This window comes from Bubalus bubalis, chromosome 7 (assembly GCF_019923935.1).
Source record: "Bubalus bubalis isolate 160015118507 breed Murrah chromosome 7, NDDB_SH_1, whole genome shotgun sequence".
Lineage (NCBI taxonomy): Eukaryota > Metazoa > Chordata > Mammalia > Artiodactyla > Bovidae > Bubalus > Bubalus bubalis.
In genome coordinates, this window is record NC_059163.1 from 33,682,960 (window position 1) to 33,745,872 (window position 62,913).

General features: G+C 37.9%; 1 protein-coding gene across 2 annotated transcripts; it reads left to right on the plus strand.

Annotated features, from left to right (window-relative positions):
- Positions 1-1,602: 1,602 nt before the first annotated feature.
- Positions 1,603-55,923, plus strand: TMPRSS11A (transmembrane serine protease 11A). Of its 2 annotated transcripts, XM_006079835.4 has the most exons (10): positions 1,603-1,735; positions 14,321-14,442; positions 16,315-16,433; positions 35,272-35,339; positions 37,274-37,434; positions 42,249-42,287; positions 44,206-44,377; positions 48,300-48,559; positions 53,007-53,149; positions 54,974-55,923. In XM_006079835.4, exons 1-10 carry the CDS (start codon positions 1,728-1,730, stop codon positions 55,133-55,135), a joined length of 1,254 nt encoding a protein of 417 aa, XP_006079897.1. In that variant the 5' UTR covers positions 1,603-1,727; the 3' UTR covers positions 55,136-55,923. The 2 variants fall into 2 exon arrangements, with proteins under 2 accessions (XP_006079897.1, XP_006079898.1); XM_006079836.4 differs by lacking the exon at positions 42,249-42,287.
- Positions 55,924-62,913: the final 6,990 nt, after the last annotated feature.

Consider the following 62,913-nt stretch of genomic DNA (forward strand, 5'->3'; position numbering starts at 1 on the left):
ATAGAGACAGAAAATAGAATAGCAGTTGACAGAGTCTAGGGGAAGTGGGAAATTAGAAATTAGTGTATAATTGGTACAAAGTTTCAGTTTGGGAAAATGAAAAAGTTCTAGAGATGGTTGATGGTGATGGTTGCAGAACATGTGGGTTCAATCCCCGGTCAGGGAGTTAAGATCCTACACATCCCAGAGCCAAAAAATCAAACTGTAAAACAGAAACAATATTGTAACACATTCAATACTTAAAAATCATCCACATCAAAAAATCTTTAATAAAATAAATAAAATGGTAAATTTTGTGATCTGTATATTTTATCACATTAAAAAAGAGAGACAGGAAAGGAGGGAGCACAAAGAGAACAAAGAAGAAATCCATGTCAAGACTAAAACAGAGATTGGAGATTTTTAGATACAAGCCAAGGAATTCCTGGAGCCACCAGGACTAGAAGAGGCAAGGAAGGGCTCCCTTAACCTTTGGAGGGAGTGCAGCTCTGATGACACCTTAATTTCAGATTTCTGTCTCCTGAACTGTGAGAGATTAAATTTTTGTGTTTGTTGTAATTTGTGACAGCAGCTTCTGCAACCTAACATAATCATGTAGGAAGCAAAGTCATCAGCTAATAGTGCGAAGTGAAGGGATTTGAGTAAAGAAGAGAGGTGAAAAATTGCTGTTCAGGAGTATGAGAAAAGGAAAGGTCTATGAACTATAAATTGACTACCTGCAGCACTAGGAGCCACTTTAGGATGACAGAAATTTAAAATTAGATCTATCAGTTTGTGTGTTTTACAGGTTTGTATATCTGCATAAATTACAGGTGTAGAATCATAAAAAGTTCGATTTATCTAAGGTTATCTTTTTATCAAGAGAGTACTAAGTGAGAGAGAAGTTGGCAACATATGAAAGTGAAGTGAAGTGAAAGTTACTCAGTCATGCCCAACTCTTTGCAACCCCAAGGACTATACAGTCCATGGAATTCTCCAGGTCAGAATACTGGAGTGGGTAGCCTTTCCTTTCTGCGGGAGATCTTCCCAACCCAGGGATCGAATCCAGGTCTCCCACATTGCAGGCAGATTCTTTACCAACTGAGCCACAAGGGAAGCCTGAGAATTCTGAAGTGGGTAGCCTATCCCTTCTCCAGTGGATCTTCCAGACCCAGGAATCAAACCATGGTCTCCTACATTGCAGGTGGATTCTTTACCAACTGAGCTATCAGGGAAGCCCCAGCATACGGAAGGAAGCAATTTTTTGTTCAACAAAAATTTAACAGCATTTCCTGAGTCATATTATAAATCTAGGCTTTAAGAATAGCTGATTGTTTTTATTGAGAGCTTTTTATGTGAAGGTTTCTTTAAGATATTTGTATACCTACCAATAATCTTCTTTAAACTCTTAATCCTAGTGCATTCCTAAGGTATTTCTCATGCAAATCCCTGTAAACAGTTTCTTCTCCCTTAATAAAATTAGTCAATATCAAAAAAAAAAGAAAGAAAGAAATATTGCTTTCTTGTTGGGACTATGCTCTCTCTGGGCTCTTTTCTTCAAGCTGTTCTATGGGTTGAGGCTTCTCTGTTCAGACTTGTCAAACTAGTTTCATTTCAAGTGCTTGTAATTCGTTTCCTTATTTCTTCCAGCCGTAGACCTCTAATATATCTAGAGATGTCATATAGTTGATTAGAAGGTCAGACTGAGTAGGTGCACACCTTGAGATCATATTCTCCTCCTACAGATAATGTATCGGTAAGTTCAGTTTTGTTTAGTAATGGCTTGTTTGTCTACTCTTTGTCAATGGCTAGATTCTCGGTGTATCCGGAGGACTGCCTTGAGGTGTCCTCAGAGGATTCACTCTGCACTGGATGTTGTAAGATTTCAGAAATTATTATAGCAGCTGGATTAATTATTCTTTATAGTTAAAATGAGTATTTTTGTATTAAAATCATTATTAGCTTTATTTCATGTTGCCAAATTCAATAGTTGGGATTTTAGAAGAAGTTAATGAAAAACTATATTACATTTTGTCCTGATTGCTTCTGATTTTGGAGGGGATGGAAGAAGGTGTTAATTTGATTTAAGAAAAGCCTCCTTTCAGCAATCTGATTAAACTTATCTTCTGTAACACTTTACCTTCACCTGCTTTTTCTTGCACCTTATAGTCAGACATTGGGAACTAATGCAGATTGGGAGGTCAAAAGCTGCCAAGACACTTACCTTTATCTGGAAATGTTAGGACTTCTTGCTGAGAGAAAGAAAATGAATTAAGTTTTGGGAAAATATGTTTACTCTGTAAAATTTTTTCTATTAAATATTAAAGATAAAAGAAAACTAAATGATTTCAAGGTTTTTATTCAAAGTAAGGTTTGCTTACTGGCATAACCTTTGATAAAATTAAAATAGTGGTTTTAAACATCCATGATGACAATAATATTTCACCATTGCTTATATGTATGCCATTTCCAAAACATTTTTTCATATATTATTTCATTTATATGTATGTGACTATGTTTCATAATAGTCAGGACAACCTTGTAAAATCAGCAGAACAGAAATCAACTATCATTTTAAAATGAGGAATCTGAGGAAAACAGATGTTAAGGGCTGTGATACCAGAATCAGAGCACTGCAACCCACAAATCCTTAAGTCCGGTCTTCCTGGACTCTTGCAGTCTCTCTAGGTGGCAAGGATTCCACCTGGGGAATTTCAAAGATGAGAGCTTGACACAGATCAGCCGCTAAGCCCAGTGAATTTCACTGGGTTTCCTTCCTCACTAATAAAATACACATTTAGATCAGTTCTTTAGTGAGCAAATAGTAGCTGTCAGAGGGTCTCTGAGATCCTTAGATGGGGTCTACAATGCTTCACACAAAATTGGCACTCCACAAATATTTGTTGAACAAATTCATGAATAAACAAATGCAAATGTCTAGCATTAGTGTTTTGCTTATTAAAATTCTTTGAATTTGAAAATGTATATTCCATGCCTATAGAAATCATGATATTGTAAAGCAGTAGTTCCAACCTTTCCTATTTCACATTTTCCAAAGTATTCTTTTAAAAATATCAAGTTTCATTATTATAAACACCAAAAATCCTCTTTTTTAATGAATATGTGTTTAGAGGAATGTTTTCAGCTTAAGGGAAGTAAATTATAAGAGTAATATGGGGAATCAGTGCTATTATTTAGAACCTCCATGACAAAGGGAACAGTGAGAAACACTGAATTTTTATGGTTTCTTTAAGATAAACTCAAGGAACATTAATCCAGGATTGGGAGGAATTGCAGGAGTTGGCCAGTCAGGCTTAAAGATTGAGGCAAAGCAAATGCTTAATAATTACTATGACGCCCTATGTCTCACCTACACAAATTCTACAATACTCTCTAGAGTCGTGCTGACCATCCTTACTTCTCTACTAACAAGAAACTCAATGTGGAAACTGTGTCAAAGCATATTTGATTCATATCATTGCTGTTTCTGTCTGTTAAATCTTGGACTTTTTTCAGGGGGTTTTGTGACCTTCTTCTTGACCTTTCAGAGATAGTCCTTAGTGTTCCAACTTTGCAATGAATATCCACTTGCATTTGCTTTTAGTAATATCCTTACCCCTACTCTTTCCTATAAATTTATTAGTTGGGTGATGCATTCACTTAAAATCTCAATTATTTCTCTCATAAAAGATAAAATATCAAATGACTTCTTCATCTGAGATTTCTGTCCTTTACCCAGATAACTGACATCTCTCTCTTCCTGGGCTTCCCTCACAGCTCAGTTGATAAAGAATCCACCTGAAATGAAGGAGACCCCGGTTCAGTTCCTGGGTTGGAAAGATCTGCTGGAGAAGGGTAGGCTACCCACTCCAGTATTCTTGGGCTTCCCTTGTAGCTCAGCTGGTAAAGAATCCACATGCAGTGTAGGAGACCTATGTTCGATCCCTGGATTGGGAAGATCCCCTGAAAAGGGAAAGGCTACCCACTCCAGTATTCTGGCCTGGAAAATTCCATGGACTGTATAGTCCATGGGACCCCAAAGATTGGACATGACTGAGCGACTTTCTCTCTTCCTATCACTTCATAAATGCAAAAATTAGATTTCTCCTTGTCATTATCCTCATTTAGAGAAAAAGTCCTGGAAAAGTCTTTGCAAGCATTCATGTTTTACACTTTAATTTAATTTTGAACACTCATTTTAATCAGCTTGTTAATTTGCCAAGTTCTTTCTCTAATATTGGGCTTCCTTAGTGGCTCAGAGGGTAAAGCGTCTGTCCTCAGTGCGGGAGACCCAGGTTTGATCCCTGGGTTGGGAAGATCCCCTGGAGAAGGAAATAGCAACCCACTCCAGTACTCTTGCCTGGAAAATTCCATGGACTGAGGAGCCTGGTGGGCTACAGTCCATGGGGGTCACAAAGAGTCAGACACAACTGAGAGACTTCACTTCACTTTCTCTAATATACTCAAAAACTGTATCTTCAGAGTTAAAGTCAAAATAACAGGCTAAAATTTCCATGTTACTTACTGATCACTAAATTTGTATAAATTATCAATTAAACTTTACTGTCTTGTTAGATTTTAGCAAATTCATAGTGCTTGCTAGGTGCTGCATATGCACTACATTATATTAGCTCATTTAATTATCACAACAATTCTTTGATCAAGCAGTATTATTATCTCTATTTTATAGAGGAAAAAGAAACTAGCCCTACATCACAGGCTAATGAGTAGAAGAATTGGGATTTGAACAATGTGGAGCCAGTACATGTGGGTTCAATCATGTTGCGTTAATGAAAACATGTGACTCTGTTCTACCTCTAATCTGAAATCTAAATTCAACGCCATTTATTTAGACTTTGTGCTAAACTACCACAATAAAACTCTCTGTTTTGCTTATATATGAAGGTTGAGAGAATTAAATGCCAGTCATTTAAAAAAAAAATAAATAAATCCCAGTCATTTCTCAGATTAAGGCTAGAGAAATCCCCCTTACTGAATCAGGACAGGGAAATCTAGAAGGGACTCATTAGGGCTAGGTAGATGCTAGAGGAAAGACAGAGCTGCCAGGATTCAGAGCAAATCCAGCCCAGCAGGAAGATATGATAAGCAGTGAGTAACTGTCTATGCTGGGAAGAGGCAGGGGTGGGAGGATCCCTCCAAGAGGATGAGTACATCCATAGCGATTCCAGGAAAGGTGTTCTTAATCCCCTTTAGTTCACGTTTTCTTCTCCCAGACTCAAATGTTCAGTTTTGTTCCTTTTTGGTCAGTGCGATCATTTTTGGGGGGCCAGGGTGAAGGTATTTCCCCAAATAGGTGAAGAAGTAGGGTCTTGTCTCTTCTGGTGTTCTATTTTCTTTTTCTGAGTCATCTGAATTCAGTTCAGCTTGAATATCTTCATTATTTTCTATAGACAATCTTCTTTGGTCTGAAATCACAATGATGTTTTATTCAATTTTGCCCCTCCTTTTTTGTCACAACCCTCACTTCACTCTTAGCTGAAAATTAAATACAGAAGGAATATTAGAAGTTTTCTTTGCTTCTTCTTTTGTTGTTAACCTTCTGACAATGAAGCATTGCATGGAGTAGCTGCTGCTGCTGCTGCTAAGTCACTTCAGTCGCATCCAACTCTGTGCGACCCCAGAGACGGCAGCTCACCAGTCTCCCCCGTCCCTGGGATTCTCCAGGCAAGAACACTGGAGTGGGTTGCCATTTCCTTCTCCAATGCAGGAAAGTGAAAAGTGAAAGTGAAGTCGCTCAGTCGTGTCCGACTCTTAGCAACCCCATGGACTGCAGCCTCCCAGGATCCTCCGTCCATGCGATTTTCCAGGCAAGAGTACTGGAGGCATGGAATAGCACATTGGTGGAAATACATCTGTTGTTGTTGTTTAGTCTCTAGGTCATGTCTGACTCTTTTGCAATCTCATGGACTGTAGCCTGCCAGGCTCCTCTGTCCATGGGATTTGTCAGTCAAGAATACTGGAGTGCGTAGCCATTCCTTTCTCCAGAGGATCTTCCTGACTCAGGGATCAAATCCAGGTCTCAAGCATTACAGACAGATTCTTCAGCATCTGAGCCCAGATAAGCCTAAATGTGATTATTAATTCTCCTCATACATACCTGCTTTTATAGCCTTCTTTCATTCCTCTTCCTCCCCTCTAGATGACCTCTGCTACTGTCTAGAGAAAGAAAAGGCAATATTATACTGTAGTATAGTTTGAGAGTTCTATACCCACTATACTCTGAGAGTTCACAAGCATTTAAAGTCAGTAGAAAGGAAGAAGATGTGCAAGCGAAAACAAATTCAAGGCTTGACCACAAAGGAGAAGGGTCGTTCCTCTGACCAGTAAAACACCCTCTGCCTTCACTTTATAAAAACTTCACAACACTTCATAGAAAGTGTTGATTTTATCCTCCAAACGCTCTTGTCAGGCTCCTCTGCAAAAAGTTGGGCCAGAGCTAGGTACTATCTCTGCAACTGGCTGCATGAGTTGAGCAAACCGTTCACCTGTAAAATGAAGATAAATAATTCTACTGACAAGAGCGTTTGGAGGATAAAATCAACACTTTCTATGAAGACAGCACTTGCCAAATAGTAGCGCTTGATCTTATCACCTTTAGTACTAAGTGTCATTCTAAAATAGTCACAGAGTACCCAGACAGATACTCACGTATCAGAGCCTATTAGGTCACCACGAAAGGTTGCTTTTCTGTAACAAATGACTGAGTTCAGCTGCTCAAAGGGACTGATGATTTTTATTGATGGAAGGAGAGTTTGGCACTTTGGTTTATAAGAATGTTCCTCCAGGGATGGGTGCCAGGCTAGGAAAAGAGGAGCAAAGTTTTCTATACTAATTGGCTCCCGGGAATTCAATGCATTTAGCACCTTTGACAATTATGTTATGAGTTAAGTAGACTATAGTTTGGCCTGGGAAGCTAACCAATAATCAAAAGGTTAGCAATAATAAACCTTTTCAAATCATTTAGTGTATCTTAAACCTCAGAAAATTGTCTCTATGAAGATTTATGGGAATATTGCTGCTGCCACTGCTGCTAAGTCGCTTCAGTTGTGCCTGACTCTGTGCGACCCCATAGACAGCAGCCCACCAGGCCCTTCTGTCCATGGGAATATTACCTGCCTGTAAATTGGCACTTGTATAATGATCACATGTATCTAGATTTGTATAATGATGACATGCAACTACAAGAAAGCAGAAAACTAATGCTAAAAAGTAAAGATTTAGAGCTTGTAGATAAAATGATAAAGGGCATGTAGTTGACTATGGAGTAAACCAAAGCGACTGCCTTCAGGAGAGGTCTTTTTAGGAAGGGAAAAGTGAAAGTGAAGTTGCTCAGTTGTGGCCGACTCTTTGCGACCCCATGGACTGTAGCCTACCAGGTTCCACCATCCATGGGATTTTCCGGGCAAGAATACTGGAGTGGGTTGCCATTTCCTTGAGGAGGATCTTAATGGAGGAGGGGATCCATGATGTCTTTTGCTAACTCAAGTCATCTTTGAACTCACATATTTAAAAGTCATCAGCTTAGAGTTTGGTTACTGAGAAAATGAACATCCCAACTCTGATCATTAATAATTCATGCTGCTCTGTGTATTCTTCAAGGTGTATATCCTTCAGTCTTCAAATGTGCAGAAAGCAAAGCTACAAAATTATTCATATTATCACCATGTTTTTATTGATAACATCTTTGGAAAAATCATACCATAAATAAACTCTTTTAAACAATGAATAATCAAACTTAATGAAGGTAATGGATAAACTGGATTTCACACAGATTATAGGTTACATTAGTCTAAATAAATGTCATCTGTACTTGTGCTTTCTTTAAAGGAATGCAACGTGCTAATTAGGTCATGACTAGGGATTACTTTCAGCTCTTTTCCTACTTTATTAGAGTTCACTTTGTATTCTTCCAAGTTGTTACTTGAATAAAATAGTCTTATAATTGTATCATTAAAATAGAATTCCCTTTTAATAGTCTTCTCCCAACTCCACAAAAATTACAGAATATTTTATATATCACGAAGGCTGCAGATTTCTGCCCCTTTTTATGAAATTTTTGCAAAAAAATTTCCATTGCAAAAAAAATTCTAGGATCCTCCAAGATTCCCATATGTCTGTGTATGCATTCTTTCACATTTAAACACTAACCTAGGTGCTGTTGTGAGAGGATTTTGTAGATATAAGGAAGATCTTAAATCACTTTTTTTCTGTAATATTTATTTATTTGACTGCATCTGGTCTTAGGTGTTTGTGGCATGCAGGATTTTCATAGCGTCATTCAGGATTTTTCCTTTGCAGTGGATGGACTCTCTGGTTGTGGCATGTGTGCTCCAGAGCACACCAGTTCAGTAGTTGAGACACACAGTCCTAGTTGCTCCGTGGTATGTGGGATCTTAGTCCCCCAGCCAGGGATTGAACCCACATTCCTTGCATTGCAAGGTGAATTCTTAACTACTGGACCACCAGGGAATTCCCAATCAGTTGATTTTTAAATGGAGAGATGACAATTAGTAAGCCTAACCTAATCAGATGACACCTTTGAAAAGAACAAGACTACCTAGAGAAAGATTCAGAATGTGAGAGATTTGATGGGAGGAAGATTCCCCATAGCTGGCTTTGAAGATGGAGCTGGCTACATGACGAAAATGTGGGTAACCTCTAGGAGCCAAGAGAGGCCTCTGACTACACAGTCAGCAAGGGAATAGGAATCCTGGTTCAGTGTCAAGGAACTGAGCTCTGCCTAAAACCTAAGTGAGCTTGGAGGAGGGTCACAAATATTAGATGAGACTGCAGTCCCAAACAACAGCTTAATTTCACCTTTACGAGATCCTGAGCAGAGAACTCAGCCATGCCATGTACTGAACTGTGAGTGAATAAGTGACTGTTGTTTTAAGTTGCTAACTTTATGGTAATTGTTACAGCAACAGAAAATTAATACACCAGTGTTTGTTTAATGGGTGCAGGTAAAAAAACATGCTTAAGCATCTCTACTTACAAACAGGCTAGATTCCAAAAGGCTTTATGAAGTATATTTCTTTTCAAATCTGAAATGATATGATGCAAATCACTAGCAGAACCTCTTCATAATGGGTGGTTGATGATGTATATTTGCTTTCATGCATTTCTTTTTCATATTCATCAAAGTCGATATTGAGTTGAAGTTTATTCATATAGGATTAAGTAGCTATGGCTTTAACCTATGAATCCTGCAACTTTTGCAGTTTGGCATTGTGCACCCAATACATACCCCAAAGGTTTTCTGAAAAAGGAGACATGCTCTAAATGACAATGTATCACCCCTGTCTGTTGGCTACCATTTGCCCCCCAGTGTTCACAGCTCCTTGTTTGGGATTTGTGGATGTGACTGCCAGGGCACTTGAAGAAGCATGTCAATGAGTGTTGAACATTCTCCTGCCTACTGTCTCATAGTCTGTAACAGTGTGAGTCTGCATAACTCCTGATGGCAGGGATGCGATCTTGCTGTGTCTACTTTCTCCATTTGTACTACTCAGAGGAACTATGTCATGATGGGAAGATAAACTTGAAAGTCTGTGAATCTCCTTGAGATCTAGCCTTTCTCTTTGGCCTATTTTTAGTCTTGAATGAAGATACACTGATAAGATTCTCTAAGAAAATAAATGATCATATATGATCATAAATGAAGAATGAACTGACTCTTTGTGACCTTCTCCAGGGGATCTTCCCCATTCGGGGATCAAACCTGGGTCTCCTGCACTGCAGGCAGATTCTTTACCATCTGATCCACCAGGGAAATCCGATATGATTTTACATATATATGTGTGTGTGTATATATATATATTAAAATAATCTAGTTAAGTATTAAAATGCAATCAGCATGGGGGGGGGGGTGTTATTATGGCACTGAGAAAAAAAATAGTGTCCCTGAAGTTAGAAGACATGAGTTTGAGATGATTGCTAGTTCTTCTAAATTGAAGAAGTCACTTAATCATCTGTAGGCCTCAGCTTCCTTAACTGGAAAATGTGCTGCATTGTACTAAATAGTCTATAAGTTATCCTTCATTTCTGAATTTAGATTTTAAGTCAACTAAGAGGCTAAATAATTTAATATCTCATGAAGCTTCTATCTGTTGTTTTTATGTTCTGGCACCTTAGCTCTTGTGGAAAGAGCTTTCCACAGAGAGTTGTCTAGATTCTTTTTAATCAGTCAAATGTACATTGTCAGTATTTTCCATAACCAACAGAATTCAGGTCTCTCAAATTCTACTAAGTTTATTGGCTAAATGTAATTTTTATGCCCAAACTATCACCTTAACTATTTAGATCCAAATAGTTTGTATAAAGCTGGCATTTATATATGAAAATATATTTTAAAAGACTTCCTGTAAATCAATTAATATTTGTTTAAAAGTCTATTAGAGTGGCCTTCCTTGGTGGCTCCATGGTAAAGAATCTGCTTGCAATGCTGGAGACTCGAGTTTGATCCCTAGGTCAGGAAGATCCCCTGGAGAAGGAAATGGCAACCCACTCCAGTATTCTTGCCTGGAAAATCCCAAGGACAGAGGAGCCTGGCTAGACACAGTCCATGGGGTTGCAAAGAGTTGAATATGGCTTAGTGATTAAACAACATCTACTACTTAGAGTAAATCAATGCACTAAATTTTGTAAAACATGAAAAATAGCTTCTGCCCCCAAAGAATTTAGGTTATCAATACACACACACAAAAAAGATAAATACTAATGAAAGGGATAAATTGACTACAATGGCAAATGGCAGAGAAGGAACACTAGAAAATGAGTTACATGTCCTTTCAAGACTCTTGACTCTACCAAATACCATATCCTCTCTCTCAACCTCACTTAATTCATATGTAAGGCTGATGTAATACCTGCCTGATTCTCATGGATTTATAAAATTTTCACTTTGTACTAGATACGTTATTAGATCTTAATAATAAAAAAAAATGAATAAGACTAGTTTAACCCATTGAGGAAAGTGTTAGCTACTCTGCAACTAACACACAGAAAGTGTGTCTAACTCTGCAACCCCACAGACTGTAGCCCACCAGACTCCTCTGTCCATGGAATTCCCCAGGCAAGAATATTGGAGTGGATAGTCATTCCTTTCTCCAGGAGATCTTCCCCACCTGGGGATCAAACCTGGGTTTCCTGCATTGCAGGCAGATTCTTTTCTCTCTTTTTTTTTAATATATATTTTATTTTTTAACTTTACAATATTGTATTGGTTTTGCCATATATCAACATGAATCTGCCACAGGTATACACGTGTTCCCCATCCTGAACCCTCCTCCCTCCTCCCTCCCCATACCATCCCTCTGGGTCATCCCAGTGCACCAGCCCTGGGACCGGTATCATGCATCAAACCTGGACCGGTGACTCATTTCATATATGATATTATACATGTTTCAATGCCATTCTCCCAAATCATCCCACCCTCTCCCTCTCCCACAGAGTCCAAAAGACTGTTCTATACATCAGTGTCTCTTTTGCTGTCTCGTATACAGGGTTATTGTTACCATCTTTCTAAATTCCATTTATATGCATTAGTACACTGTATTGGTGTTTTTCTTTCTGGCTTACTTCACTCTGTATAATAGGCTCCAGTTTCATCCACCTCATTAGAACTGATTCAAATGTATTCTTTTTAATAGCTGAGTAATACTCCATTGTGTATATGCACCACTGCTTTCTTACCCATTCATCTGCTGATGGACATCTAGGTTGCTTCCATGTCCTGGCTATTATAAACAGTGCTGCGATGAACATTGGGGTACACGTGTCTCTTTCCCTTCTGGTTTCCTCAGTGTGTATGCCCAGCAGTGGGATTTCTGGGTCATAAGGCAGTTCTATTTCCAGTTTTTTAAGGAATCTCCACACTGTTCTCCATAGTGGCCGTACTAGTTTGCATCCCCACCAACAGTGTAAGAGGGTTCCCTTTTCTCCACACCCTCTCCAGCATTTAATGCTTGTAGACTTTCGGATCGCAGGCAGGCAGATTCTTTACCATCTGAGCCACCAGGGAAGCCCAACACATTGAGGAGTTCATAGGTAAGTATAGGTTAATATACATGAAAATAAAGTTAATACAATGTGATTAGCACTATTCTTGAGCATATCCAGAGGAATAGCAAAGGTTTACTTTTTTCCTCCTAAACTGTGGTAATTTCCTCTAATTCAGAGGTGATGCAATATAAAATATACAGTATCACTTTTGAAATATTTTGCCAAATGAATTTAAATCTAATCAAGTATTTTAGATCTAAATTTAAATTCACAAGAAATGACAAATTAAATGAGATCACACGAAAACATTCAGACAAGTCCAGAAGCTGGTCACTTTAAAGGAAAATTGGCTTGATCTCTTCAACAAGTCAATGTCATTAAAAATTAAAAACTGATCAATACTCAAATATTAAAAAAGACTTAAAAGACATAACAACCATGCTACTATGAGGTCCTTGATTTGTATAAACCATCTCTAAATATAATAGGGACAAAAAAGGAAACCTGACGATGGATTTGGTATTATGAAAAATCATGATTTCCTATTTTACATTAAAATACAGAAGAAAAAAATGAGTAAAGCCATTATAGGAAAATGTTAACAACTGATAAAATGATGTGATGAATATAGGGATGTTCTAGTATAATATTTTTTCTAAATTTCTGTATCCGAAAATTTTTATAATAGTTAAACATGAAAGATAAAAAGTAAATAGAACAATAGATTTGAAATCACTTTGTAAACTTTAAAACTATAGATAGATAAAGAGATTTTTAAAAAGTCTATTAGAGAAAGAAGGAATAGTTCTTTCTCAAGCATAGGTACTACTTTGTACCACATGCTAAGACTGGCCAACACAGCAATCCATCCAATGCCTCTAGAAATAGAAGCCAGGAGCACTAGCATGGATTCTCAGATCCTGATCTTCTTAATACCTCCCTTAATGTCAATGTGCCCTTGAAAAGTGCTCAGTCACTCAGTCGTGTCCAACTCTTTATGGCACTATCGACTGTAGCCCACCAGGCTCCTCTGTCCATAGAATTTTCCAGGCAAGAATACTGGAGTGGGTTGCCACTTCCTGCTCTAGGGTATCTTTCTGATGCAGGAATCAAACCCACCTCTCTTACATTTCCTGCATTAGCAGACAGATCCTTTACCACTAGCACAACCTGGGAAACCCCAACCTTGACATAAATTCAAGACAACTGTCTTCTTGCTGCGGTCAGTCAGTTCAGTCGCTCAGTCATGTCCAACTCTTTGCAACCCCATGAATCACAGGACGCCAGGCCTCCCTGTCCAACACCAACTCCCAGAGTTCATTCAGACTCACGTCCATCTAGTCAGTGATGCCATCCAGCCATCTCATCCTCTCCCGTCCCCTTCTCCTCCTGCCCCCAATCCGTCCCAGCATCAGTCTTTTCCAATGAGTCAACTCTTTGCATGAGGTGGCCAAAGTACTGGAGTTTGAGCTTTAGCATCATTCCTTCCAAAGAAATCCCAGGGCTGATCTCCTTCAGGATGGACTGGTTGGATCTCCTTGCAGTCCAAGGGACTCTCAAGAGTCTTCTCCAACACCACAGTTCAAAAGCATCGATTCTTTGGCACTTAGCTTTCTTCAACAGTCCAACTCTCACATCCATACATGACCACTGGAAAAACCATAGCCTTAATTAGACAGACCTTTGTTGGCAAAGTAACATCTCTGCTTTTCAATATGCTATCTAGGTTGGTCATAACTTTTCTTCCAAGGAGTAAGCGTCTTTTAATTTCATGGCTGCAGTCATCATCTGCAGTGATTTTGGAGCCCCAAAAAATAAAGTCTGACACTGTTTCCACTGTTTCCCCATCTATTTCCCATGAAGTGATGGGACCAGATGCCATGATCTTCGTTTTCTAAATGCTGAGTTTTAAGCCAACTTTTTCACTCTCCTGTTTCACCTTCTTCAAGAGGCTTTTTAGTTCCTCTTCACTTTCTGCCATAAGGATGGTGTCATCTGCATATCTGAGGTTATTGATATATTTCCCAGCAATCTTGATTCCAGCTTGTGCTTTTTCCAGCCCAGCGTTTCTCATGATGTACTCTGCATACAAGTTAAATAAGCAGGGTGACAATATACAGCCTTGACGTACTCCTTTTCCTATTTGGAACCAATCTGTTGTTCCATGTCCTATTCTAACTGTTGCTTCCTGACCTGCATACAAATTTCTCAAGAGGCAGGTCAGGTGGGCTAAAGCAATATATGCTTATCCAAGGACAACCAGAAAGCCTGTAACCATTGCAACGTGAGAGTAACTGGTGAGTTTTCCTTTTTGCAGAGTGGGAGTATTTGACACCCGAAGCAGAGGTTTGAAACCATGGATGATTGCCCTTCTCATTGTATTGTTACTGACAGTGGTGGCTGTGGCTATCGGTCTTCTGGTTCACTTCTTAGTCTCTGGTAGGTAAAATTATGGATTTCGCTCAGTTTGATTCATTTTTTCTGTAAAGCTTCATTTGTACATATGTAAATTTAATTTCATCCAAAAATAATGTACTTTCACTAGTAAATGTTCACATTTTGAATTGTTTAATTTATTCAATCATTTCATCACCTACTGTCTAGTATGTCCGAGTATTTTTCAGGGCACCAAGAAACAGCATTAGTAGATGCTGTTAGTATGCATTAGTAGAAGCAAAGTAGATAAATTTCTCACCTCCTTGGAGGTCACAATCTAGTATTCTTTTGAGACTCTACACAAAAGATCAAAATATTAATTGCCTAAAATTTACCAATAATCATAATAAACTCTAATCATTCATGTATATGCAAGTGAAAATATTTGATGAATTAGTGATTAAAACTGGCTTTTTTACTCAGCATTTTCTATTAGCATTTCTAGAGGAAAAAAAATACATGTCCAATGAGATAATGAATTTTGAAGTGATTAATAAACTACAAGTATGATGTAATATGATTACTTATTTTTACAGAAAAAAAATTTACTCTTTCAAAAAGAATATTCAGGGATTATTTTTCTATTACCTGATATATTTATAATTCCACAAAAATTCATTTCAGAATTCTCTTTATATTTCATTACTCTGCAGAATGCAAAACATTTTGGATAAATGCCCACATGTCAATTTCACACAGATGTATGTGATAAAAACAACTAGTTTTTACTGGAATGGACTTATCTGTTGTCATCTTCCCCAGACTTGGTGGAACAGTAAAGATTCTTTTAGGAACTTTACAGGGCGTCTAAAAACATAGTTCTGGGCCCCATATAATATCTGTAGTTTATGCCAATGGCAAAAGATTCTCAGGTCAGTTTATTTAACACATAGAAGTCCCTTTACTATGAGTATAATGTTCAATTATAATATGGACCATATAGATTAGCTATTGGAGGGGCCAATAAAATTGCTACCGAGTCCAGAGACGTCCCTCCGAGACAGACCATCCTGAGGTTCCCTTTCTTAACTAGATCCATGGCTCCCTAAGGAGAGAGGTAGTTCTGTGATTGCTCCATTCTCTATCTTTAACTCTGTAGATTTCTTGCCCACTAGTACCATACTCCTAAGAATATCACATTCCTCAGGAGTCTTCACTGCTCTGTTTTCTTACCTTTCCTGAGAGACAAGCAGAGATCTGATTGATTCATTCCTATTATACACTGTTCTCACCTCCAGCCTCAGACCATCTTTTCCTTGCCTTTCTTTTCACATCTTTCTTAGTGTCCCTGGTTCTTCCACTACAAATCAAAATTTACAAAAATACTTATTTACTTCTCCTTTCAGTAGGGTATAAGGTGGTATACATTTCACCTCAGCAAGAAGCAATATAGTAATTAAATATGCCACCTCTAGAGCTACACTTGTCTGGGTTTAAACTTGGATAGCCACTCACTAGTTGTATAGCTCAGAGCAAGATATTCAATGTCTCATGCCTCACTTTCTTCATCTGTAAAATGAAGGTGATGCCAATCTTAGATTTGGTGATTGAACCACAACAACTATTATTAACATAGAGCATTAATCATTATTTTTATTGTATTTACTATTAAACTAAAGTATGATGTATGGCAAAACCAATACAATATTGCAAAGTAATTAGCCTCCAATTAAAATAAATAAATTTAAATTAAAATAAATAAATAAATAAAACCAGTCAAAAATAAAAAAGAAAGTCTGGACTAAAAGCTGCTGAAAAAAAAAAAATCTCAGATATATATTCAAGACTTCATATTGGCCCTATCATAGTTGAGCCTTAGATCCCAAAATCTTTCCTCAAAACCTCTTAATTTCATGACTTTTCTTTTCATCACAGACCAGAAAATGGAGTATTATCATGGCACTTTTAAAATTTCAGATCTACGAGGCAACGGTAATTCTAGACAAAACAGCCCATATCGGTTTATGGAATTACGGGAGATTAGTGAAAACCTGGTAAGTCAGATAAAATTCTATCACAAAATAATGCAGGTGTAAGGAATTTTTGTTAGCTGTTTCCCCTACTATTTCTTAAAACATGATTTTAAGACCACTTGCACCATTATCGTCTTGTAGATTCCAAGGCCCCACTCCAGACCCTCTAAGTCGGTGTCTGATAGGATGGATGGGTGGGGGGAGGAGACTAAGGAGATCTACAATCTGGCAAATGGGTGACTCTGATAAATCACTCTTTATAGAACTCAACCACCTCACTTAAAAGTGAGAGAACAGAAGCCAAGGTATCCCAGTCCATCACTCCTCCATTCTACCACAATATTACCCAAATGAAAAGCTTAATCATACCAGAAGTGGTTATATGTAAAACCACATGCCTTTTTTTAGACCACATTTTAAGATTTAAACTATTTTTTAAGAATGAAAAAAGGAAAGAGGATTATAAATGTTCATTTTATCTCATAAACATGCTAATTAAGATAGAAATCATAGACATATTGTGAAATACTGAAATGTAATGCCAACAACTTTGTTAAAATTGAAATACAGGACAGCTTTTACATCCCCCCAAAAGTAACCTCATTTGTATAATAGCTCTGCTCATGATGTATGTGAACCCTCACTCAAAAACTAAGGTCAAGTTAACTTCCTTGACAAGGAGCCACAGAGCATAGAGTTATTTTAAAAGAGTGGAAATGTCAGGTATGTTGGTTTGTTTCAATCAAAGAATCTTTTTTTATTCAAGACATTTCCTTTCTTTCTCAAACCAGTTTCATTTTTTCATATCACTATTTGATCTTTGTCCATGTGGATACCCAGCTGCAACATATTTACAGTAATATTACTGATGCAGTTTATAAGTTATATTTTCAATTCTCATTAAGTTATTCACATATGTTCTATCTTGCAGTCTCATTTCCCCAAATCAATAATTACATTTATAGATTGATATATACCCTCCATTCTTCTATATTCAGAGTACCTTAAAAATTAGCTTTAGCAATAATTTCTTGAGGAATGCCAGAAAAAACTTGGTTATATTACCCCAGTACCCCTTTTCTTCTTCTGACCCTGAGTGACTCCACAAAACCTCCTCAATGTGAATGTACTAATAATTAATTAATCTTAGTTAAAAAGACACACAATTTCTTTGAACATTGAGAAATATTTATAATTTATCAGGAAAATTTTAAATTTGTTTTACAGCCAACATTGTTGGTGTTGCTTTAGGCTGACATTGTTTCTACTGAAGTAAATGGAGAGGAATGCAGTAGATCTTTTCAAAGAAAGTGTAAGAAATACACTTATACAGGTTCATCTATAAGTGTTAGAAAGTGGACTTTGAAGCTTCAGTAAAGCATACATTTGTAGATGTGAAAGAACTTCAGATACAAATGTTGTTAGGTGATAACACATTACCATCATGAGAGCATGCAAGTCCCTTATCTAGTTGTTGTTGTTGTTGTTTTTTGAGTTTGCGTGTGTGTTCAGTCAAGTCTGACTCTGCAGCCCCATGGACTGTGGCCCTCCAGGTTCCTCTGTCCATGGGATTTTCCAGGCAAGCATTTCCTTCCCAGGTGATCTTCCAGACCTCAAGGTTGAACTCATGTCTCCTGCGTCTCCTGTATTAGGAAGCCCTCCTTCTCCAGTTGCTACTATTTATTTCTTCTCCTTTATTCTCATTCACCTCCCTTTGCAGGCAACCATAATATACTTCACATATATTCTTTTGTTTGTAATAGTTCTTACAAAAGTACAGTTTTTGTTTTGTGTATAGCTCATGTTTTTACTTTATTCTTTGTGTTATAAATTCCTTGTTTTAGTCAGTTTGGACTGCTATTAAAAAGCACCATAGTTTGAGTGGCTTACAAACAACAGAAATTTATTTCTCACAGTAATGGAGGCTGTGAGAAGACTGAAGTCCAGACACTAACATGCTCAGGTACTGGAAAGGACTATCTTGCAGATTGCAGACTTCAGACTTCTTGGTGTATCCTTACATGGTGGAGAGCAGGGAGGCTAGAGGTCTCTGGGATGTCTTCTACAAGGCACTAATCCAACTCATGACCTAATCACCTCCTAAAGGCCCCACCTCCTATGAAAGTGTTAATTGTTCAGTTGTGTCCAACTCTATGTGACCCCATGGATTGTAGCCCACCAGGCTCCTCTGTTCATGGCATTCTTCAGACAAGAATGCTGGAGTGGGTTGCCATTCCCTTCTCCAGGGGATCTTCCTGACCCAGGGATCGAATCCTGGTTTTCTGCATTTCAGGCTGACTCTTTACTATCTGAGTCACCAGAAAGAAAGCCACCTCCTGTACATGGTCTTTATTATGTTAAGTTCCCTCTATGCCCACTATCTGGAGAGGTTGTTTTTTTTTTTTTAATATGCTATCTAGGTTGGTCATAGCTTTTCTTCCAAGGAACAAACATCTTTTAATTTCATGGCTGCATGAAATAATGGTGTATGATCCTTTTAATATATCTTAGATTCAATTTGCTAGCATTTTGTTGAGGATTTCTACATCTATATTCATCAGTGATGATAGTCTGTAATTTTATTTTTTTTTAATTTATCTTTGGTTCTGGTATCAGGGTGATGCTAGTCTCAAAGAATGAGTTTGGGAGTATTCATTCCTCTGCAAATTTTGGAATAGTTTCAGAAGAATAAGTGTTAAATCTTCTCTAAATATTTGATAAAATTCACCAATGAAGTCATCTGGTCCTGGACTTTGTGTGTTGGGAGTTTTTTAATCATAGTTTAAATTTCAGTACTTGTAATTAGTCTGTTCATATTTTCTGTTTCTTTCTGGTTTGGTCTTATAAAGCTGTACCTTTCTCAGTATTTGTCCATTTCTTCTAGGTTGTCCATTTTATTGGCATATAGTTGCTTGTAGTAGTCTCTTTATGATCCTTTGTATTTTTGTGTCTGTGTAACTTCTTTTATATTTCTAGTTTTATTGATTTAAACCCTTTCCTTTTTTGTCTTGATAAGTCTGGCTAAAGGTTAATCAGTTACTTCTGTCTTTTCAAAGGACAAGCTTTTAGTTTCATTGATCTTTTGTTTTCTTCTTCTCTATTTCTACTCTGATTTTTATGATTTCTTTCCTTCTACTGACTTTGGGTTTTGCTTATTCTTCTTTCTCCAGTTGCCTTGGTGTAGAGTTAGGTTGTTTGAGATTCTTATTTCCTGAGGTAATATTGTATTGAACTTCCCCAATATGTTTAGTAACATATTGTTTAGCCTCCATGTGTTTGTAATGTTTAGTTTTTTTCTTATGTGCATGCTAAGTCACTTCAGTCATGTCTGACTGTTTGCAACACTATGAACCATAGCCCACCAGGCTCCTCTGTCCATGGGATTCTCCAGGCAAGAATACTGGAGTGGGTTGCCATGATCCATTTCTAATCTCATACTGTTGTGGTTGGAAATGATACTTGATGTGATTTCAATCTTCTTAAATTTACCAAAGCTTGCCTTGTGACCCAGCATGTGATTTATCCTGGAGAATGGTCCATGTGCACCTGAGAAGCATGTGTATTCTGCTGTTTTCAGACAGAATGCTCTATAAACGTCATTTAGGTCCATTTGTCCTAATGCATCATTTAAGACCTGTGCTTCCTTATTGATTTTCAGCCTGGATGCTCTGTCCACTGATGTAAGTGGGGTATAAAAGTGCCCCACAATCATTGTGTTACTGTCAATCTTTAGATGTGGCTGTGGGCTCTGGAAAGCTTTAGGAAGCCCATCTATTGATGGATGGGGCTGTGATCCCACCCTGTTGGTTGTTTGGTCTGAAGTATTCCAGCACTGGAGTCTACAGACTGTTGGGTGAGGCCAGGTCTCCATACAAAAATGGCCACCCCTGGAGCACACACCAAGGAATATTCCTTAGGGCCTCCATCATCAAAGTCCTTGCCCTGCCAGTGGGCCCACACCTGATCCTTGGCTCCCCAAGAGACTCTGTAAGACTTGCTGGTAGATCTATGGGTTCCTATGGAGTCACTGCTTTGCCCTGGGTCCCAGTGCATATGAAAATTTATGTGGACTGTCCCAGAGTAGAGTCTGTATTTCCTCAAGTCCTGCGGAGACCCTGCACTCAAGCCCTGCTGGCCTTCAAAGACAAATGCTCTGGGGCCTCCCCCTCTCAATGCCAGAACCCCAGAGCCTAATGTGGGACTCAAAACTTTCACTCCTATTGGAGAACTTCTGCAATGTATTTATTTTTCAGTTTGTGAGAAGCCCACCCAGCCAGTATGGGGTTTGATTATTAGTAATTGTGCTCCTTCTAGCATCTTGTGATATGTTTTCTTTGTCTTTGCATGTAGAATATTTTTTTCTGATAGATTCTACTCTTTTTGTGGATGCCTATTCAGCAGTTAGTTGTGATTTTGGTGTTTTTGTGAGAGCAGGTGAACTACATCATTCTATTCTGCCATCTTTTCTCCAATATCACTTACTGGCCCCACCTTCTAAGACCTTCATGTTGCGGGTTAGAACTTCAACATATGAATTGAAAAGTGAAAGTGAAGTCGCTCAGTCATGTCTGACTCTGCGACCCCATGGACTATACCTGCCAGGTTCCTCCATCCATGGGATTTTCCAGGCAAGATTACTGGAGTGGGTTGCCATTTTCTTCTCCAGGGGATCTTGCCAACCTAGGGATCGAACCCAGGTCTCCTGCATTGCAAGCAGAACTCTTTACCATCTGAGCCACAAGGGGGCTTCTATGAATTGGGCAGGAAGCAAATATTTGACCTTTGCATCATTTTTATTTAATACTTTTTTACCCAGATCTGTTTTTTTTTTAACTCTATCCATATTGATAAATGTACATTTAAATCATTTCTATTAACTCCTATATAATGAGTTATAGTGTATATCTTGGAGAAGGAAATGGTAATCCACTCCAGTATTTCGTCTGGTAAATCCCCATGGACAGAGGAGCCTGGCAGGCTACAGTCAATGTGATTGCAAAGAATCAGACATGACCTAGTGACTAAACACCACCACCAATAAAACCTTGTTTTCTTTGGAATCTGAACTCTATAATTACAGTCACTAAAATCCACAATGGAGGAAATGTGGGTTCGATCTTTGAGTCCAGAAGATCTTCTGAAGAAGGAAATGGCAACCTACTCCAGTACTCTTGACTGGGAAAAAATTCCATGGAGATTGAAGTCTGGTGGCCTACAGTCCATGGGGTTGCAAAAAGTCAGACATGACTTAGCAACTAAACAACAAGTGTATATCTGTAATACTGATCTCTTGTCTATCATCTCAAGAAAGACTGAACTAAACATCATCCTACTTAGCCCTTTATGGATCCATTCCAGTTCTTCTGGAAGCAGAATTACTGGCTCATTGGGTGTGCATACACTTAATCCAACTAATTGATGCTGGATTGCTCTTCAAAATGGCTGAATTAGTGTGCACTCCCATCTGTAGTGCATGAGGATTCCTATGTCCCCTTATCTTTGTCAACACTTGGTAACATCTGGCTTTCTAATTACTGCCAGTGGAATAGGCATTAAAAGTGTATCTTATTCATAGTTTAATTTGCATTTTTCTATTGCATATATCAATTGTGCATCACTGCCATATACTTGTTAGCTTTTCAGACTTCTGTTTCTAAAAACTGCCAGTTCTTCGAATTTGAGTCAGTTCTAGTAAGGTGGATGAACCTAGAGCTACTTATACAGAGTGAAGTTACTCAGAAAGAGACAGACAAATATCATATATTAATACATATATATGGCATCTAGAAAATGGCATGGATAAACCTATTCACAGGGCAGGAATAGAGACTCATATATAAAGAATAGACTTATGGACACAGCAGGGGAAGGAGAAGGTGGGACAAAGTGAGAGAGTAGCATTGAAACACATACATTACCATGTGGAAAATAGATAGCTAATGGAAAGTTGCTAATGAGCAGGGAGCTAAGCCTGGTTCTCTGTGACAACATAGAGGGGTGGGTTGGGGTGGGAGATGGGAGGGAGGTTCAAGAGGGAGAGGACATATGTATATCTATGGCTGATTCATGTTGATATATGGCAGAAACCAACAAAACATTGTAAAGCAAGTGTCCTCCAATTAAAAATAAATACATTTTAAAAACTGTTCTTATTGTTTGCCTATTTTTCTATTATAGCTGTTTTATTAAATTATTAAAATCTTGCTTTGCAAGATTTTCTTATGTTTTGTACATGGGAACAGTTTTTTGTAGTAGACATTGCACTTATCCATTCCATTTTTTATTAATTTGAGCCATATTGTCCTTCAGAAAACAGAAGTCCATAATTTTAAAGTAATCATATTTACCAGTTTTGTCTGCCCATAAGTTTTTAAGAGAATTTATTTCCTTTTTAAGTCATAAAATTATTTTACCATATTTTCATTCTATTAAACTTATACTTTTACCTTTAACAGAAGGTTTTTAAATGCATCTTAAGTCCACCTTTGAATGTGATGTTAGGTAGGAACCTAGGTAGTGAGCTAGTTTTTTCAATGTAACTAACTAAACAATCTATGAAATATATGATTATTCAGCTCATGACAATTCTTAGCTCCTGAGTCTTACAGTAAAAGAAACACAATCCACCTCTTTAAACTCCTTTCCATCTCTTTGGAGTGATGACGGTAACACACATTAAGCTGAACAGCATGAGATGATATAATTAAGGACTAAATTGTACATTGAGGACAACAAGTGCAGAAGAACTTCAAAGAAGAGGATCAACTAGGGTTCACATGGTCAAGAAAGGCTGTGTATTATTTTAGCCCTGTTTAAGTTAGATGGTGTCCCTTTCCTTTCACTCCCCATGAATTTACCTTTAGGAGAATTCCAGGAAGTGTTCAGGCCTCATCCAGAGCCACCCTGTGTATTGTTGCTAACTCCCAATGAATAAACCAGATTTTTCTCTCTGATCTATGTGAGTGCTAATTAGACAGCCAAGAAAGACAGGTTGTAGAACTTGTTCTTCCTCATATTTGGGGATTTACTGATTTGAATGGAAATGGAGATGCAAAACTGAAATGAGTTCATGCTCAGATTCTACTAAAATCCATTCCAGTTACTAGATAGCAGCAAGGACATATCTCATCTTTCATATTATTCTTCGGATAAGACTCCAGTAACCAGACACTATGATATTCCCAAATAAGTAGGTCTTTTTCATTATTATTATAAATTTGAATAGGATCACTGATTAAGGGAGCACTTCTTTTGAAGAAATATATTTCATAAATATTTTTAAAGTATAGCATCATTACAAATGTGAAAATGAAAAACTTGTAACATTCTAACAATAACATTAGTTAACATGTGTTGAATGCCAAGCTCTCAATTAGCTTAGCACCTTAACCACTGTATCTGTATTATTTTAGTTAATCCTCAAAAACAAACTTATTAAGTAAGTACAATTATTATCACAGTTTTATAGATGAGGAAATCAAGGTATCAAAGTTAATTTACCCAAGATCATTCAGCTAGTAAGCAATGTAGTTAGGATTTGACATTACATTTTCTTAATAAATTTTTGTCATCTGTAAGAATCATCTGCATGATTTTATTTCCTATCTACCATTCCACAAAACACCAGAAATCAAGTAATTATCCGTGTTATATTTTTCTCTTTCAATTACAGTTGACCCTTGAACAACATGGGTTTGAACTGCACAGGCCCACTTATATGCAGATTTTTAAAATAAATACATGCTATAGTGCTGCATGATTAGTGGTTGGTTGAATTCACAGATGCAGAACCAGGGATACAGAGGACCAACTATGAGCTATATGCATATTTTTGCCCTAACTATGTGACCACCATCTGAATTGACAATGGTACCGGTTAGAAACTTTCTTAGGGTTGTCTCCAAAAAAAAAAAAAAACAAATGACTCCTGTACCCAAAGTAGTTCTAAATTTTATCTTCTTTGTGCCCAGGAACACCAGAAACAGGGCCTAAAATGATTCTCAAACTATCCTTGAGATTATGTGTCTAGAGTTGCAGAGACAAAGAACTTGGAAACAGAAAGTGATGTAAGGAGATAATATAGTTTAAGAACACTCTATAAAGGATTTGAAGAACCAGTGAGAGACTTGGCTCACTGAAGCAGGATGCTCTCCTCTTGAGAAAAGGCAACCGGGTCAAAGTAAAAAATTTAGCAAAGGTATTAGGCTATCTAAAGTTTGGAGTTGCATAAGGTAATAGGAGTAAGAGGCCCAATCCCTGGTGTAGGGCTATGGTCCTCTTCTGAAAGGAGTGATTGAACTTGAAAGTCTAGAGAAGAAAATAAGCAGCGAGTATTTAAAAACAAGAACAACAACAACAACAAAAGCTCCGTGTTCAGAGGTTCAGAAAAATTGGATGAAGAATGTAACTGAATTCTTACTTGGGAGCTCAAACTCACATTCATTTTGTAATTGAAGATTAGGAATGACTAATAGAAGAAAAGTATATCACAACCTCTGCCTTCAGTGTGTTTAATTTGAATTCTGAAAGAAAAAAGGTAATTGTATATTTCATGTCTGATCTTCAATAAAACATTGCAAAGGAGGCATTGTTATTCACACTTTATGATAAGAGAATTAAGCTCCTGAAGCTAAAGTCCACAGTTTGTAAATCATGTAGGTGAGATTTGGAGGCTATAGGTTAACTCTAACATGTGCTCTGTCCACTAAATTTTTCTACTTGTCAGGAAGGGACTCAACTATAATAGAAAGTTCAATTCTACCTCAGTTCTTCTCCCATTTAATTTTTAAATCCATATATATTATAAATCTATGTGTTGTATTAGATCACTTTTACTCAGCCAACACATTGGGATAACATTACTAATTATATAAAGATGTCTTCATCTTCAGTTTCTTCATTTTCTTGTATCAATTTTTTCAGCTTTATTAAGATATAATTGACATATAACATTGTGTAAGTTTAAGGTGTGAAATTTGATGATATGACACACTTACATTGCAAAATGATTACCACTGTAACATCTCCATCATATCACATAGTTATTTCCTTTTTTGGGTGAGAACATTTAAGATCTACTCTCTTAGCAGCTTTAGGATATATAACACAATGTTGTTAAGTATGATCACTACAATGTACATGAGATTCCAGAGCATATTCATTTTATAACCAGAAGCTTTCAATATTTCCATATTTTCCCCATCCTCTAGCCTTGGTAACTACCGTTCTGCTACCTGTTTCTATGAGTTCAACTTTTTAGATTCCACATGTAAGTAACATAGTAAAGTATTTGTCTTTGTTTATTTCACATAGCGTAATGCCCTTAAAATCCATCCATGTTGTCATAAATGGCAGAATTTCATTCTTTCTCATGGCTATAGAATGTACAGCTAACCTTTGAACAATGCAGGATTGATTTGCAAGGGCCCACTTATATGTAGATTTTTTTTCATTAGTAAATTCAGTAGGATTCCATGATTCAACCATAGTTGATGGAATCCATAGATGCAGAGCCATGAGTAGAAAGAAAACATTTATATGGGAACTGTGGATATGTAGGGTGAACTATTTGTTTTATGGGGACTTTCAATTGCATAGAGGTTCAGCATCCCTAGCCCCAACATTTTTCAAGGGTCAACTATATCTTTAACCATTTATTTTTTCATGAACAGTTAGGCTGTTTCCATATCTTAGCTATTGTAAATAATGCTGTGAGGAACATGGGAGTGCAAATATCTCTTTGAGATCCTGTTTTAATTTCCTTTGAATGTATATCCAGAAGTCGATCCAACCAGTCCATCCTAAAGGAGATCAGTCCTGAGTGTTCATTGGAAGGACTGATGTTGAAGCTGAAACTCCAATACTTTGGCCACCTGATGTGAAGAGGTGACTCATTGGAAAAGACCCGGATGCTAGGAAAGATTGAAGGCAGAAGGAGAAGGGGACGACAGAGGATGAGATGGTTGGATGGCATCTCCAACTCAGTGGACATGAGTTTGGGTAAACTCCAGGAGTTGGTGATGGACAGGGAGGCCTGGTATGCTGTGGTCCATGGGGTTGCAGAGTCAGACATGACTGAGCGACTGAACTGAACTGAACTGAGGATTGCTGGCTCATATGGTAGTTTATTTTTAATTTTTTGAGGAATGTCCATGCTTTTTTCCAGAGTGGCTATATCAATTTACATTCCCAAAAAGAGTGTGCAAGGGTTCCTTTCACCAAAGTCTTGCAGTTTTAGTGTTAAGATCTTTCACCTCTTCGGTTAAATTTATCCCACGGTATTTTATTGTTTTTGATGCTATTATGAATGAGACTGTTTTATTTATTCTACAGATATTTTGTTGTTAGTGTATAGAAACAAAACTGATTTCTATATGTGAATTCTATATGTTTTATTTCTCCATTGATATGTATGCAACTTTGTGGAATTCACTGACCAGTTCCAATAGCTTCTCAGTGGCATCTTTAAGATTTTCTATGTAAAATTATATTATCTGCAAATAAGGCAATTCTACTTCTTCTTTTCTGGTTTTGATGCTTTTGTTATTTTTCTTGCCTGTTTCCTCTGGCTAGAACTCCTAGTACCACAGTGAATAGGAGTAGCAAGAATGGGCACCATTCTTGTCTAGCTCTTGATCATAGAAGGAAAGTTTTCAGTCTTTTATAGTTGAGTTTGGTGTAAGCTGAGCCTTTGTCATATATGGCCTTTATTGTGTTATGTTCCTTCTACATGTGGTTTGTTTAGTGTTTTTATCTTAAAAGAACCTTGTATTTTTTCAAATGCTTTTTCTGCATCTACTGAGATGATCATATGATTTTCACCTTTCATCCTATTGATGTGTTGTGTCACATTTGTTGTTTTGCATATGTTGAACCAACCTTGCATCCCAAAGATTGTTGTTGTTAAGTCACTAAATCATGTCCAACTCTTTGTGACCCCATGGACTACAGTATGCCAGGCTTTCCTGTCTCTCACCATTTCCTAGAATTCATCCAAGTTCCTGTCCATTGACTAGATGATGCTATGCAACCATCTCATCCTCTGCCACCCTCTTCTCCTTTTGCTTTCAATCTTTCCTAGCATCAGGGTCTTTTCCAATGAATTGGTTGTTCGCATCAGGTGGCCAAAGTACTAGAGCTTCAGCCTCACCATCAGTCCTTCCAATCAGTATTCAGGGTTGCTTTCCCTTAGGATTGACTGTTTAATCAATTTTTCTCAGACATAAGTCTCACTTAATTATGGTGTATTATCCTCCCAATATGCTGTTGAATTTTGTTTAATACATCATTGAGAATTTTTGCACCAGGACTATTTGTAGTTTTCTTTTCTCGTAGTATCCTTACTGGCTTTGATACCAAGGTAAGGCTGGCCACTCAATTTGAGTTTGGGAGAGTTCCTTCTTCTCTGATTTTTTGGAAGAGTTTGAGAAGGCATGTCATCAATTCTTATTTAAATGATTGGTAAAATTCACCAGTGAAACCATCAGGTCCTGGACTTTTCCTTTTGAGAAAAAGGCTTTTCCTTTTTTATTACTGCTTTATCTCCTTACTCATCATTGGTCTCAGATTTTTTATTTCTTCATGATTCAGTCTTCACTGTATTTTTCGAGGAATGTATCCATTTCTTCTAGATTATCCAATTTGCTGGTGTATAACTGCTCACAGTGGAAAATTATTAAAGAGATGGGAATACCAGACCACTTGACCTGCCTCCTGAGAAATCTGTATGCAGGTCAAGAAGCAACAGTTAGAACTGGACGTGGACCAACAGACTGGTTCCAAATAGGAAAAGGAGTACGTCAAGGCTGTATATTGTCACCTTGCTTATTTAACTTGATACAGAGTACATCATACGAAATGCCAGGCTGGATGAAGCACAAGCTGGAATCAAGATTACTGGGAGAAATATCAATAACCTCAGTTATGCAGATGACACCACCGTTATGGCAGAAAGTGAAGAACTAAATAGACTCTTGATGAAAGTGAAAGAGGAGAGTGAAAAGTTAGCTTAAAGCTCAACATTCAGAAAACGAAGATCATGGCATCCAGTCAAATCACTTCATGGCAAATAGATGGGGTAAAAATGGAAACAGTGACAGACTTTATTTTGGGGGGCTCCAAAATCACTGCAGATGGTGACTTCAGCCATGAAATTAAAAGACGCTTGCCCCTCAGAAGAAAAGCCATGACCAACCTAGATAGCATATTACAAAGCAGAGACATTACTTTGCCAACAAAGGTCCATCTAGTCAAAAGGCTTTAGTAGTCATGTATGGATGTGAGAATTGGACTATAAAGAAAGCTGAGCACTGAAGAATTGATGCTTTTGAACTGTGGTTTCGGGGAAGACTCCTGAGAGTCCCTTGGACTGCAAGGAGATCCAACCATTCCATCCTAAAGGAAATCAGTCCTGAATATTCATTGGAAGGACTGATGCTGAATCTGAAACTCCAATACTTTGGCCACCTGATGCAAAGAACTGACTCACTGGAAAAGACCCTGATGCTGGGAAAGATTGAAGGTGGGAGGAGAAGGGGATGACAGTGGATGAGATGGTTGCATGGCATCACCGGCTCACTAGACATCAGTTTGAGTAAGCTCCAGGAGTTGGTGATGGACAAGGAAGGCTGGTGTGCTGCAGTCTATGGAGTCACAAAGAGTCGGACACAACTGAATGGCTGAACTGAACTGAACTGTTCACAGTAGTCTTTATGATCCTTTGTACTTCTGTGTTATAACATCTACTCTTTCATTTTTTTATTTGAGCCTTCTCTCTTTTAGATATTATCACTAAAGCTTTTCAATTTATTTATCCTTTCAAAAACACAGCTTAGTTCTGCTGATCTTTTCTATTGTTTTTATGATCTTTATTTTATTTATTTCTGTTCTGATTTTTGATACTTCTTTCCTTCTGCTATCCTTGGGATTAGTTTGTTCTTTTTCTAGTTCCTTGAGGGCTAAAGAGACCAAGAGACCAATAAGTCTCTAAAATCCTGTGAGCACCACCTGTGCTCAAGTTGGTCATGTTCCATACAGGCTTAAGATAGTCATTCACAAGTCTTAAATCTTGGATTTTGAAAAAGGCTGGATTTTATATAGATAGCTTAGCAACCTTAAAGGATTTCAATAAGGACTATCAAGACTATCATCCTTATTTTTAAACGGCAAAGAATGTAGACTGCCTTTGGAGAGGGGTAATCATTACACATTGCTTGTACACGTCAGGAATCAAATTATTGAAAAAGTCAACTAGGAGAAAAAATTCTCCTCAAATATTTATGGGCAGTTATATTTTTTCTCTAGGAGTATTGATCTCAATCTGGCTAAATCTCATTAAAAATGCTAGTAAAAACTTCTTGGTAAATAAATGCAAGCAATATTGTTGTTTAGTTGCTAGGTCGTCTCTGACTCTTTTGTGACCCCATGGACTGTAGCCCACCAGGCTCCTCTGCCCATGGAATTTTCCAGGGAAGAATACTGGAGTGGGTTGCCATTTCCTTCTCCAGAGGATCTTTCCAACCCAAGGATTGAACCCGCAATTGAATCTACAGATTCACCTGCTTTGCAGGCAGATTCTTACCACTGAGCCACCAGGTTTGATCCAAATGCAAGGTAAATGCAAGGCTTTCTAATGAATTTTCACTTTCTTTTATTAATCCATTCAAAAAACCATGCTACATTCCTACATATTGTAGAGTATGAAAAGACTGATTGTCCCTATCCATAAAGAGTTTGCAGTTTAGTAGAGGTCTTTCCTTGTGGCTCAGCTGGTAAAGAATTTGCCTGCAAGCAGGAGACCTGGGTTTGATCCCTGGGTTGGGAAAATCTCCTGGATAAGGGAAAGCCTACCCACTCCAGTATTCTGGCCTGGAGAATTCCATGCACAGTATAGTCCATGAGGTTGAAAGAGTTGGACACGACTGAGCGATTTTCACCTTCAGAGGAGATAATGTATTTGCGTAAGCAACTATATTAAAAGATACAAGAGGGATAAGAATAATTAAGAGAGAAAAAGGAAAGATTACTTTGAGGTTTAAGGAATTAACCCAAAGCAGGTCTTATCTGAAATAGACCTTGAAGGAGATTCAGAAAAGCAGAGCTAGCAGGATGAGAGAGAGAGCCACAGACCAAAGGAATAGTCTGAGAAAGGCAAGCATACAATGAAGCAAGAGCCATGCCTGAGAACAGTGCTCCCAAGCATGAAAGATAATGGTGGTGCTGATGGGTGGCAGGGGGGATCAGTGGCAGATGGTGAAAGCATCTAAAATGAAAGACAGGCTACATGTGTGAACAGAGTTAGTTTGGGAATGAGAGCTCAATGGCTGGGTGTGTCTATTTGTTTGAGTTGAAAGACTCTCCCTAACTCTTTCATTAAACACACAACTAAACTTCAATTGCCCTCTTATAACTTAATCTCAGTTCAATTTCCAGTATTTCAAAATCATCATATATAAACAGGTACTTCCCTGAAAGAGGGTCTTTTGTTCAATATTAGGAGACTAACTCCAATCACAAAACTCTGCAAATGCCCCCAAAAGTGAGAAAGATAGATTTATAAATTACTAAATCTATTAAGTTATGCAAATAATAAATTTATAACAAGTTGGCACACAGCTTTAAAAAAAGTGTCCTTTGAAACTTCTGAGAATTCAGAATTAGAATGCTAAAGTGTTGGCAGATTATTTGATGAAAGAGGCCTTAATCTGCCAGGGAAACGTTTTTAGGGGATCTTTAGAAAGCAGGTTCATATATAAACTCTATTCAGTAATAAAGTTTACATTCATGTTTTCTCTGATTTCCCCTGTTTTAAATTCCTTTGGCGTAGGAACTTCTTAGCCAGTCTCTGTGCCCCAGTATTTTTCAAACTGTTTTCCTGGCTACATGGATCACCTTAAGATTTTGGGCTTCACACTAGACCAGGCTATATGGATCACATAAAATTCTGGGCTTCACCCCAGACCCAACCAATGAGACTTTACAGGGACAGGTCCTGGAATTTGAACTATAGAGAAGAAACTTTTATATTTCTGTAATTACAAAAGTTACTTCTACCTAGATTCTTCCTGTGTTATTCTTTTATCGCTTGCCTTCCCAGACACCTGAACTATTCAAAGATGGAATGGATGCTGGGGATGGATATTCTTCTCAGCAGGCGCTTTGCCAGATGAATGATGTCATCTGGAGTCAAAAACTTAATCCAATACTTTTACCAACAAGTCACAAACAGCCAAGGGATCTACTGTGGGTAGAATTTCAGAGGATAACTACAAACCAGACTTCTTTAAATGCCTAAAGAAATTTACTTTTATTCCTTTTAATATTGGTCAATTTTCTCCCCTTTGTTTTTGGTTAGCCTTTTCTTTCTTTTGTATTTCCCCCAGATATTGAGTAACAGACTGGCTCTGAGTACCACAAGTGAAATTATTAAAATAATATCGTTCTTACAAAAACATATCTTACCAAACAAGTTCATTTCTAACATATGAACCCCACATTTCTTCAGCCTATTTAAACTTTTCTTATTTAAAGTCAAATAAGTATATATTCTGGATACAAGCAATTTCTCTGTTTTCTAAATACTGCCTTGGATGGAAAGTGTAAAATATATATTACCAAATATATCTTTACAAGTTTTATACTTTAAGTCAATCAACTCTTTATGTTATAACTTATTGTCATATGTTCTTTGATAGAAATTGAAGTAAAATGTACATTATATGTAACAAGGAGGTTGTGTGATTGATAAGAGATGAATGTAAAGACAGAAACCTACATTTAAATCCCAGTTTATTAATCCACATGATGGTAGGGAAATTCACACAATGTCTCCATGTGTCAGTTCTGTCTTCAAATGAAATAAGAATCAAAAAATTTCTTATTTCATAGTTATTATAAGGAGTAAAGAGTTGGCTTAAAGCTCAACATTCAGAAAACTAAGATCATGGCATCTGGTCCCATCGCTTCATGGGAAATAGATGGGGAAACAGTGGAAACAGTGTCAGACTTTATTTTTGGGGGCTCCAAAATCACTGTAGATGGTGACTGCAGCCATGAAATTAAAAGACGCTTACTCCTTGGAAGGAAAGTTATGACCAATATAGATAGCATATTCAAAAGCAGAGACATTACTTTGCCAACAAAGGTCTGTCTAGTCAAGGCTATGGTTTTTCCAGTGGTCATGTATGGTTGCGCGAGTTGGACTGTGAAGAAAGCTGAGCGCTGAAGAATTGATGCTTTTGAGCTGTGGTGTTGGAGAAGACTCTTGAGAGTCCCTTGGACTACAAGGAGATCCAACCAGTCCATTTTAAAGGAGATCAGTCCTGGGTGTTCTTTGGAAGGAATGATGCTAAAGCTGAAACTCCAGTACTTTGGCCACCTCATGCAAAGAGTTGACTCATTGGAAAAGACTCTGATGCTGGGAGGGATTGGGGGCAGGAGGAGAAGGGGACAACAGAGGATGAGATGGCTGGATGGCATCACCGACTCGATGGATGTGAGTCTGAGTGAACTCCGGGAGTTGGTGATGGACAAGGAGGCCTGGCATGCTGCAACTCATGGGGTCGCAAAGAGTCAGACACGACTGAGCGACTGAACTGAACTGAACTGAACTGACTGAAGGGAGATCATGTATATTTTGTTTCCTAATTAAGCTTTTTATGAATGCCTGATAGTGCTAAGAAAGTCATAACTTGTTCCTTGATCTCTGAAACAGTCTTTTTATTTTCATTAAGAGTTAAACTTTCCCTGTCTCCTCCTTAAGGATTTAGGACATAGTTTTTTCACATTTGGCTCATCAATCAAATATGAAAATCAGTGCCTGGATTCAGATGACACTGGTCACTAGGGGATACTGCAAGCCAAAATCTACATGTGATAAGTCACAGCATCATGGTGCCTTGTTGCTGTTGTTCAGGAGCTAAGTAGTGCCCTATTGTTTGTAACTCTGTGGACTGTAGCACACCATGCTCCTCTGTCCTCCACCAACTCCTAGAGTTTGCTGAAATTTATGTCCACTGAGTCATCGATAGATCTAACCACTTCATCCTCTGCCGCCCCTTTCTTTTGCCTTCAATCTTGCCCAGCATCAGGGTCTTTTTCAATGACTTGGTGCTCCATATCAAGTAGCCAAAGTATTGGATCTTCAGTTTCATCATTAGTCCTTCCAATGAATATTCAAGGTTGATTTCCTTTAGGATTGTCTGGTTTGATCTCTGCAGTCCAAGGGACTCTCAAAAGTCTCCTGCAGCACCACCATTCAAAAGCATCAATTCTTTGGTGCTCAACCTTCATATGAACCAACTCTAACATCTGTTCATGACTACTAGAAAAATCATAGGTTTCACTGTATGGATCTTTGTCAGCAAAGTGATGTCGCTGCTTTTTAATATGCTGTCTGCGTTTGTCACGGCTTATCTTCCAAGGAGCAAACATCTTTTAATTTCATGGCTTCAGTCACAGTCTGCAGTGATTTTGGAGCCCAAGAAAATAAAATCTGTCACTGCTTCCATTTTTTTCCCTTCTATTTTCCATGAAAGTGATGGAACTGGATGCAATGATCTTAGGTTTTTGAATGTTGAGTTTTAAGGGACCTTTTTCACTCTCCTCTTTCACTCTCATCAAGAGGCTCTTTGGTTCCTCTTCATTTTCTGCCATCAGAGTGGTGTCACCTGCATATCTGAAAGTGAACATGAAAGTGAAGTTGCACAGTCGTGTCCAGCTCTTTGTGACCCCATGGACTGTAGACAACCAGGCTCCTCCATCCATGGGATTTTCCAGACAAGAATACTGAAGTGGGTTGCCATTTCCTTCTCCAAGGTTGCTGATATTTCTCCCAACAATCTTGATTCCAGCTTTTGAATCCTCTAGCCTGGCATTTTGCATAATGTACTCTGCATATAAGTTAGATAAGCAGGGTGACAATATTCAGCCTTGACATACTCCTTTCCCAATTTTAACCAGATAGTTGTTCCATGTCCAGTTCTAATATGGTGCCTCAGCAGGTGATTAAAATTCTGCTCAAATAGACCCAAAACAGTAGTTTTCATTCTACTTCCCTGTTGACATAAACTGAGTAACACAACTTTGACCTAAACCTGCAAGACCACCTTACTCTTTCTTCCCCCCTTGCCCACTCTAGGGCTCATAGTCAACAACAATTAAAAGATCGTTGCCTTTCCTAAATCTCTAATACTTCTTCCCTGTACTCACATCCAAAGACCTGCAAAGAAATCTGAGACCTGCAATGCCAGGATGGGGGTTAACCTGATCCACCAACAGGCTACTACCAAAATGTACCCAGCATTTTATATGTGTTTAATCTTTACAATCATATGAGTTAGCATATTAACATCTTTGTTTTAGATGTTAGGATACTGAGGCTCAAATTGGCTCAGTAACTTTCCCACAGTTGCCCAGTTCATGAGTAGCAGAAAAGGTTGGCTTCAAACCCAGTACTAAGCCAGGATTCTCTCCACCACCTCTCCAGGACTCCCTCGATATCCCATCTCTGCTATGCATCTTTCTGCTTCACTTTCTATGGAATTTTAGGAACATAATGTCTACCCCAAACACCTGCATCAACATATTCGAGTCATCTGGGAGATTTTTACAACTACAAATGCCTAGGTTTCCTCAGGGTCATTTATAACCAAAACTCTGGCAGAGGCACTCCAGCATCTTTAAGTCTTTTTTCTTTTTTCTGCAAATGATTCTGTTGCACTGTTAGATTTGAGAACCAGTGGTTTAAATAATGATATTACTCATGTTAAACATTTTTATTTTGCTTTAACATTTAATCAGTGGTATGTTCTTATTATAAAATATCTTATTAACACATAGTTTCTCTTTATTGTCATAACAGGTGGATGAGACATTTATAGATTCGGCCTTGAACAAGCATTATATCAAGAACCAAGTAGTGAAACTGACGTACGTATGCTTGGGCAAAGGTGACTTCACAGTCTAGAGTGACCAAAAGCATGAGAGACAGGAACCTTTATACACTGTTGCCTCTACGAGACTGGCTTTTGGCCAGGATTTCTTATTAATGTGATTGCAACAACATTTACCAACATTTTGTAAATGCAAAAACTGAGACTTTGGGAGGTTATGTGAAATGTTCAAAATTCCTCAAGTGACAGAACAGGATTCAAATCCCATCAAGTGATGGTAAGGCCTGAGACTACCAGAAACCAGGGCCTTGAGAAAACCCAGCAGCATGTCACTGCATGCACCAAATGGTATTCTTTCAATACATATGTCATTTCAAAAATATTAAGGAGCCAAAGTTGACTACAAAATGAGGTCACAAGTCTTTCCTGTATTGAACCCCTAGTGACAGGAGGCATGCCCAAACACAAAGAAATAAATTTGAAATAAATGTTGAAATAAATTTCCATTTGTAGAGATGGAGGAAGAGACTCATATAGTCTGAGAAATTACTCAAAAGTTTCAGTTGTCTTATTTGGAAAGTTCATAGCAGAACATGTATGTAACAAATACAAACATATGGGCCTGTGTGACTCATCTTCTTAAAAAAAAATGAGAATACCCAGATGGATATATTTGAAGGAAATAATAATCAGTTTTCTTACCAATAGGCTAATGCCCTATTGGCAGAATGACTCCAAGTTTCTTACACCTTTACCGAGTAACTAGTGACCTCCAGAAGGATTTTACAATATAAATTTGATACATTTTATAATATCTAGGAGAGGAAAAGCATGTTTTTGCTGAAACTTTCTAGATTTCACACCCTCCATTTTCAAATTCTGACTTGCCATAATATCGTAGCAAAATTATCATAGCCTTATGCACTCTTTTGAATGTGTAGTCATTATCATTTTGTAAGTTTTTGTGTGGGTGCATTCCACCTAGTAAACAATGTTTTCCCTCTGATTTAAGAAGAGGGAATATTTGCCAATTTGACATAAAATTCTGATTGTTTATATCTTCACATTCCAGAGCCTAAATGAACCACAGTATATAAAATCCCTTCAAATTGATACCATTTCCTCTTTTTTAAAGTCAAGGGATTCAGGAAAATAGGGCTTTCATGCTTTTATAGCTTACATCTTTTGAAGTGTAAAAATAAGAGATGTGGCAGATCAACATATAGGTTTCCATTTTTTAAAAGACCTTTAACTGTTTGATTTTCATATGTTAAGTATATTTGGAAATTCAGCCCCTCAAGTGAAGGGGCTTAAATGTGTTTATATGGAAAAAGTTCAAGGATTTGGGTATACTTAATTTGGAGAATACTCAGAGACCAAGAATATCACTGTCTTCAAATATTACACATGGAAGAGAGAACTGATGTTTTATGTATGTCCCAACTGGTAGGCATAAGCCTATGAAATGGAAGGTTTAGGGAGATATGTTCAACTCCAAGTGAAGAACTCTCTTAAAATCAAAGCTGACCAAACAGAAATAGCCTCTTTATGGAAGTAAATTTCTCATTATTTTAATTACTTGCTGGGATGAGATGACCACTTATCATGGAAGCTTAGAGCTGATGAAGGTATCACATGAGTGATAGATCAAAGACACCACTGAATTTTTTCCAATATTCAGGGTTTATGATTTTGCTGACAACATTTTAGTGTCTGAGTCTTATACAAATGCTATAACAAGCCTTCAAATTAATGGCAAAATTCACTTAAAGCAAAAAGAGAACATGAAGAGAGAATATATGAAACAATCTTGAGTCAGAGTGACATAAATGAGTAGCAATGTGAGATAATCAGCTGCTGACACTTTCAATTGAGGCATAATTCAAGGGAATAAAATACAAAAAAAAAAAAGAGTGTAGGATAATACTGGATGTATTCTTTGAACAAGTACCTTTCTATTCTGTGTCACAGTCCAGAGGAAGATGGGACGACAGTAGATGTCATTATGGTGTTCCAGTTCCCCTCTGCTGAGTCAAGTGCAGTGAGAAATAGGAAAATCCGCAGCATCTTAGATGAGAAGATAAGGAACACCAGAGCCTTGTCAATAAACACCTCATCAGTTGAAGTTAATGGTAAGTAGGTACCTTTCACGGAGAAGGCAATGGCACCCCACTCCAGTACTCTTGCCTGGAAAATCCCATGGATGGAGGGGCCTGGTGGGCTGCAGTCCATGGGGTCGCTAGAGATGGACATGACTGAGCGACTTCACTTTCACTTCTCACTTTCATGCACTGGAGAAGGAAATGGCAACCCACTCCAGTGTTCTTGCCTGGAGAATCCCAGGGAGGGGGGAGCCTGGTGGCTACCATCTATGGGGTCGCACAGAGTCGGACACGACTGAAGCGACTTAGCAGGTACCTTTCTACGTGATGTGAAGTTCTCTATTAAGTCCATTTTATGTCTAATCATAAATTTATTTACTATTATTTCCATTCCAAATAATAGCTAGAATTCAGATGAAAAAAATTCAAGTTAAAAAAGTGACTTTTAAAGGTTTTATTATTCTCTGATAAAAGCATATCTGAAATTAGTCAAGTGGCTTTTCCTGTAAGTAATTGACTGGCACTCATCCTGAAATAAAAGCAAACCTTTACCACTAACAGAGTTCATCTGATCCAGCCACTGCCTCCATGACTAGCAATTGAAACCAAGTGTTGAGCAATGGCTGTTTTTCTGTTTCAGAAACATAAACCCAGTTGCTGCCCTTTAAAAATAAGAATAGTTTCTGTGAATAGTGAAATTGTGAAGTTTGTGTTAACTTTTTTCCTGTGGGCATTTGGGAAAATGGTAAACTAACTTTGGGGCCATTAAAGCCATCTTACAAGTAATGATTAAAAAAAAATCACAAAACTAGAAATCATAGGAACCATTTTATCATCATTGCTTCTTTAAAAGAAGTAAATTTTACCGAGGCCCTTCTCTATGCCTTTTACATGCAGCATTTAACAACTTTATTCTTATGAATTAGGCAAATTCATCTTTAGAGATGTGAGAGAGGGGCTTTAGACCTTCCATCTATAGTAAAAGGACTCTGGTAACTAAAAAGGGTCAAGATTTAGTTAAGGACTCCAGTAATTAAAAAGGGCAGAGATTCAAGTCTATTGATAGATTGCTAATTTCTTGAGAAGCTGTATGCAGAAAAAAAAAAAGTGTTCTTTGGTCAAACACTTTTTAGAAATGCAGTCTACAATATTGACCTCTTAGAAATTCACCCCTTATATTAGCATATCAAAAACTCTCAGGAGTCCAGCCAGACAGAAACCTGTTTGAAAGCGAAAGTGAAAGTCACTCAGTCCTGTCCGACTCTTCGCGAGCCCGTGGACTGTAGTCTGCCATGCTCCTCTGTCCATGGAATTCTCCAGACAAGTATACTGGAGTGGGTTGCTGTTTCCTTCTTCAGAGGATCTTCCCAACCCAGGGATTGAACCCAGGTCTCCTGTATCACAGATGGATTCTTTACCATCTAAGCCAGTAGTGAAACCTGAAAACCTGTTTACCCCTGTTCATTAAGCTGCTTCCACAAGTATCTATTCCTGAAAGACAAGTACAGATATCCCCTACACATTCCAGTGGACACCAGACTTAAGAGTCACAGAAGAGAATCAGAGTAAGTGTGATTCATATCAGACATGACACAGAAAGCCCTGCCCTTTCAAGGGTCTGGCTGACTCTTTAGGAGGAAACCTGACCAGGAAATAAAATCTGTGGGAATGGGATGGGCAGGGATTTGCTGATGAGACAGAGTCAGTTAGTCAGGAAATGAACCTGGGGACCTCTCCCAACCCAGGAGGGAAGAACCTCTCAAGGGCTTAATCCACCTTCTTTGTTTTCTCCTTTGTGGAGAAACAAATGAATCGAGGTTGTGAAATAGTGAAGTTCTGATAAGTTACAAGATATGTTCTACATAATTTTAAATAACCAGTTAATTTGGAAGGAACTTAAAAGCCTGAGCTATCTGAAACCAGAAATGAAGCATGAAGTGGTCATCGGGTATCTGGGCTTTTTGTCTCTTATAGGTCAGCTTGTGACCTGTAGTCTGTTTTAATATCTATAGTACATTAAAGGGCAGGACGTGCTGATGAAGAACCTGATTTGAGAGTTACCTGATTCTAACTCTACTGAGTCACTACAGGACTACCCAAGTTCTGTAAAGGACTTGTATTTACGAAGTCCACCAAAGGGCTACCATGCCTTTTCCTCCACTTTCTCACCTATAATCTTGCAAATATAATATTTGTTCTTCCTGAAGTCACAGAAATATCAAGAGGTGGGAGGGGTGTTCAGGAAGGGGAACACATGTACACCCGTGGCAGATTCATGTTGATGTATGGCAAAACCAATACAATACTGTAAAGTAAAAAAAAAAAAAAAAGAAATGTTAGTAACTTAAAAAAAAAAGAATATATACAAGGAAACAGAAAATATAATATTGAACATATAGGCTATTAGAAAGCTAGAAAATTGTGCATATGCCTTGGAAACCTGAAAACATTAATGCAAATAATTGGTGGTAGAAAAATCTAGAAAGCCGAATGTTTCCAAATTTCCAAATGTGAAAAGAGCAGCACTTACTAGTACTTAGGAAAGGCTCACTTGGTAGAAAACTGATTAGAATCCTAAGGCAATCCTTGTAGACAAAAAAACTGCTCTCCAGCAATACTTAATTTGGGGGATTTCAAATGAATGGAAAATTGCAGAAATTCTAGACAAAATCTAGAAATAACCTTGCAGCCCCAGATTTATCCATAATCTGGCAAGAATCTGTGTTTTGGTTTGACAAATAACTGTGCGGTGTGCGCCCTTCCTGTGATGTGATGTCAGAACAAAACTAATATCGACTCCTTTGAATTGCAAATGCCATGGCTGTGGAAGAGCTGCTCATCACCCATGGGCTGTTGATGTGGGCCCCAGTCCTTACCGTGTTACTTGTAGCGTGTTCAGCCCTGAATACGATTACTGTCAACTCAGAAGTGTGTTAGAGGGTCATGTTCAAAACTAAGGTGTTAGTGTTTTTTTTCACTCCTAAACATAGAAAGTAAAACCATTTTGTCAAACTTGGTAATTTGCAATAGTCAGTCACTTGTATATGGGCAGTTTACCTCCAGGTATAATCATTCTGTCTTAAATTCTTTCCTCAAAAATCCAATGAAACTCCCAACTATTACATGTACCCTGGTCTCATTCCTGGAAAGGACTGAGTTGCATCTTGCTCAAACTAAGCAGAAGAAGCTCTAACTGAAGAATTCTAAATTTATACCATTTAATGCATTACTAACATGGGGCATATTCAAATACCTCATTTTATTTCACTTCACTTTATTGCACTTCACAGATGCTGTGTTTTTACAAATTGAAGGTTTGTGGCAATTCTGTGTCAGATGATAGTTAGCATGCTTTAGCAGTAAAGTACTTTTTAATTAAGGTATGTATATTGTTTTTTAAGACATAATGCACACTTAATGGACTACAGAATGGTGTAAACATAAACTTTTAAATGCACTTGGAAACAAAAAATATTTTGACTTGCCTTATTGTGATATTTGCCTATTGCAGTGGTCTCAAACTGAACCCACAAAATCTCCAAAGTATGCTTATAATTTTAAAAAATAAAACAAGAAATTTACTACCTTAAAACTACATTTGACCAAAAATTGAGTTTCTTCTATAAATAAAGACTGAGGATCTGTACTGAGCAACTGATTCTTCACTATCTAATGATTTAGTCATGCCTTTTATGAGTTTATTGGATATTCTCAAGAGCTCCCACTTTGTATAGTTCATCATCATTAGTTTCCCAAGTGAAATTTATAGAAGGTAAGTGGAAAGAAACATTCTTATTGTGCATAATGGGAAGTTAAATGTAGAGAATATGAGTCTGAGACACACAGCACTGGTAGAAATAAGTAAAACCATCCATCCTCATTCTACCTATTAAGCACTTTTATTTTGAAAACCATCCCACTTTTCATGCAACCATTCATCAACTTAATTTTAAATGTTTGTATTTCCTTTATCAGGTTACCAACTTTGTTGGAAATGACAGAATTTTATCTTAGATTCTGTCCAATAATTAGCCTCTACCAGTATCCAGCAGGTGTTTGATAACAATATATAGTAGTTTATTCCTCAGGCAGGGGAATATTTTGATAATTTAAGAACTGTGTTTTAGAAGTATTTTAAATATACTTTCTGTGGTAGTTTTCAAAGTTATTTTTTTTTTCATCCTTAAACCCTTGCACCAAAGAAAGGCTTACGTGAAATCTTAAACAGAAGAGATAAAAGCAGACTTGTTCTAGTTGAGGCTAAGTTTGAACCTAAAGACTCCATCAGTTGTTCCCTCTTTCCCTACTTTCTCTATATACTTAAGTAAAATCCAAAGATTTATCCTAAGCCATTGGAAAGCCACAGTTCTGTATTACTACGAATGATTTGTGGGTTTTGATTATGCATATTTGAGCCTTAATCACTCACTGCTTATTGCCTATATGTGCAGTGCTTAGTCACTCAGTCATGTCCAACTCTTTGCAACCCCATGGACTGTAGCCCACCAGGCTCCTCTGTCCATGGGGACTCTCCAGGCAAGAATACTGGACTGGGTTGCCAGGCCCTCCTCCAGGGGATCTTCCCAACCCAGGGATTGAACCCAGATCTCCCACAGAGCAGGAGAATTCTTTACCATCCAAGCCACCAGGGAAGCCTAGAGATTGCCTATAAATCTCTACCAAAACCATACATATATCCTGTTATATCAGCTGTTTTCCTGACTCATCCATATGCTCAAATTTCTGTACTCAATATATGATGAGTATTCTCTGATAATTTCTGGTCATTGAGACTAACTAGGAGAATATCAAATTATCATTCTTTGTTCTATCTTGTTTTTCAGCAATGAGCTCATCAACAGGGAAGCTAACTGTCCAAGCATGTAAGTCTAGTTAGCTTAAAAACACAAGTTCCATTTCCATCTCAGAAAGGATAATATCTTCAAATATTAGCTCATAATTTCCCACTCATGTTCCACATTTTCTTTTGGAGAGAATAACAATTGTGTAACTAATGAAAATACTTTTTTTTTTCCTAACTCTAAAACCAACCTTTTTTGTCATCTTCAATAAAAATATTTTACATGGTGGAAATCTAGGAGCAATTTGAAGAAATTTTATATTTCTGATTTGGAATAAATGGACTTGCCTTGATAATTTTTAAATGCTACTAATTATGCTGTCTACTGAGAAGTAAAATAATGAGAAAATGATAAATGGAAAAGAGATAGACCCCTTTACTTGTGATTGTCTATACAATTTCCTGATCATACTCGCCTTCATGGTTGACAGCAGCTCTACTCACTCACTTCATATCATCCCTTGCTTCATATCACTGTGGTCTAAAGTTTGAAAGAATTTTTTAAAAGTGGTGATGACTTTGAGCAAAGGTGTTCATTCATTTTCATCTGTCTTGCAAATATACTATATATTTTTATTCATTCATTCAATAAATATCCTTTTAAAATCTACCAAGTGCCAGAAAGTGAATACAAGTGTCACTAAGACATGATTCCTCCTCTAAAATTAAGGGTTTGAATTTAGAGGAAGACATAAATAAATCAGGAAATGTTAAAACAGTGTGATAAATGCTATGACAGAGATAGTGCAGGAAAGTCAATCACAGAGTCAGCTAACCTGACTTGGTCTTGTGGGGTCTGAAAGTAATCCTTGAGACAGGAGAAAGGAAGGACCACACAAATCAAGTGATAAGTGGGATGAATGTCCTGGGCAGGGAGAATAGTATGTAAAAATGTCTCTAGAAAAGCAAGAATATGATCACTTCTTATAAATGAAAAATGTCAGTGTGACTGTAATACAGGATTGGGGGTTGGGGACATGAGAAAGGGGTGTGATTAATAGTCATCAAGGACCAGAATCATGCTGAAACATTTCAACTTTATCTGGAATGAAAAGTCACCAAAGGGTTTTAGACACAACAGAAAGGCCACTCGGGTTCCAGGGTGGAGAATGGATTGGAGGAGCAACACTGGAGGCAAGGAGATGATCAGGGAAGCTGTTGCAGTCCTCCAGGTGAGAAGAACAGTAGTCTAAACTAGAGATGGCAGTGATGGGGATTTCTAAATGACTGGCCACAGTAGCAGTGTCTTCAGTACCAGTAAAGTGAATTTCCTCTTTGATACCTAATTTTTTGGAATAAAAATTGAACCTACCATATTTTATTTATTAGCAGCATGCTTTAAACAGGCTTCATTCTTAGCAGGAATCCTAAGCAGCAAACTAATCTCTGATCTGACCCACATAATAGAGTACTTATTTATCCCCACCTACAGTGAATGTGATATTTATGTGGAAATACAGAGTCCTCCATCCTAAAGAGCAAGAGACTGGTCATGATGCATTAACCATGCCACTTGAGGAACTAGTCACTCAGATAAATGTATGAGAGAAGGAGTTCCAAGGAATTGGCAGTTACTTCTCTGATCAGTTCTTCTGGTGAGGACTTTTATGTCAAAATAACAGGGTGGGATCACCTAAAACTAGGAAACAATAATCTTAGTAGGAGCTCCCAGAACATCTGGATAATTGACACCGCAAGTCCTCAAGACATACACTTTGTGGTGTGTCGATACTTCTCAGACTTATGTAGCTTCAGTGGGCAATATATATCCATTCTATAAATAAGGGAGTGAGCAAAACATCAATGAGAAGGCGGATATTAATATTGTACATGTTTATATAATGACTGATGCAAACATTGCACTGCAGCACTCTACTAATTTCTCTGTATCAAGAGTTATAGAGACATTTCTCATAATTTAATAATCGCATCTCTTTCAGGTTGTGGTAAACGAGTTGCTCCATTAGTAAGCAACAGAATAATGTCCGGAGAGATCGCAGGCAAGGCTGCCTGGCCTTGGCAAGCTTCTCTTCAGCATAATAAAATACATCAGTGTGGGGCCACCTTGATTAGTAATACTTGGCTTGTTACTGCAGCACACTGCTTTAAGAAGTAAGTGATTGATGTTACTACTACTTAAAAAACCATCTGAGTTTTATTGTCTTCTGAGTAATAATCAACATCCCCAAGTATTGCTGAGGGAAAATAAGGAAAGCATCTTTCACGTCTTTTTCTAAAGTATAGTGTTGTACTTGAACTTATTTGGAAAGTTCCTAGGAGGAGTAGTCACAATCCTGCTGCTGCTGCTGCTGCTGCTAAGTCGCTTCAGTCGTGTCCGACTCTTCGCGACCCCATGGACTGCAGCCTACCAGGCTCCTCTGCCCATGGGATTTTCCGGGCAATAATAGTGGAGTGGGTTGCCATTGCCTTCTCCGAGTCACTATCCTGGTGGTGAAAATGTAAATTGGTGCAGTCAGTATGAAAAACACTATGGAAGTTCCTTTAAAAAAAAAAAACTAAAAATTGAGTTGCCACATGATTTAGCAATCCCACTCCTGGGCATATATCCAGAGAAAACCCTAATTCTAAAAGATACACACACCCATGTTCATTGCAACACTACTTACAGTAGTGCCAAGACACGGAAGCAACCTAAATGTCTGTCAACAGAGGAGTGGATAAAAAAGATGTAGTATATATGGACAATGGACCAGTATTCAGCCATAAAAAAAAGAATGAAATAATGACATTTGCAGCAACAGAGATGGACCTAGAGATTATCATACTAAGCAAAGTAAGTCAGAGAAAGACAAATATCATATGATGTCACTTATATGTGAAATCTTTAAAAAGATACAGATGAACTTATTTACAAAACAGAAGCAGACTCACAGACATACAAAACAAACCTACAGTTATCAAAGAGGAAAAGTGGGGAGGGATAAATTAAGACTTTGGTATTAATAGATACTCACTACCCTATATAAAATAGATAAACAACAAAGACCTACTGTGTAGCACAAAGAGCTATATTCAATGACTTGTAATAACGTACAGTGTAAAAGAATCTGAAAAAAGAATATACATAAGCTGAATCATTTGATGCATACCTAAAACATTTTGAGTGAGTAAAAGTCGTTTAGTTGTGTCTGACTCTCTACAGCCCGCCAGGTTCCTCTGTCCATGGGGAGTCTCCAGGCAAGAATACTGGGAATTACCATACCCTCCTCCAGGGGATCCTCCCAACCCAGGGATCAAACCCAGGTCTCCCACATTGCAGGCAGATTTCTTTACTGTCTGAGCCACCAGGGAAGCCCAAAATATTATACATCAAATATAATTCAATCATTTTTTAAAAAAGAAATAATTAGGTGGATAAACAAGTATCTATATGCACAGCATCTGTATCTTTGCCTATTCCTCTTCAATGATGTTATTAATAGTTCAGTTAATTAGTTAAGGAACATTAGTCAGTTCAGTTCAGACGCTCAGTCATATCTGACTCTTTGAGACCCCATGGACTGTAGCATTCCAGGCTTTCCTGTCCATCACCAACTCCTGGAGCTTGCTCAAACTCATATCCATCAAGTCGGTGATGCCATCCAACCATCTCATCCTCTGTCATCCCCTTCTCCTCCTTCAATCTTTCCCAGCATCAGGCAGGATCTTTTCTAGGGAGTCAATTCTTTGCATCAGGTGGCCAAAGTATTGGAGCTTCAGCTTCAATATCAGTCCTTCCAATTAATAGTCAGGACTGATTTCCTTTAGGATTGACTGGTTTGATCTCCTTGCAGTCCAAGGGACTCTCAAGAGTCTCCTCCAACACCACAGTTCAAAAGCATCAAGTCTTCGGCACTCACCTTTCTTTATGGTCCAACTCTCACATCCATACTTGACTACTGGAAACACCATAGCCTTGACTAGATGGATCTTTTTTGCTCTCTAGGTTGGTCATAGTTTCTCTTCCAAGGAGCAAGTGTCTTTTAAATTCATGGCTGCACTCACCATCTGCAGTGATTTGGGAACCCAAGAAAATAAAGTCTCTCACTGTTTCCATTGTTTCCCCATCTATTTGCCATGAAGTGATGGGACCAGATGCCATGATCTTAAGTTTTCTGAATGTTGAGTTTTAAGCCAGCTTTTTCACTCTCCTCTTTCACTTTCATCAAGAGGCTCTTTAGTTCTTCTTCACTTTCTGCCATAAGGATGGTGTCATCTGCATATCTGAGGTTATTGATATTTCTCCCAGCAATCTTGATTCCAGCTTGTGCTTCATTCAGCCTGGCATTTCACATGATGCACTCTGCATATAAGTTAAATAAGCAGGGTGACAATATACAGCCTTGACATACTCCTTTTCCAATTTGGAACCAGTCTGTTGTTCCATGTCCGGTTCTAACTGTTGCTTCTTAACCTGCACACAGATTTCTCAGGAGGCAGGCAAGGAGGTGGTTAGTTGCCAAGGAACTTTAATCTTATTATTAATAATAGATTTTACTGGGAGATGGTATCCAATAAAGAACAGAGAGAGTCAAACAGACATGTGATACTAGGCATATAATTTAAAACATCTAGGCTCTATTTTCCTTAAGTATAAAACAAAGCCTTTACTAGATGACCTTTCATTACTAGATGATCTTTCCAATCCCTACATGTGCCATGATCCACCAGCTTCTCAAGCCCACAAGCTAGAAGTCACTCACAATCATCTCTCATAGGACCTCTGACAGCTTTACCTAACCCACTCTTACCTTCTAATCGTCTAGTCTCTGGAAAGAACCAATGTAATTTTTCATGCAAATAAGAGTACATTACTCTCAGTTAAAATCATCCAGTAAATTCCCATATTATTTGAATAAAATTTAAGAACTTTATTCAAGACCTATTTGTTGTCATTCAGTTGCTATGTTCTACTCTTTGCAACCCCATAGACTGCAGCATGCCAGGCTTCCCTGTCCTTAGCTATCTCCCAGAGTTTACTCAAACTCATGTCCATTGAGTCATTGATGCCATACAACCATCTCACCCTCTGTTGCCCCCTTCTCTCCCTGCCCTCAATCTTTCCCAACATCAAGGTCTTTTCCAGTGAGCCGTCTGTTCGCATCAAGTGGCCAAAGTCTTGGAGCTTCAGTTTCAGCATCAGTCCTTCCAATGAATATTCAGGGTTGATTTCCTTTGGGATTGACTGGTTTGATCTTCTTGCAATCCAGGGGACTCTCAAGAGTCTTCCCCAGCACCACAATTTTAAAGCATCAGTTCTTCCACACTCAACCTTTCTTATGATCCAACTCTCACATCCATACATGACTATTGGAAAAACTATAGCTTTGATTATCTGAACCTTTGTTGGCAAAGTGATGTCTCTGCTTTTTAATATGCTGTCTATGTTTGTCATAGCTTTTCTTCCAAGGAGCAAGCATCTTTTGATTGATGTACAAAACACTCTAAAATCTGGCCCCTGCCTACCTCACCAACCTCATTTCCCATCATTCTTCCTTTGTTTCCTGAACTGCAGCCAGTCTGTTCTTGGGATATTTGCCTGAAAACTTATCCCATCTTCCCATAGCTGACTGCTCATCAACCATGTCTCAACCCAAGTGCCATGTCCACTGCCCTATTTATAGTCCTTATCGATGCTCTAAGTTATTGATCTATTCATTCATTTTGCTCTTTTTCCTTCCCTGGAATCAAATGTACCCACCAGCAGGGGCTTTTCTGACTTGCTCACCACTTTATTCCTGGCACTTCAAATAAGGTTCGACATGTAGATGATCAATAAATATTTACTGAAGAAATGAATGAACAACTTTTATAGGCTTTACAGCTCTAAAATTCAATAATTCTGTACTGGATTCCAGCTCGAAGATGCTCTTTGTATATATTTTATCTTTCAAAATAGTAGCGGTAGACTATATGGTCAAAGAAAGCTATCATTGAATCCAAGTGTATTAGGGTGGAATTTTCTTTTTTATTAGCCTACATGCAATTATTGTTATGCAATTCATATATTCTGATAATATCTAAACTTTTCCAGTAAAGCAAACCCACATCAGTGGACTGTTAGCTTTGGAACAAAAATCAACCCTCCATTAATGAAAAGAAACATCAAAAGAATTATCGTCCATGAGAGGTACCGCTCCCCAGCAAGAGAGTACGACATTGCTGTTGTGCAGTTCTCTCCCAGAGTCACCTTTACTGATGACATCCGACGAATTTGTTTGCCAGAAGCCTCTGCGTCCTTCCAACCAAATTCAACTGTCTATATCACAGGATTTGGAGCACTTTTTTATGGTGGTGGATATCTAAAAACGAATCACGGAGCTCTAAGCTCTATTTATGGCAGTGTTATTTAATGTCCATCAGTAATATCCTGTCAGACTTTCCCACACAGTTTGGATCAGGGCTCTTGTTTTTGCAAGTGACAGAAGCTCAATCCAAATTAACTAAAGTAAAAAATAATAATAATATGGCAAATTTGGCCTTTGTAATTTGGAATTAAGAGGTGAGATGAGTCTGACTTCAGGTACATGTGAATTCAGGAGTTTGTGTGATGTCATCAGGCTCTGAATCGCTGAGTTTTTCCACGGGTTGGCTCGGTTTTCCCCAGGTCACATTCATTACAAGGAATTCTAGCGCCACATAGTGGTGAGGGTGGCCAACAGCAGCTCAGCGTGTACATCTTCACCTAGCTGATGTCAGGGAAGAACACGTCTCTCCCTTTGCCAGAATCTATGTTAACCCCAGAAAAGGTCTCTTTTGGCCCAGCTTGTGTCCAGGGGTACCAGACTGACTGGTTGACTCAATTCTCACTCTTACGACTACAGAAATAAAGGTAGATATGTGATTGGCAGCTTGGTCAGAATCACGGGTAATGAGGGAAAGAGCTCCAACAGGAAAGGCTTCAAGGAAGATATAAAGGGAAAGAAGGTTCCCTCAGAAACACTAAAGTCTATCTCTATGTACCATTACCTATGCAATGCCAGGTATACACTATATATGCTAAAATACTCATGCCCACCTTCACTCTGACGCCTTCACTTTGAGCCTCACCTCTGTGAGCCTCCTCTCTTTTTCACTGCCCTTCCCCTTAGTTTGCTCCTTCACTTAGTATCACTTTTCTCAGTCACCTCAAAAATGTTTCCTTTGCTCAGCTATAATCTCCAGTTGCAGCAAAATCTGCTTCAGAACTAAAGAGGCTAATTAAGAGTGATTTGGGGTAAGAATACTGTATAGAGACAAATCATCTCTGAAAATAAAGTTTCCACTGACCTCTCTAAAATGATTTAACTTGATATACTAACAATCTCCTAAAAAATAAAATTGGCTTCATGTTTTAAGGTTTTCAAAACATACTCAGACATACTCTGGATTCTAAAATTTGGTCCAGGCGCATACATATAACAACAGCAACAGGGTTTCTTTGACTCTAGGCTTGAGAAGATAAGAAAGGACTTTTTGAGAAAGAAAAAATTCATTCACAGAGCTCTATACAATTTATTGATATACAATAAACTCTAAAGAATAAATCATTAATTCTTATTCTTCACTTATTATTCACAAAGGAACCAGGAATACCTTTCACTAATGTGGTTGATGATGGGCTTGATGGTCTTTAGATTTTTCTCCAGATGTCCCATGTGGTTTCTTTAAGGTTATATTTCCAATCACAGAAATTATTACCCATACCTTAACAAGCCCAGGGAGCTGTAAGCCTGACAACAATATGTCTTCTCTCTCTCTAATGGATCTTCTCCTAAGATAGAGTTGCATTCTTCGTTTGATGAGAGGAGCATTTCAGATTCCCTTTGGCTTGATGGAAAGAAATCATTTCTGACCTGGAGTCTCAGGTTGGCACAGAAATATATCTGCCATAATAGTTTTTGAGTAGCAATACAATCTAATTTATGTAGAACACTATAATTAGCAACAGGATACCTACTTTTTTAAAGCACCAATGGAACATTCGCCAAGATAGACTATATCTAGGTCTATAAAACATTCTCTGACAAACTTAAAAGAATGGAAATCATATATAGTACGGTCTCTGATGATAATGCAATCAAACTAAAAACCAGTAACAGAGAGATAATAGAAAAATCTCTAAATGCTTAAAAATTAAACAACACACTTCTAAATAATCCATAGGTAAAAGAGGAAATCTTGAAGATAATTATAAGTATTAATAGAATGAAATGAATACAGGATGCAGCTAAAACAGTACAGAGACAGGGAAACATAGCAAAATGCATGTATTATAAAATAAGAAAGCTCTCCTTTTAAGACACTAGAAAAGAAGAGAAAATAAACCTAAAATAAATACGAGGAAGGCAATAATATAAGAGTGGCAATGAATATAATAAAAATGAAAAAATGGAGAAAATTGAATTTAAAAACTGATTCCTTGAAAAAAGAGCAATACTTTCTGGGAAATGTCATTAAGCATTCTCACAGTAGTTGAGAAATAGTTGAGGGATGTACAGGATTTGTAGGCTAAACTTTTTATAACTCCTTGCCAATGAGTTTTATTAAAAAGCTATGAATTTATACTGTCACCTACACTGTGCATTTCATCTTACCTTTCCCAGCACTGGGCATGAATTATTTTTAATTGGTAATGTAATAGCCAAAAAAAAATTACACTAGTTGTACTCAAAGAACAGAATATCTTGAGCATTTTTAAACATTTTAGCAAATACCTGTCCAGAAAAAATCCTGAATTGACATTCTACAGAAATTAGTGTCCATTATTAGTTTCTGAAGGAGATCAGCCCTGGGGTTTCTTTGGAAGGAATGATGCTAAAGCTGAAACTCCAGTACTTTGGCCACCTAATGTGAAGAGTTGACTCATTGGAAAAGACTCTGATGCTGGGAGGGATTAGGGGCAGGAGGAGAAGGGGACGACAGAGGATGAGATGGCTGGATGGCATCGCTGACTCAATGGACGTGAGTCTCTGTGAACTCCGGGAGTTGGTGATGGACAGGGAGGCCTGGCGTGCTGCGATTCATGGGGTCACAAAGAGTCGGACATGACTGAGCGACTGATCTGATCAGTTTTCTACTGCTGTGTAACAAATTGCCACAAATTTAACAACTTGAAAGAAAATGCATTTATGATTTCACAGTTTCTATGGGTCAGAAATCCAGACATAGCATAGCTGGCATCTCATTTCAACGTCTCATTAGCAATCAAAGTATTGGCTGGGGTTGAGGTCTCATCTATGACTCTTTTCCAAGCTCACTGGTTGTTGATGGAATTTAGTTTCTTGCACCTACAGAGTTTATGGCAGCTTGCTTCTCCAACACTATTGGGAAAAAGTCTCTGAACTCAGGGAAAGCCTAGTTCAGTTCATTTCAGTCGCTCAGTCATGTCCAACTCTTTATGGCCCCTTGGACTGCAGCACTCCAGGCTTCCCTATCCATCAGCAACTCCTGGAGCTTGCTCAAACTCAGGTCCATTGAGTTCATGATGCCACCCAACTATCTCATCCTCTGTCATCCCCTTCTCCTCCTGCCTTCAATCTTTCTCAGCATCAGGGCCTTTTCCAGTGAGTCAGTTCTTCACATCAGGTGGCCAAAGTATTGGAGCTTCAGCAGAAGGCCTAAACCCCTTTTAAAAGGGCTTATCTGATTCAGTCAGGCCCACCTTGAATAATTTCCGTTTTGATGAACTCAATATCAAGCTGACTACATCTTAATTAATCTTCAATATTCCCTCACCTGTGTCACAGAATATAACCTAATCATGAGAATGACATCCATTATATTCACAGGTCCCACTTAGACCTAGGGGAAAAGACATCACTTAGGAATCTTGGGGATCATAGTAGAATTTTGTCTACTGCAGGGTCAGTTTCCCAACCAGCATGTGGCTGATACAAAGAACCCCCGAATACTTGTTATATTATTGGTTTCTATCATAAATAGTTGTCTTCTGCATTAGTATCGGTTTCTATAACTCAGGCTCTAGTTTATGACCTGAGGTTCCAAAATTATAATACATAATGAAATCATTGCCTTTACCTGTCATTATGTGTGTGAGAGTTCCCCATAAAATATAAAGGATAAAATAAAGATATATAGTTATTTTATCAGGCCAAAACTGTCTAGGCCTACAAAGTTTCTGGGAACAATCTACAAATATAAACTTATTAAAAAAATAAATACCTTCCTAAATATACAAACTGATTGTTTTTAAGTAAAGGTACAAAAAGGAAACAAAATGTTTTCTTTGCTAGTATAGGTATTTTAAAATGAGATAAGGACAATTTTCATTTACATTTGCCAGAGAATAAGTAGAACTTATTTCCTTAAGAACTGCTTACATTAACTTCATCTTGTTTGACAATTTTTGTTGTTGTTCAGACACTCTGTCATATCCAACTCGTTGCGAACCCACGGACTGCAATGTGCCAGGCTTCCCTGTCTTTCACCATTTCCCAGAGCTTGCTCAAACTCTTGACCATTGAATCAGTGATGCCATTCAACCATCTCATCCTCTGTCATCCCCTTCTCCTCTGGCCTTCTATCTTTCCCAGCATCAGGGTCCTTTCTAATAAGTCGGCTCTTTGCATCAGGTGGCCAAAGTATTGGAGCTTCAGCTTCCGCATCAGTCCTTCCAGTGAATATTCAGGATTGATTTCCTTTAGGATTGACAACTTTAGTTTGAAATAAAAAGGTCTGCACTTCATTCTAGCTAAGAATACTGGTTGTAAACACTAAAATTACTTTGCTTTTCCTTAAGGGGAATCCCAAAATGATCTTCGAGAAGCCAGACTGAAAATCATAAGTGATGATGTGTGCAAGCAGCCACATGTGTATGGCAGTGATATAAAATTTGGAATGATGTGTGCTGGATATCTGGAAGGAATATATGATGCCTGCAGGGTAGGTGGAGAGAGATTATTTTGATGCCATTAACTCAAAAATATTTTATCTGGCTCAAAAATATTCTATGCTTTTTATATTAGTAAAATACAGAGATTATGTCCATGCAAAAATTTATAAATGCTAATTTCAAATACAAACATTTTAATGTTTTATTAAGCAAAACAAACAAATTAAGCAAAACAAAATAACCAAAAAGCTTCCTTGATGTTATCAAACTAACCAATAAAATTTAATTTTAATATCAGAAATCCAGAGTTTCATAAAGCAGAGTCTCTTTCCTTAAAGAGCTAACATCTAGAAAAGAAATAATCATGAACAATAAACTATGATGTAATAAGTTATATAATAGAGAACAATTTTTTATTTAAAGTATAGTTGATTTACAATACAATGTTAGTTTCAGATGTGGAGAATACATATTTTTAGCTTGAAGGGAACATCTTTGGAACAAATATGAGAGAGATAATGCTTCAATGAGGCCTAAAAGATAAAGAACATTTAGCTGGTTATAGAATAAGCAGAGAATATTATAGAAAAGAGATAAAGCACAGCCATATTATGAAGGTGTGAAATACAATTCATATTTGAGGCAACTGCAAGTAATCTGTTGTGTCTCAGCCTAAGGAGGATGAGAAGTGAGAAGCAGTTAATGGTGAGGCGGATTAGGTCAAGTTGTATCTAGTCCCCTTTCCAGGGCCCTCCTCTTGTCCAGCATCTGTCCTGCATGTATATTTTCGGACAAATGCATTTGTAACACGTTTCATCCTGTAGGCACTTGCTTTATAAGTGTTTACAAGAACATGTGGGGGTTCTTGAAAACTCCAAGGAGGTGATTCCATATGGTGAAATGATGGGAATTGTATTGTCATCAGGTGGCAGAAAACTCTGCCCAGAGTCCCACAGATTACACAGCATAGACAACCTCTGTCAGAAAACCAGCAGGGAGTTGTGCAGCACATGGGTTGGGCCACAGCAGAATCTGGTACACATCTAGGCTAAGAGTGTGCAGGGAGGCAGCTAGCATTCAGGGATTCCAGAGAGAGGTTCATGCTATGACAGACAAGTGTAAGGTGGTGACTGAAACACAGAGGACATGGGAATCTAGGCGAATGGTGAGATTAGTGGTAAGTCTCTGGATAGAGTGGTAGTCATAAAATAAAGAGCTTTCACTGCATTGGGGAGCACAGGTAAGATTCCTGCCTTGTGACTGCACAGTGCATAATAAGGCAGCTCTAGGCAGTTCTAGTCATAAAAAAGTTGGGGATATCATCAAGGAAGGGACTCAGGCACAATGGAAGCAGGAATACAAGGATGGCTACTAGGGTTCATGGGGAGGGGTTTGGTTCATCTGATAAAACGGAAGCCCAGGCACCCTACTTGGAGTCAGGGGAAAAAAAAAATCACAGCTTGACTTTCTGTGTTGTATACTTGAAATCTGCTAAGAGTAGACCTTAAGCACTCTCACCACACACACATGCACACATACACACCAAGTAACTATGTGAGGTGATGGATGTGTTAATTAACCTGATCATGGTAATCATTTCACAAAGTATATATGTCAAATTATCACAATATACACTTTAAATATATATGATTTTATTCATGAATTATACATCTATAAAACTGAAAAATAATTTTTAAATGTGGAAATTGAACTTTAAGGCTTTTATAATTACTAAAACCCATGTTTCAATGAATTATCCTACAGTTGGTAGTCTATAAATATACTTCCTAATAATAAAATATGTGGTTCATCAAAATATCTTAAGTAATGAGTTTCATATTTAATTCATTTTCTTTCTCTTTTTTTCTTTTCAGGGTGATTCTGGGGGACCTTTAGTTGGAAAGGACTTTAAAGATACCTGGTATCTCATTGGAATCGTGAGCTGGGGAGATAACTGTGGTCAGAGGAACAAACCTGGAGTCTACACAAAAGTGACTTATTACCGAAACTGGATTGCTTCAAAAACAGGCCTCTAATGCGCTATACAACTTAAACACTGAGAGCTGTATGCAGGTCATACATGCATGAGAATCCATATATTTTGTGGTTGTAGTACAATGAAGTGAAATTAAATGACATGATTTATTTCCAAATCACTTTAATCAACCAAAATCCCATGGCCAATTTGTAAAGGATTTAAATTTATAAGGTAGTGAGCCAGTTTAGCCTGGTTTGAAAAATACAATAGAGATACTGGGCTTTTTAAGTCAGTGAGCTAGAGTATAGAAGAGAAGCAATGCAAATTTTGAGGATAATCCATAACATTTTTAGGATGTCTTTGTTAGGGATGTCTTCTTAAACAAGAAACTTTTTAAATTCTCAGAGTTTAGGAAACCCATGTATAACTTTATCATTTCTCCAGAGCTCACAAATACTTATTTCCCCCCTTTTTTTTCTTGTTCTTCCATGTTTTCCAAAGAGATTTTACATATTTTCTATTTATAAATCCATTGGAAGGATTTTAATTTAAAAAAATTATATCTAAAAAACAAAGTACAGTGATAAATCAAGCCAGAGATCTTCTGACCTTTGCGTGCTGTGAAATCTTAATTTTTCAGTGATAAAGATAATATAAAGACACACACATACCCCACACACATGTGCACATACAGAATATCCCTACCTTCAGATATTCACAGAAAAGCATGATTGATAAATATAGACAGCAATTAGCTAGTCAAAAACGTATTTTTGTTTCAAATATTTGGGGGAATGTGATAGTAACTTCATGAGCTGTCCCAAAACAATGGCACAAAAAATTGAACACTTTGACCACCAGGGGGAAGTTTTGTAAATTATTGTTAAGGTTAAATGCCTAGAAAAAAATGAAGATTTGTTAATACGTTGAAGAATTAATGAGCATTATCTTTCCACGTGGGATTCCCTGATAGCTCAACTGGTAAAGAATCCGCCTGCAATGCAGGAGACCCTGTTTCTGGGTCTTCCTGGGTTGGGAAGATCCGCTGAAGAAGGGATAGGCTACTCACTCCAGTATAAAAGTTTATTCCTTTGTATTACTGTAGCCAATTGTCTCCTAAGGCTTGTGGCAATAGCCTATTGCAACCATGAAATACCAAGTATTTTTTTCTAATTTAATAAATGCAGATTTTGATGACCCACCATACAGAAGATATGAACAAAGTGCTTTGAAATAGCAAATGAACCCATAAGTGTCTCATGAAGATATTAGGAGAGTCACGCTCATGTATTCCATAATATTAATAGAGTTAGATGATGATTTTGTAGAAACTGTTACTCTGTGTGACAATACTGGTTAGACATCAGGGTTATGCATCATTTACTCATGTAAACCCAAATATAAACCAAGCCATTAGACAATTGAGTTATTTTATAATTCCCATCACATGCTATTGATAAGGCATAAAAATAATCCTAAAATAATCCAAAGGAGATTTAAAATTTATTCACCATAAAAATTAATCCATAAGTTAGACTCAGAATTTGAAGCATAGAAAACACTACAAGCCCTGTAGGCCAGTACACTTAGAGTTCAGAGAACTGAAGCCAGTAAAGTGAAGCTGTAGGTAATATGTATCCCCAGTGGGCCTAGGGCCCAGGGCCTAAGCTAAGCTAAGCTAAGTCACTTCAGTCGTGTTTGACTCTGTGCAACCCCATAGACGGCAGCCCACCACCCAGGCTCCGCCGTTCCTGGGATTCTCCAGGCAAGAACACTGGAGTGGGTTGCCATTTCCTTCTCCAATGCATGAAAGTGAAAAGTGAAAGTGAAGTCGCTCAGTCGTGTCTGACTCTTCGAGACTCCATGGACTGCAGCCTACCAGGCTCCTCTGTCCATGGGATTTTCCAGGCAAGAGTACTGGAGTGGGGTGCCATTGCCTAGGACCCATCAATTTCACATATCCTTTTGTTACAAAGTATCTTTATGATCATCTATATTATTGAATCATCAGCTGTATAAAAATTTCAGTGAGTTCTACCGAATCTGTTTTAAATTAAGAAACTCAAGAATTTTAAATTAGTGATTCACTTAGGCAGCTGGCTGCCAATTCTCAGAACTCACTTCAGGATAAAGTTGCTTCTTCATACATAAAGATATACATAGGCACATAAATTATTCAGTATTATGGTGGTAAGAAACAATTTCAATTTCTAGTGTTAAGATTCAAGGAACGACCTTAGAGTTATAACTTTGTGTTTCTAAATAGTCTTGTGAAACATTTAATCCTGGATCACATATAAGCAAATATTGGTGTATCATTTAAAATCTAATAATAAACTTGGTGATCAGAGCATTCTACAAATAATATCATTGAATCTGTGTTAGGCCAACTGAATAAATCTTTCTTTCAACTTTTGTTTAAAAATTACATTTCTTTTAATTAACTAGTTTGGGTCACTCAACCTAGTTTGAACAGAAGCAGAAGATATTAAGAAGAGGTGGCAAGAATACATGAAGAACTGTACAAAAAAGGTATTCATGACCCAGATAATCACAAAGTGTGATCACCAACCTAGAGCCAGACATTCTGGAATGTGAAGTCAAGTGGGCCTTAGGAAGCATCACTAGGAACAAAGCTAGTGGAGGTGATGGAATTCCAGTTGAGCTATTTCAAATCCTGAAAGATGATGCTGTGAAAGTGCTGCACTCGATATGCCAGCGAAAAATCTGGAAAACTCAGCAGTGGCCACAGGACTGGAAAAGGTCAGTTTTCATCCCAATCCCAAAGAAAGGCAATGCCAAAGAACGCTCAAACTACTGCACAATTGCACTCATCTCACACACTAGCAAAGTAATGATCAAAATTCCCCAAGCCAGGCTTCAACAGTACGTGAACCATGAACTTCCAGTTGTTCAAGCTAGATTAGAAAAGGCAGAAGAACCAGAGATCAAATTTCCAACATCCATTGGATCATCAAAAAAGCAAAAGAGTTCCAGAATAACATTTACTTCTGCTTTACTGACTATGTCAAAGCCTTTGACTGTGTCGATCATAGCAAACTGGAAAATTCTGACAGAGATGGCAATACTAGACCACCTGACCTGCCTCCTGAGAAATCTGTATGCAAGTCAAGAAGTAACAGTAGAACTGGACATGGAACAATAGACTGGTTCCAAATCAGGAAAGGAGTATGTCAAGGCTGTATATTGTCACCCTGCTTATTTATCTTGTATACAGAGTACATCATGCGAAATGCCAGGCTGGATGAAGCACAAGCTGAAATCAAGATTGACGGGAGAAATATCAATAACCTCAGATATGCAGATGACACCACCCTTATGGCAGAAAATGAAAAAGAACTAAAGAGCCTCTTGATGAAAATGAAAGAGAAGAGTGAAAAAGTTGGCTTAAAACTCAACATTCAGAGAACTAAGATTACGGCATCCAGTCCCATCACTTCATAGCAAATAGATGGGGAAATAATGGAAACAGTGAAAGACTTTATTTTGGGGGGCTCCATAATCACTGCAGATGGTGACTGCAGCCATGAAATTAAAAGACGCTTGCTCCTTGGAAGAAAAGCTATGACCAACCTAGACAGCATATCAAAAAGCAGAGACATTACTTTGCCAAAAAAGGTCTGTCTAGTCAAAGCTATGTTTTTTCCAGTAGTCATGTATAGAATGAGAATTGGACTATAAAGAAAGCTAAGCACTGATGTATTGATGCTTTTGAACTGTGGTGTTGGAGATGACTCTTGAGAGTCCCCTGGACTGCAAGGAGATCCAACCAGTCCATCCTAAAGGAAATCAGTCCTGAATATTCATTGAAAGGACTGATGCTGAAGCTGAAACTCCAATACTTTAGCCACCTGATGCGAAGAAATAACTCGTTGGAAAAGACCCTGATGCTGGGAAAAACTGAAGGCGGGAGGAGAAGGGGATGATAGAGGATGAGATGGTTGGATGGTATTACCAACTCGACGGGCATGAGTTTGAGTAGGCTCTGGCAGCTTGTGATCGACAGGGAAGCCTGGCATGCTACAGTCCATGGGGTCACAAAAAGTCAGACACAACTGAGCGACTGAACTGAACTGAACTGAATTTGGGTCACTCTGAAGCAGGATTTTTCAACTTTAGCACTCCTGACATTCTGGACTAGATAATTCTTTGTTTTGAGAGGCTACCCTGTGCATTGTAAAATTTTAGCAGCATCCCTGACCTCTGCCTTCTAGACATCTGAAACACACTTCTCTCCATCCCGTCCAAATTATGTTAACTGAAAATATCACCAGATGTTGGCAAATGTCTCATAAGGGGTGAACTTCTTCCTTGTTGAAAACTATTAATAATCAAAGGCATTTGATTATTTTCAAAAATGCCAGAGATCATCTGAAAATTTTCACAAAGTATTCAAAAACTATAGTCTGCTGGTCAAACTGTGTGTTCACTATCATGTTCCTAAAAGAAATGGCAGAGTAAGTGACAGATACTTTAGTCAGTGACTATTTCAGATACAGAGTGATTGCCTCACACACAATGTGACTGAAGAGTTTCTCATACTCCTGCTTACAGCAAATTCATAGAGCACTATCAGCTATTGCTATGAAGACAGGCTTTCTATGAATACACCCTCTAGTAAGAATTTCTCTACATTGACCACAATTCACAGTAAGAAATGTCTCGTATCACAGCTCCATAAATATGTAACAAAATACATATATAGATTAAAAATTGAAACAGAAGATTCATAAAACAATGCCTCTCTTACTAAATACAATAAAATTTATTATTTCTATTCTATTTTGTTTTTAAAAAAATGCTTGACCGACCAACTAAATTGATTTCACAATCTATTAATCACAGGTTGTAACCTGTGTTTCCTATAACACATTCTGGAATAATCATTCACCATTATTAATGCCATAGTATTATTATCTTACCTGTTCCCACGACATTCCCTACCTTCAAACTATATTTTTAGCAAACTGTAGCTAGATTACAGGGCTTCCCAGGTGGTACTAGCGGTAAAGAACCTGCTTGCCAATGCAGGAGACATGAGACTCAGGTTCAATCCTTGGGTTGGGTAGATCTCATGTAGGAAGGCATGGCAACCTACTCCAGTATAATTGCCTGCAGAAGCCCATGGACAGAGAAGCCTGGCGGGCTAAGGTCCATAGGGTCACAGAGAGTTGGACATGATTGAAGCAACTTAGCACAGCACAGCACAGCTAGATTATGACACTGTTCAATACTGCTATTCCCACGCACTCAAATCTTCACTGATTTCCCCTTTGCCTGATAAACAGAGTATAAATCCACATCACCATAGCTTGTAAGGCCCTTTACAATCTGCCAACAACCAAGTAAAATTTTGTTTCACTCGTTCTCAGTGTTCTTGTAACACTGAATGTTACTCTTTATTTACTAACACATAGATAGTAGGTTATGCAAGATTCTCTTCACTCTACAAGATCTAGCTCAAATATCACCTCTATCAATAATACCTTTACTATCCAATAAAAATTACTCTTCATCCAAAGTTTTTTGAATGCTTTTTTTTTCCCTAGAGCTTTTCTCGTACTTTACTTTGTATGATAACTTTTATGTACATTTATTATCTCTAAAAACATACTAAGTTCCATTAGGCTAAAGACTGCTTTATTCATTTTTGTATTCCCCACAGCTTTTAGGAAAATAATCTGTATATATTATGGTTCATGAAAGAATAAATTAACAGGCTAATTATGATTTCTAGGAAGGAAAGACTCAGTTCTCAGTTACTAACTGCTTCCCTCAGCTCACTTTCTTTTACACTGCTTTCCAATCTGTGCTGGCCCCATCTAGCATATTCTTGGATGTTTCTAAGGAGTTCCAGCTCTCTGTCTACATTAGAAGCAATCAAAACACAGTAAGACAAGTCACTAACCTTTCAGGAGCCTCTCTAAATCAAAAACTTTGCCCCGTATTCCCTTAACTGAGCACATTCCAAACCTATAGGGATATTTGGAGATAAGATCAAAAAGTACATCTCCCATCTTCTTTTTTGTGTTTTTATTTGATCTACAAGGACTGTCCTTTCATCTTTTTTCTTTCATGGACCTCACAAATATGGGTACTTCCAAAAGGTCACCTTAGATCTCCATGATTGTATTTTTGCAGTTTAGGCTCTTCTTTGTTGAATTTGCTCAATGAGAGATAATAGAGATAAAACTAAAATTCATATGCAATATCCACTTTTGAATGCTCACAGAAATAAAAGGATTGGAATTTCAGAAAAAAAAAAAGATGACATTTGGTTCACCAACTTTAATTATCCATATGCCTGTCCTTTCCTTTCCATTAGTAATCAAGATTTAAATGATAAACTAACATTTTTAAACTGATTTTATTCTTTTCTAAGTTCAGGAGACTCCTCTTACACCAGAAGTCAATAAAAAAAAAAATGAAAGGAAATCCCAAATGTCACTTAGAAAGTGAGGGAAAATCAAAGATAAAAATGAGGCTTCAGGAGTCAGAAAAAGAACTGAAGAGCAGTTCTTCAGATCACCCTACACTGTGTTTAGCCTTGAAATAGGTGTTACAGGTTAAAGCATATAGATGACTCACTGGGGAAGCTCACATTTTTTCACTCAACCTTGATGATTCCCACATATTAAACTGTTGTCAATCATCTTGCTGGGATCATGTGTGGGTAGAGACAGCATTCAGGATTCCTATCAGTGCTTTCTTGAAACTGTACTATGCTGCTGCTGCTAAGTCGCTTCAGTCGTGTCCAACTCTGTGCAACCCCATAGACGGCAGCCCACCAGGCTTCCCCGTCCCTGGGATTCTCCAGGCAAGAACACTGGAGTGGATAACTGTACCATAAATGGTAACATAATCTGGCTCACGATACACTGCCCAGTGGGGGTCAGCACAAGCCTTTAGCTGGGCCTCTAACACCCGAAGCTCCTCTTCCTTTCCCTGGAGGGACAACTGGGAAGTAGGATGGAGACCATTCTAGGTCAAAAGTCATGCCACGGCCGACCACAATTCTGTTTCCTCTCTCTCCCTCTCATGCAATGAACACTATTCCTGGTACAAAGGCACAACCTTTTCTGGTTTTTCATGAAAACCACTCCCAAAACAGCCTATCCCTCACATTGCCTTTCATGGGGTTATTTTAAGAACCTAACCATCAAATAGGAGATGGTGTAACGATCTCCTAATTCAGCCGCATTCCTTATTTCCTTCTCGTTTAGATGCCTCTGGAAAAAATCAGATCAACAGTTTCTAGCACAAGACAAATAAACAAATTTAAAAAAAAAAAAAAAGACTAAATTCCAAGGTGATCTGGTAGCTTTTCCCTGTTCCATGACTACAGACTATTCCTAATCATCAAAATGATCATAGTATTAAATGTGCTTGTTCAAAAGCCTTGGAAAACAAATAAGGATGAATCAGTAGAAAATCACCAGTATTACTGATTAAAAAAAAAAAAAACAAAACTCAAGTACAAGCTATTTAAACAGTAAGTGAGAACTGTTATCTTTGTGTTAAAAGGATGTTATGATGCACTTTCATGGTTCCAAATGACCTCAAACTCTGTTCAAGTACCTCTCTATTATCACGTATTTCACACACTGGTCAAAGAGTGCATTACTAATACAAAGCTAGTACACTGATGTTAATTTAAATCAAATGGATTATTAAATATAGGATTAAATAATCTTGAACAAACAAAAGGCTATGTGGCAGTCTAATAACATTATGCTATGTTAATGTTACATGTATATGTATATATTATATAGACATATATAATGTTTTATATATGCATGTGGAGGGGGAGCTGGG

Coding starts and splice junctions, on each gene's coding strand:
- TMPRSS11A (XM_006079835.4), top strand. Junction 16,434..35,271: donor GGGAGATTAGTGAAAACCTG/GTAAGTCAGATA, acceptor TTGTCATAACAG/GTGGATGAGACATTTATAGA. Junction 48,560..53,006: donor TGGAGCACTTTTTTATGGTG/GTGGATATCTAA, acceptor CTTTTCCTTAAG/GGGAATCCCAAAATGATCTT.